The sequence below is a fragment of the Tyto alba genome, unplaced genomic scaffold, assembly GCF_018691265.1.
Source record: "Tyto alba isolate M040663 unplaced genomic scaffold, T.alba_DEE_v4.0 Super-Scaffold_5, whole genome shotgun sequence".
In the NCBI taxonomy this organism is placed as follows: domain Eukaryota; kingdom Metazoa; phylum Chordata; class Aves; order Strigiformes; family Tytonidae; genus Tyto; species Tyto alba.
In genome coordinates, this window is record NW_024881326.1 from 22,369,073 (window position 1) to 22,439,125 (window position 70,053).

Below are 70,053 nucleotides of genomic sequence, written 5' to 3' on the forward strand. Positions count from 1 at the left end.
GGAATGACAAAGAGATGGAGGTGTTACAGGTCTCTAGCAGTGTTTGTTCAGCAGTCCCCTCAGCTGGCTGTTGGCAGCTTTTGTCTGGACTCAAATACATTTGCAAAAATGATGCTGACGTTTTTCTTCCTCCTGTCCTTCCTTCCATCTCCCTGTAAAGCAAAAATATCCCAGCAGAGGAGTCACACGGGTGAGATGGGGAGGCTGAAGAGCAGCACCAGTGTCCTAGAGCCACACATTTTGTCTCTGCTTCCCATTCCTTCTGCGTTTTTCTAACTCACTGAATGGGAAGGGGGTTAGACCCTACCTGGACTGAAGTGGCTGTGTTTGTCTGACCTGCTTTTTTAAAGTTGCAGAGGAATATAGCTTCGCTTTTTTTTTAAGCCCACACACCTGCAGTTACCTGTTTCCTTCTGGTTGGCCTCCCAGGGCTTTGCCCCACAGCTGCAGGGAGAGGAGAACTGGGCAGCCTGGGCCGGTGCAATACGTGCCAGCCCCACTTCAGTGGGGCGAACAGAGCGGTCTGCTTGCTTTGCTCCGAGGGCTTTCTAGCTGCCTTGCACTCGCACGTGCCACTGAGCTCAGTTTGAGTTCTCCGTTCAAAAGGACCCAAAACTCTTGTTGTAGCTGCGGAATGTCACCTGCTTTCATTTGAAATCTTGCAAAACATCAAGGTTCACTCATTCCAGTCAAAATCAAGTCTAGGCTTGCTCAGAAAGGGCTTGACCTGACATTCATTGAAGACATGAAATTCAGTCGCTGTTTCAGTGGCAAGCTGAGGCTACCTTGAGAGTGCTGGGAGTGTTGGTAGCCCTGGGAGCTTGCGATAGATATTCAGGTTTTTCCACTGAAGCTTGTGTGGAAGGCAGGTCTGACTCTTGTACCCGGACAAAAGGCATGTCCCTGTTCGCCTGAGCAGCCCTGGGTCAGAGCTGGCACGCTGCTGCTGCAGCTCAGACCATTGTTTAAAACAGTATAAAATCTGAAGAGGTTTTCCGAGCGGCTGCAGGGGAGCTGAGTTGCACCAAAATAACATCTGGGGTGGTTTTTTTAGAAGTTTTCGTATCTGTCTCTGCAGGCTCAGGGAGGTGGCTCTTTGGACCCAGAGGTGGGAAGTGCAGTGAAGTTAGGCAAAGCTCATCCTAGAGATGTTGCAAAACTGTAGTTTGTGCTTTCCATGGGCTGTTTGAATCCTATTTCCAGCAGATTATGTATTCATGAACCGTACTTGTTCCTAGCTAGAGCATGCATTTCACAGGTCTATATCATCCATACCTGGGAGCTACCAGATTAACCTAACTCTAGCACTTTTATCCACATGCATTGAAATTGAAACTTCTGTATGATAGAAAGTCTGCATTGCTTCCCTTCCCTTCGAGGCTGATTGCCATCTGGTAATGCTAACTAGAAGATAAGTTTTGCTTTTAAGTTTCAGCTATGATCTGTTCACAGCAGGATCCACGCTATAACAGCAGTCTTTGGGCTCTCTGTAAATGGGTGTTACACCTGCATTTGAAAAATATCAGCAACTAGCTGTGCTGTTTTGTTTTGTTTTAATTGCTGTTACAAGTAACTTCAGACCACCAGCTTCTTTGTACACAACACTGTGTGCAAATGCCTGCTCAATGGCAAGTGCTTTCACAGAGCACTAACCCTCCAGCATCCCTACAGGTGTCCAGAGAGGAGCAGAAAAAGCAGTAGAACTGGAAACCTTTGAGATGGGTTGCTTCAGAGAGATGGAGTGCTAGCAGTTGATTTGGGAGTCACTGACGTGGCACAAAACAGTTTCCGAACAAGGCAGGGAACAAATCATTGGAGAAACTTTTATGTGACAAGCCACAACAGCTTTGAAAACCAAGTTCAGTGGCAGTCTGGAAGGATGTGCTTGGTAAGACTGTTCAGTTTTGTTTTGTTCTGATGACTTGAATGATGGAATAGAGAGTATGCTTGTTAAATTGGTAGGGTGCTCTGAGCTGGGAGGAACTACAGGCACTTTAGGGAGCCAGATGTGGAGTTGCAGTCTTGACAGGTTGGAAAAATAGTCCATAAAAAGGGGGTGTGAGTTCAATAAAAGCAGTACAAAATACTGCGTTTAAGTGAATCAGCTGCATGATACAGGATGCTGGGTAGGCAGTAGTTCTGGAAAAAGCTTATTGAGAGCGAATCAAAAAAGTTAACGTTGTTAGAAGGAAAAAAAAAAATGTCACGCAGGATGTATAAGCAGCAGTGTCATCTGCAGGACGTGAAAAAAATCTTTATCCCTGCACAGCACTGGTAAGGGTTTAGCCTTGAGCACAGTGCCCAGTGCACGCACACGGCGGCAAGGGTGCAGGCTGACGGGGGGAGCAGCCTAACGAAAGGCTCGGGGACCACGCTCACGAAGCTGAAAGAGCATGGCTTGCCTAGAGCAGAGAGGTTTGGGGAAGGCGGATAGGTGTGTCTGCAGCATTTAAGTATGGGCCCTTCCTCAGAGGAAGGGAATAATTCCTGTTCTGGCCCTCTGGGGTAAGACAAGTTTTAGGCTTTGGTTGCAGGTCGAGCAAAACTGCAGCTGAGAATCAAGAAAAGCCTTACAGCTGCCGGGAGAGTGATGTGTTGGAGTCCCTTGTCTGGGAAATACACAAGTAATAGGTACAAACAAAATAGGTGAAGTTGATCTGTGTAGGCCTAGGGGTGATGTGTCACTTCTCTACATCCTTTTAGATCTGCTTTTTAGGATCCTTGTAGGTGGGCTAACAGCCTTCCTTGAGAGCACATCTGGGGAGTGCTTTGTACATAATTGTACTTTAAAACCTCTCTGTAAAAGTGAGCTGCTCCAGCAATGCAGGGAGAAAAACATTGCTATTAAGCAGAAGTTATCTGATGTACTGTGCCAGGGTCAATGTTCAAGGGAGGTTGCAAGGTTGTATTTCTCACTGGCTCGGTTGGCAGCATAAGTCTTAACATTTCATTAGCCTGTAGAAAGGATTTGCAGATAAGGTATGTACAGAGCTAGGCTTTGAATTGCAGCGAGTGACAGCTTGGCTGCATGAACAACTATCTGTAAGGTGTAACACTAGCTAATGATCAGGCTCCAGCCTCCGTTGTTTTCCAGTTGAAAACATGCTATTTCCACGCTATTTGACATTGTTTGCCGAGCAGGTGGTGTCTGCTCCAGCAGTGAGATGGACAGCCATCCCTACAGCACAGCGCTCGCTCTACCTTGGCGGAAAGAGGAGTGTGATGCAACGCACTGGGGACAGCAGGATGGGACGGGTAATCCAGCCAGCATGGCAGTTGCTCAGCAAATTGCTTAGGGGCAAACCTTAGCGAGCACAAAGCCCATGAGTTGGAGAGGTGGATGGACAGTGTTCCCAACACCCTGGTGGTTTCCTTTCCTGGAAAGGGTAACTTTGAAGCTGCGAGACCCATATAGGGTGGGCGAGGGACTTGGAGCTTGGACATTGCTCGCTACCAAGTCTGCCTCCTGGTATCTCTTTTCTTAAGAGAGCAGATGGCAGTAGGGGTAGACCCGGAGCAGCATCTGCTGCTCAGTACATGTTCTTAGCTGTGCTGCACAGACCCAGGGACGGAGCCCAGAGCTCCCCCCTCCTGCCTCCCGCTGCTGCGGGGCAATTCCCGCTTTGTGGGCAGTTCTGCAGCCTGGTCTCTGCCCGCCCTCCAGATGCGGGGGCACACACCGTGGTGGCTGAGGTTGTGTTGGGTATGTGAAAGCCATGCCAAGGCTCTGGCAGGAGCGAGGATCCCCGGCCAGGAGGAGGCCTCTGTGTGCATGTGCTGAGTGGGATGGAAAGCAGAGAGAGAGCATTTTGTGCCTCAGTGCTGGAGCGACAGGCACTGAGTAAGCGGGGCCAGCACGTCTCTAAATGTGCCTCCCCACTGAGTTCCTCCTGGGGGGGTGGAAATCTGCTGCTTCATGCAGGGAAAAGTTATGTAGACAAGCTGTGTTTTGGTGCCTGGTTTTGTGCAAAACATGGAAATCCTTTCCTGTCTGGTCTCTTCTCATTCTTTTTGCTGTCAGTCATCGCACATGTCATCAGTGTCTGTGGAAAAGACAGCACAGTCGGGGCACAAGCCTACTGCAGCCTCCAGTGTGTGAAAAGCAACATTAGCTTAAAGATTTTCAGATAAGAGCTGCTGGTGATTGACGGGACATACAGTGCAGTCATTAAAATCAAAAGCATGTGTTTGCTCTGGAACCCCTCACTGGTGTCCAGGATTAAAGAGACTGTAACAAACTGCATTACTGGTGCAAACGTGAGCAAGCCTTGGGTTTGTGCTGGAAGTCTTGTTTCTGCAGCACAGCCCAGCTCCACTTCAACAGCCAGGAGAAGAGAATTCGTGCAGCATGCTTAGGGGTAGGTTCATCCAGCCTGGTGCAGTACCCAGCGTCCTCTTATTTGCATCCCTCTGAGCTAGGACGCAGATGACAAGGTGCAGCCCGGCGGACTCCAAGCAGCCAGGTGTAATGCAGGTTTTTCTACTGGGTTTAAGTGTGCTGCCATCAGTGCTGCACTTGAAACCGCTGGCTTTGTTGCACTGCAAGCTGCTGTCATGTTAGCTGGTGTCAGATGCCAGCCACTTACAGTATGCACCATCACAGCATGACTTTAAGTTGGCAACACAGAGTCAATCACATGCCAGCAGCCTACTGTAAGGGTGGGGGAGTGTGTGAGAAGAAAGGGGGAGAAGATACTCTTATAAAATCTTTTAATGATTTATTTTTAATATCAATTTTTCAAGACTTGTGAAGTGCACTCCATATGCTTTTCCCTCCTGGCTGAAGTTGGCAAAGAAGCTGATGAATATGGTCCCTCTGACTCCTTCCATTTTGCAAGGAGCCAGAAAATACAGCTATATTTAGCATGTTACCAAGGCCAGCAGCAGAGTCTGTTGCTGGGTGGTGATTCCCTGGCTGCAGGCTCACGTGCCACCAGGGACAGGGTGGGAATGCGCCTTCCCTGGAGTCAGTACTCATCCTAAATTAACAGTGACAAACTTCTCCAGTTACAGCAGGACGGTGGCACTGGTCCCAGCAGGCTCAGAGCGCGCTGTTTGCTGACACAGGTCAGTTTGAGCACCCTGCTCCTTCCCGACGCATGCAGCGACCCGCTGCAAGTGCTGGGGTGGTGCTTTTTGGTGCAGTGCTCAGCTTGGAGAGCGTCTCAGCAGGTCTCTGTGAAGGGCACTGGGACTGTCCCCTGCCCTGTGCTGAGCACTCAGTGTGCTGGAGCCACGGCGTGTCACTGCAGCAAAACTGCACCTTTTAGCATAAAGATGTCATCTGAAACTTAGGGGCCTGACTCCTGTTGTATTTTCTCATATTGTATTCCTAGGCCAGCCAGGTATAAAATGGAGTTGTCCTTATTTGTCCCCAGCCCTGTATCCACACGGCAGATTTGCTACCAGTTCCCTGTTGTTTTCCCTGCTGTGTTGCAGCTGGTACTGAGAAGTGAATAATGGCAGTTTCTCTGTCCTTCTGATGGCTGAAATAGGTCTTGAAGAGCATACGGGGTGCTGAGAAATACTGAGAACTGTGGGTGTTGTGATGGAAGTGTAGAAGAAGGGATCACCCCTACCAGTGCTGGAATTCAGAGTATGCTAGAGGTGCCCAGCACTTTAGAGCTAGACATCTTGAAAGTTGTTTCGGAGCTGGATGTCTAAACTGGGAACATTTTATATCACTCTCACTCACATCACCAGTTACTAAAATTCATTGTCTGAGAGATGAAGAACCTGCTGTGGTGTTGGAGAGGGTGACCTGACTCAGCAGCAGCTTCTAACCTGTCCTGGTGAAACGCAGTGGTTTGTGGTGCTCAGGATCAAAATGATGGTGAGGAGGAGCTAGGCTGAAGGTGTGGTTTTCAATCGGAGTTCAGCGGTGATTCATTTACTCTTCCTGCAGCCCTGGAAGGCCTGACAGCCATCTTGCACTTCACAGCCTTCGCTCTGCAGCACATCTGCACAGCTCAGTTCCCTGCAAATAGATGTGCTCACGGAAATCAGTAGCACTCTGTGCGGGCACTGATTGCTGGTCACAGCTCTGTCTTCAGGATCAAGGCTTTGTGCTGTATGTTGGGGTTTTTTTTGTTTGTTTGGTTTTGGTTTTTTTTGGTTTGGTTGTTTTTTTTTTTTTTGGTTGGTTGGGTTGGGTTGTTTTGGTTTTGGTATTTTTTTTTTTTTCAATAAAAACATTCTGTTTGTAGAACCCCCTGTTGGAATTAAACAAACTGTTTTGAGAAAAAAGTAGAACAAAGCTTCACACCAAGCTGGGGTGACTGGTATCAATGACATACAAAATTTCAGTTGGAATAGCAAAGCCCTTTTTGAGTTGAAGATGGCCCTGTAAGTATTGTTTACAAAAATAGCAGCTTTTTCATCTTCTCCATTCCTACAGTGTAGAACCATCTATACAGCTTTATTCCAAATTTGGTAGAAATTAGTGTTTTCCCAACCCAAACACTTGTGCCGAGTTTCAACCAGGAGGAATTTCTAAGGCTGATGTGTAAGCCCTCGAAGGCTGGAGCTGAGGATAGAGCAGCTGCCTGGCCATTGACAGCCTGCAGCTCTGTGGCATCTGCTCCTGCTCTGCAGCAGCCTGAGCAGCCCCCCAGAAGTTGTGGAGGTGGAACACCTGAATGCTGGGCTCTCGTTGGGCCCCAGGTGAGGGAAAGGCTGTGGAGGGACCTGGTCCCGTGCAGCTGGGAAGATGCCCTGAAAGGGATAATCCAGACGTATCTAGTGCTGATGACTCTCCTTCTCCTTCCCAATTAATGCAGGTATTTATTTACCTTGTGGTAATGCTGGGTTGTCTGAGACCGGCTGGCTGCACGGTGCCATTTTCCCCTCACTTTACGCAGATGTAGGAAAGTGTCTGGTGATGAAGATTCATATCCTGGAGCCTATGAGCAATTAACTTGCTGCTGGGGATCTGGGGCTGTTGAGTTTCTGAGAAGCCAAAGCATTAACAAGCCTCTTTCTTTTTGAGTTGGTCGTTGGGAGCTACAGGGCTCATCTAGGAGCGAGGCAGCAAGTTTCACTCTGCAAAAGCAGGCTGCTGAAGTTTGAAAGTGTTTTTGCCTCCCCATCGGGTTTATCCCATCTCTTCTTGCATTGAGTTATTTGTCTCTAAATAACAGCAGGGAGCCAGGAGTTTTGTTTAACACTGATCTCCTTGGAGCAGATAAGAGGGAAGCCTGCTTCTCATGACACTCTGTCGTACAGCCCCTTTCACGCCACAGACGGGCTCTGCAGCCCTTTCCCCAGTGAAACCATTATCCCCAGCAGGGAAGGGCACAGAGGAAAGCATGCATAAAGCTTGCAGATCTTTGGCTGCTCTTCAGTGACCTGCCTCTCTCTTGGCACGCCGAGGAGCCTGGCTGGGGGCTCAAAAGCAGCCCCTGCAGCTGGGTCACTGTGTCGACTTTGTGAAGTGGTACCCAGGCTGTCCAGTGATTCCACCCATACATTTGTACAGGCAGAGACAGATCTTAAAAATCCCCAGGGGAGCATCCTGGATGCAGGCAGGGGCCCATCCCAGGGGTTTCCACCAGTGTGTACCTTGGGTGCAGTGGTGTGTAATGGGTGTAGCCGTGTGGACCTGGTTGTGGGGTTACAGCTCTGCCGTGTGTGATCCTGCCGACAGGAACAGGTATGTGGGGTCACCCGACGTCCCCCTTTTTTGAAAGCAAACTTAATTACACTGAGACTGAGAGCTCGGTGTCCAGCCCTTGATAAGAGTGCCAGGGACGGGCTGGGTAATGGATGATCCTGCTCCTTTGCTGCTGCCGGAACAATTATTAGTTATCTGTCATGTAACAGCTCTGTGGTCCCCAGGCCTGGACTTGTTTTATTAGGCTCGAATAGCTACAGTAGAATTACTTCCTCAAAAAAATTCACCATAAGTTATTTATAAAACTTATGCATAAAGTTGCATAAAATGTTTCTTGTATTCTGTATGCCTCTCTTTCTTGAGGAGCGAGTACACAGAGAAGGGGGGGGGAGGGAAAAATATTTCCAAGAATTATTTCATCTTGATGACAAAATTCTTTATTAGTTTTCTATGTTCAGTGGACTTGGTATTTATCTTCATATACTTGCAAACACTATTAAAGCAAGGCACGGTTTATACATTTTTTTTTTTTTTTTTTTAATTACAGTTGTTGATTTGAGGTGATCTGTAACATTAGTGATCCTTTGCATTTTAGGAGCCGCTGGCTTCCCTAGTGCTTCTGTTTAACTGGGAGGGTGAGGGAGGAAGTGGTCAGTGATGCAGCATACTGTGGCTTTTGACAGATGAGAGTGTGAAGAGGAAATTGTTTCAATTCTTCCTCCAGTTGTGCCTACCAGTTCTCAGCATCTCACTACATGCATGTGAAGATCAGAGGTGCTGCTTTACATAGCTGTCATCTTAATGTTTTGCCCAGTGCAGCTGGGGAAGTGGTGGAGACAGTTTTGTTTCTCGCTGTCTGGTTGTCAGGGCCAATTAAGTGTCTGGTGCTGGGAGGGAGTTGAAAAACAACCCACAGAAGAAAGCGGGGAATTTTTCTTGTTGCTTCTGGAGCTGTTGCCACTAACTTTTGAAAATACCGGTATTTGTGTTAGACTTTTTTCTTTTTTTGCAGCAATCATTTTAACATCAGAAAGCCTAACTTTTGGGTTTAGCTTGACAGTATCCAGTTAGTGTTACAGCAGGAGAAGTCATGTTGCTCTTCTCTTCACCGAAGTATTGCACTTCTATAGAAAAATCACAAAAGAGGCACAGCAGTTACCAAACTGCCTCTGCCTAACTGATTGTGGTGTTACAGTAACCCAAACAATCCTTAATTAAATTTTTTCTGGCTGCCCTGAGTGTTACATTCACTGAAGTGCTGTTTCATTATGTTTTTTAGGGCCGGTGTACCCGAGAGAACTGCAAATATCTCCACCCTCCCCCGCACTTAAAAACACAACTTGAAATAAATGGACGCAACAACCTGATCCAGCAGAAGACCGCCGCAGCCATGTTTGCTCAGCAAATGCAGTTCATGCTACCGGGCGCGCAGCTACAGCCAATTGTAAGTTACAGCAAGTGAATCGGCGGCGCGCTGCTCCGTCCTTCTTTCGTGTTTGCTCACAGAGGCCCCAGCCCCGTGCTTTTGCTCAGGTGGCTGTTCGTGCTGCATCTTCCAGAGGGATGTCTGATGCTACCTCTGCATCTCCTTGCAAGCTGTGGCTCCCCTTTCCTCTGACAACCGAGGAGCTGTGAGATTCAGGGCACCGAGTGAGAAGGGTTTTACCACCAGGTGGTTATTTGACCAGTTAATTCACGCACATCCCAGAAGTCCCGAGTGGCTCAATTCCAATGGATCTTATTTTGGATAGCTGTTTTACACTGGGGTGAGGATGCTGGAGTTCTTCCATGCTGTAGCAAGAGGCTAGTTGACTCCCTGGACTAGATGCATTGTACTGGTGGGCTAAAACTGGGGAAGGTGACCTTAATATATTTTTATGCCTGGGGCTGAGACCCATTTCACTGCAGTTGTCCCAGCAGAGAGTTGTGCTAATGTCACAGCCCTGTCACTTGTTTTTCAGATTAATGCTGTTTTATACTAACATCAGGAATGATTTGCTTTTCTTCAAGTAGGGAGGGAAGCCTGTGGGAGATGGGTGTTTGCAGAGCAGGTAGTTCAGAGAAACCTTTACAGCCTGTCCTTGCTGTAGCCTATTGGTTAAAACAGGTTTTCAGGCTGGAGAACCCTGTTGTTCCAGGGAGAGGATGGCTTTTGTGTCTGCTGGCTGGTGTATCTGGGATGGGGTGATACTTATCAGCTGAGTTTGAGTCTGTCGCCATGCATATTTTAAGAAATGTCAGAGGTCTTGAAGCACCTCTTTGGTGCTGACATAAACAAGCTTCGAGTTTTTAACAAAGAGCCTAATTAGGAATTCTCTTTTAGGAATGTCTTTCCTGGGGTGATGTGCACTTGATGTGCAGTTGTTGGGTGAGGTTCCCTGTGCTGCGCCACACGGGAGGTCTGGCTGGACCCCTCGGACAGGCTCTTCCAGCCTGAAGATGTGCAAGTCTCTGAACCCACCTGCACTTGGCCTCTTGCTGTCCCACCTACAGCTTCCCTGCCCGAATGAGGCTTCAGACTCAGCAGCTGTCATCTCAGCTTTGACAAGCTGGAGAGTCTCTGCTTTATCCTCACAAGAGACTGGTGCTGGATGCTGTTGTGCTGTTTGGTGTAAGAGCTTGCAATGATTCTGTGTTTGAGGAGGGAAAACTGGCCAGTGTCCCTCCATGATGGTGCTCTCTGCCACCGCACGGTGGCATTTCCCCAGTCTGGTGTGTTCCTCCTGTCTTGTAAAGGCTCTTCCATGCACACCCTCATTCCGACCATCCTGCGTGTGTGTTAGCAGCTTTATCTCCACCCTGCCATGTAAGCTAGGGAAATGCTGTTTATTCTTCCCATTTCGAAGATGGAAAAGTGAAGCAGATGAGAAAATGAGCCACAGAATTATTTAGTTGCTTTGCACCTTAAACTCTAATCTGCTGTAATCTTTGCACCCCTTTTTGTGGAGTTCACTTTTCATGGAAATATGTGAGCATGAGAAGGAAATCCTGAATTCCCACAAAATGGTAGCACTGGTTTCCTAGCCCTGTACCAAAAGCAAACCTTTCCTGTTTGGGGCTTTCCTCTGTGGGGAATTCACAGTGACTGGCTGTTCAAAACATCTTTGGGATTTCCTCTTTGGAAAGTTCCCATCTTCCCATTTTGCAGTCTAGCAGGTCCAGTTCGCTCCTCCTGCAATTCCACTTCTGCCTTTTAAATTGCCTCTGAGACCGAATCTGATGGTTTGTCTGGTTAGTGCTCTCATTTCAGAGCTAACCTTATCTGATGAGAAAGGTCCCTGGTTTCTAAATTGTGCCACGAGAGAGACATGGGCAAAGAAGAAAAATAAAATATTGTTCTGCAATGACTGCTCCGTTCCTGCTTTCCCACACTTTGCTCAGAGCAAACGAGCTCTTGGTCTAATTCCTGCTGCCCAGCTTGCTCCACACCAATTTCAGGACAAACAAGAGATTGCTCTTTCACCTGCCTTTGATTTCCTGAAGATGCTGCCAGTGGAAGCAGGCTTTGAGAATTCTTTCTGTCTTTAAATGAGAAGGGTGGGGCCTCCTTCTGGATACACATGAAATTCTTCAAAGCAGAAAGTATTATATCAGATGCAGCGGCGGAACAAATCCCATGTGATCAGAAAGCTGATCAACGGGATGCCTGCTTAATTGGGATGCTTGCCAGAGAGGAGATTGGGAACAGAGTGCTTAATAGGTCCAAACAATAGCTGAATGCTTAGACATTTTAAAGTGCATTTTCACCAGAAAAGCTACCATATTAAAAAAAAAAAAAAAAAAAAAACCAAACCCACAAGCAAACAAAAAAACAGCACTGACATAGCAGCTTTTCACCATGCTTCCTGAAATGGCATTGGGTGTGTCTGTCTGTGAGCTTGCATCTAAACATTCACTGCCACATTTTCTTGTACCACTGCTGACATGCAGCAAGAGCTAATCTTCCTGATGAACCAAGAGCCAGGACCCTGATGCTGGCTGTTTAATGGAGGTGCTGCTTGGAGAAGAGCCGTGTCCCAGGTGGGATGCCTGCTGCTCATGGAAGCCTACTAGGTGTGAATTAACGGTTGCTAGTGTGAGCTTATTTCTCTGAAGTCTCTGGTGGTTCTCTGATGTTGCTGCTAACCATTTGTGCAAAGCTGAGAATCACATGAATGTTTGGTGCCCATGATTCAGTTTTAAACAAACTGCTTCATACAGCGCTTTAAAACAAGTCAGGCAAGGACATGGAGCTGACTGTTTCCACAACATGGTGTATTTCTCTGGGAGACACCTCGGAGAGACCATGTAGGTGCCAAGTAAGAAGGCTTTACTGAAGGTTTGACTTTTGAAAGTCCAGATTGACCGTGACTGCTGGCTTAGGTTGAGCTGTTCTGGAAGCTCTCTGGGCTGGTTTTGTGCCTGCAGCTGCCTCTGCTGCTGCCCTGCAAAGTTGTTTCCCCCCTCTGAGCTCTCTTTGTTTTCAAGCTCTTCATCTTTTATTCCTGTCAAGGTCTCTTTAGCCGAGACTGTCTTGACAGCTCTGAGTCACCCATGACCCTGAAGACAACCCAAGCTTCAACCCAGCCCCACGTCCTCTCCTGGGGCACTGGGACCCTGCTGCCCCCCCCTTGGTGCTGATGAAAGGGTTAAAGCATAACTTGCTTGGCCAGTGATGCTTGGAACAAGTGCTGGAGCAGATTTCAGCAGGTGTTTTGGGCATGCATTTGTTCCATGCAGCAAAACCTTGATCTGTATCTCAGCTTCTAGGCAAAGGCAGAGTGGGAATGAATACGCATGCGTACCCTGGCCCACCCGGGAGCTGGTGACTGCCAAGAGTGCTGTGGGGCGTTAACACCTGACTCCTACACTCCAGCAGCCCATAAATGAGATCTCCTTTGAGTGAGGAGTGGGTCTTTGTGGTCTGATTGGGGAAACGAGCATCTGTGGTAGTAGGTAGCTGGATGCTTTGGCTGGTTGGATTCACTCCAGCTTGCTCAGCCATCACGTTAGAGGGATGGTTTTACAGCCAGGCCCATGCAGTTGCATTGGAGGGGAACACAGGTTTTTGCTTTTTTTTCTGTGCATCAATTATGTTTTCAATATCAGGGTCTTCAGCCTTGTCAGAACAACATCTTATCTTTTATGTTCCTGTCACCAGACTAATAAAAGCTTCCACTGTTTTTTGTGTGCTTTCCGTGTGTTGCTGCTTATCAGTGACCTGTCTCCTCTCCTTTAGGCCATCAACACCTCTGTATTTATACTGGTGGTCTCATTTCAAGCTTTCCCTTTTTAGGGTCTGAGGTAACTCAGAATCAACACTTCCCAGCTGAGACAGCATTTGTGTTCGACAAAACACCAGCCGCTCCTCTGCCTTCCTCTTCACACCCACTCTGTGTTTCTTCTCTAGCTTTAGCACAATTTCTGCTAGGCAAATTGAATGCAACTTCTAGTTTGTTAACAAAATCAGCTGTTCCAGGTTCTGTCACCACCAGTGGTGACAAATGCCCCTCCCTGGGACTGTTCCTTCTCTCTGCTCACACCTTCAACCCAACAGCTCCTATGCTCGGGGTCTGTGAGGAGCTCAGAGCTGTTGAAGTCCCCGGTAGCCTTCCCCCCGAGATGTGTTCTCACAACAACCATTTCAGCTGCATTTTTTTTTATGATTATTCTGATTCTTACAAACATTTTAATACTCGGTAAACCAGTCTTGTGAGCTGCTACCAGTCTGAACCCCTTTGCCGCTGCACTGTAGCCTGTTTTCCTCTGCTCAGGAGTTATTTGACAGTGTCTGCATATGTTACTGTTAATAACAGTTTGCAAGGAAACCTGCCCCTGTTTTTCCTGCATTTGCAAGAGCTTTAAGGGGGACAGCAGGGGTAGGTGGTGATACTTTCAATCTCTCTGTTTTGCCCTAGAACACACCACCAACTAAACTGAGACTTTTTTTTTTTTTTTTTTTTAGTGTATAGTCATAATATTGATCTGTCAGGTCTCCTGGCTGAGTGCAATCACAAGAGGTAGATGGAAGGCATGTTGAGGGGAGCAGTGCTGTTTGGAGTAAAAATTACAGTTGGGTTCTGGCTGCAAGGAGGAAACTTGCCTGAATTCCCTCAGGACAGGCCTGGCACGGGGGACCTGCACAGACGTAAAGGGAGGAGAGACTTGGCTGGCAGCATTTTTATTACTGGTACTGATGCATGAGCCAGACTGGATTTCCCAATCCAAGACAGGCAGTCAGGGCTGGCAATGAGTGCAGCCCATCTTTTCCCCTCATCAGCCACAATAAATACAGAGCTCCCTGATGCCAGCTTACAAAGGAGCAGTTTTCAGTGCGTTTAGCACAGTTCAGACTTAAACCCCCAGCACTTCCAGACTTACTGTGTTGAGTGAGATCTGCTTGTTCTCTGGCTGTGCATCCGCTGGGAACGCCTGCCTGGGTGCCGGGTGTCAGTCCCTGCCCGCGGGCAGGGTGGGGAGCAGAGCTCTCGCTTTCAGTCAGCGGCACCGGGTGCACGGTTCGGGCGGGCAGAAGTGGTTGTGAAACCTTGGGAACGCAGAAACCAGATGCCAGGGCATGGAAATGGGTGAACAACCAGCAGCAGTGATAAAAACCCATCCTGCTCCTTCACGCCACCCTCTTGCAGGTGTCCGGGATCATGAGTAGATCACACTCCTCAATTGTTCCTCATGGACATCTTTCCTCCGCTTGCTTCAGCTTGGATTTGGATCCATTAGCCCTTGCTAATTGCTCCCAGTGAGGAGAGGGGCTGCTTTTGAGGAATGGCCTTAGAGATGGGGACTGTGTTTCAGGGAGCAGAACCCGCCCCCCAGTTTGTAGTGGCTTTGGTGGAGAAGCTCTCATGTCATCTCTTCATTAACGTTTCACATCCATTCCCACCAGTTTCTGGTGGATTTACTCAGTGTGAGGCACTGTGAGCCCCCAGCCTTCCTCCCTGGCTGCACAAATGTCCTGGCATCCTCTGCCTGAGCAATGGGAGGAGCATTTCCCCTCCATCTCAGAAACCCTTTAAGTCCTTGGGCTGGCTCCTCGTTCTGTTCAAGCCCAGGCAGGGGAAGCCTGCCTTAAAGGATCTGCTGATATTTTGGAGCAATGTCTGTGCCACACCTGCTGCCTCAGGATTCCCAAGACTGCTCTGTTAGGTGCTGGAAAAACGTGAAGTAGATTTGCCCACACATTCATGCAAGCCACGTGTGCTGCAAGGTTTGGGCTACTATGGGTATGTAAAACAAGTGCTGACAACATGTCAGGCCCCAACGTAACCCTGTGCAGCCTGGCCAGGCTGGAGAAGCTCCTTCAAGTAGCATTTATAGCGCAAATGGTGACAGAAGTTCAGCAGATGCCACTGTAATTACTGGTACTCACACAAAAGAAAACAGTCTAATGGATGCTGCCTTCTCACTAAAGCGTTCAGGGAGTTACAGCATTTGAAGATCCTGAAAGAGCTTTTCTAGCAGCAAAAGGTGTAAAATGTCTGGGAGCCACAGAGAATTGAAAGGGAGAAGAAAATGATTTAATAAAGGGCCATGGACTGGGGGATCTCTGGGCTTAATGGTTAAAGTCTCCCATCAGCTGAAGCGGGATTCGACTCAGGCTCAAACGAAGGAAGATTGGAAATCCCTCCCAGAGAGAGGATTATTTGGTTCTGCTGCACTTAAAGCACCCAGCACTGCTGACTCAGAAGGCTGTGTCTCCTTGCTGAGGAAGAGAAAGCTGGACGTATGCTGGCAGTGACCTGTCATCCCCTTTCCCATCAGCACAGGAGCTGCCCGCTGTCCCTCTGGCCTTAGGAAGGGGGCATCATTAAGCTAAAGATAGGTTAGGGCAGCTTGGCTGGTGTTACTGTGGGCCAGCTTCCTCCAGATCGCAACAGGCAAAGTGTTTCCTGCTGTATGAAGGTACTGGGATGAAGATGCTCTCGAGAAAGACACTGTCTACATATAGCTCCTTTTAAAAGCCCACAGGACTAGAAGTGCCAAAATAAACGCAAGGAGGGGATGATGTGTGTGGCCAGAAAAATGCCCCAGGCCATTCTGTAAGCACGCTTGTATTTATTGCCAAGTAGAGGTTTTAGCCACCGAGGACAGCATCACATATGCCTGTAAACATGAACAGCTTTAACTATAACCCAGAGTTCACAGTGGAGCAGGTGACAGAGGGGAAAATAAAAACGGTTACAAGCCGCAGGCTGCTTCCCCTGGGGGTTGCGCGAGCCCCTGCTGCAGGAGCAGGAGTGCTGCCTTGCAGGCTCTGGTCTTTGGGGTGAGCAGGGGGGATTTTTCCATCAGCTGGAATTGGTTGCGTTCCCAAATGCACCTCGGATCCGGTGCCTTAAAAATCAGACAAGCTGCCTGGCTGTAGGGGCTATTCACAGACTTTAAACCGAGCAGCTGCTCGGGAGCTTGGTGTGATCTCGCCTCCCTGGCAGAAGGGCAGCTCCTTTCCCAGACCAGCACTGCTGGAGCAGTTCATGCCAGGGAAGTGGCTCTGGCCACCGGCGCTGGGGCTCTGCTGCGCTTGGAGAACCTGCCTGCCTGATGCAGTTGAGGGACCTGAAGCAGTCAAGATCTTTACGGCCCGTTATTCTGTCTCCTCATGGGAACACTGCTCCTTGCAGCACAGGTGGGGTCCTGGACCTTGTGCTGGCCCACCTGAGCCATCTCATCTGGTACACTTTGTCCATGGCTCTTCCAAGCCCATGACCCACCTGCTCTTGCCACAGCCACGAGGTCTGTCACGCTGTGATACAAGTGAGTTTGGTGTCCTCTTGCTGCCATTCACGTGGAGCATCAGGATACTCCTGCAAAATGGCTTTTGCTCAGCAGCTGTTGGCAGTCTGAAACAAACCACTGATGTGCAGAATGCTAGACCTCCAAGCATACTGTAGCAGAGATGCCTCACTTGACTCATAAGTGATCCCTTTTGTCTACCTGAGCCACACTAGCCATGATAACGTGGAGCTCAGTGCAGGCTGATAGTGAATTCAACCATGTAGCTCATGGAGGTTACCTGCTTCTGGTGCTGCAGTTTACCTTGGGGTCTCTGTACAGTATTGCAGTGTAGACATTTAGAAGCTGAGACATTTATTTGGGAATGAGAAGTCTGTTTAATTTGGGCCTGCCCTAATTGCTGGCATGAAATCCTTAATTGTGTCATTAAACTATAAAGATCATCAATATGCTTTGATCTGACAAATAAAGATGCCTTGTGTTCACGATGAGTCACAAATCTGTGAGTGAGGAGAAGCGAATAGATCGCAAGTAAACGGCAATAAATGAGTAGATTGGAAAGCACAGCGTTTTGATGTTGCTAATCAAATTGTCTAAAAAGATTGAAGTGATGCAAGGCTTTGATGGGTATCCAAGACAGAGCTTTTTTAACTAATATTTTGGTTTTCCTCTTTTTATACACAGACAACGTTTCCTGTGACTCCATCGCTTGCAACAAGCCCCACGATGGCTTTTAGTCCCTACCTGAGTCATGTTTCTCCTGGGATGGGCTTGGTTCCTGCAGAGCTTTTACCAAATACTCCTGTCCTGGTTTCCGGAAATCCTACTGTTACAGTACCAGGAGGCTCTGCTGGGCAGAAACTGATGCGTACGGATAAACTGGAGGTATTTGGACGCCTGATACGATACTGCTGGTGGGAATGAACAGTCCCAGCCGTTGCTCTCTGCTAGAATGACCCGGTGCAGCACAGTGCAGAGTTTAACTTGCAGCTTTCCTAACACAGGGCTGCTGCTCTCTGCTTGAGCAGACTCTCATGTGGGGCGTGGTCCCAAATCCTTGGAAGTCACTGGAAATTTGGGAGCACTCACTCTTCTGATTTCAGTAGGCGCTAGAGCAGGGCTGGGATTGTTGTTTGCCGTGTGTGATCTGCCGCACTTGCAAAAATGCAAGTAGATGGTCTGCCCTTTCACTGAGTTGAGTGGGAGACATTTTGGAAGTAACACACACTTTTCTTGTCTAGAGATGGGCTTATTGACCTTTTACAGAAAGCTTTAAGCATTACAGTGTTGGGAGTGGTGAGTATGGGACACTGGAAAGACATCTTCCCCCCCCCCCCAGCCGGCTGGGCACGCTGGGACTTAGTGTTGGAGGAGTTGCAAATGTCTTTCAAACCCTAAGCAGAGGCTCTGCAGGAGATAAGGGCTGAGGACCTGAATTCAGAGGCCCCTGCAGGTGTAAATTATAGCACAGGAAGGCAGTGAAAAAGGGTGTAATTTCAAAACACATTGTTTTGAGTTATGCGCTTTATATTGCCTTGCTGACGTCTCACCTTTCCCCACAGTCAGACTGATGGTGCACTGGTACGTGATCTACACCACCAGCTCTAGTCCTCAGCAATTTCTCTCAGTTTCTCAGACAAGGAAATCTTGCAGATCCCTTTTGTGAAACCTTTTTCTCTGCCTTTGATGCTTCAGTGCTCCTAACTTACAAGGATCTGCAAGATCTTCATAAAGCTAGCGATTTTGTCAACACCTTATGAACATGTTGCAGTGTAATCAAATGCACTGTCACGTAATGCCAGACTGAGACTGATTATGTGAAAGAGGCTCCTTACATTAAAGGAAAGGTACTCATTGCAAATAACAGCAGCGTGCAACATTTAGAATTAAATGTCCTACCCAAGAGTGTGCTCCGTAACAAATACATAATGCAGGTGAGACACAAATGGCAGAGTTATTAACATTTAAGCTTAAGAGACAGGGGAGCAATCCTGGGCTCCAAAAGTTTTGGCAAAATGAGATTGATTTCCTGGGGTCATTTTCCATTCTGAACAAATTCTGTACTTCACTTGCATCTGGTAGTTGGCCTTGATAACATTGTGGGTTTTTTCTTACCCTGAACCAGTTGTGAGTAGCACCAGTTGCCCCTGTGACTGTTGGTATATGTGCTACCCAAGATGAGCATGGATTTAGTATACACACGTGGTTTAATGTGGCCAACTGAACTGATACTCTGTGTTGAAAATACTGAATGAAGAGTAACTTGATGTTCTGCTCAATAATGTGACTTTCTTTTAAGGTTTGTCGAGAGTTTCAGCGTGGAAATTGCACACGTGGTGAGAATGATTGCCGCTATGCTCACCCTATAGATATTGCAATGATAGACACAAATGAAAATACTGTTACAGTTTGCATGGATTACATCAAAGGTCGATGCTCTAGGGAGAAATGCAAGTACTTTCATCCCCCTGCACACCTGCAAGCCAAAATCAAGGCAGCTCAACACCAGGTGAACCAGACAGCTGCAGCTGCAATGGTAAGTAGAGCTCTTCTCAAGCTGTATTTCCACTGCTAAGAGATGTCATTTGTGTCATATGTGGTGTTTGTGGAAAAGTAGTGCTTTGTAAATGGCTGACTAGAGAGCTGAGAGCATGTGCGATAAGAATCCCATTTCTTCATCCTTTCTGTGTGCTCACCACAGCATGAAGCCCTGAGTGGCGCGGTACATCTCGCCGGTTAGGGACACGATGACGAACCCTGTGATTTTCTGACACGGCATCATGACGTGACATAAGCAAGTACAGCAGCACTTGGAACCAACACCTTCCCCGGCTATGTCACAGGTGTCAGTTTAGCTTCCTCAGTACACAACAAAAGGAAAGACTGCCCATCCCATAACACATCCTCTGCAGGGAGATCCTGGCCTGTTGAAGTCAGTAGCAAAATTTCCACCGACTTAAAAGCAGACAAGATAGCAGCTGTCTGAGCTTAGCAGACATGTGCCTGGTGCCTTCACCAAGGCTTTGTGAAATGACAGGTCTCAAACCAAGGGTGACTTCCTGGCCACTTTGATACTTTGGACCTGGTAGAGATGGTCCCACCGGCATTTTAATTTGAACTGTGACTTCTATCTAATACCTACACTTCTGAAAACGAGTCAAGGAAGACTTTCCAGATAAAATTCCTAGCTGGAATAAATGTTTGCCATTCTGCTGAATTCAGTGTAATGGCACCTATTTATTCCAGAGATGAGAGAGCCTGGGGAGGTTAGAAGAGGCCCAGGGGGATCTCAGCTATGTGTATAAACTCCTGATGGGAGAAGTAAAGAAGACAGAGGCAGGCTCTTCTCTATGGTGCCTAGTGAAATGACAAGAGGCACAAACTGAAATTTGGGAAATTCCATTTAAACATAAGAAAAAACATAAGAGAAAACTTCTTTACTGTGAAGGTGATCAAACACTGCAACAGGTCGCTCCATCCTCAGAGATACTCAGAGCCTTCCTGGAGGCAGTCCTGAGCTGGCTGCTCTAGTTAACCCTACTTTGAGCAGGGTGTTGGTCTAGATGATCTCCAGAGGTCCCTTCCAACCTCACCTGTTCTGTGATTTTTATTTTTATTTTTTTTTAATAATATTAAAAACGTTCTTGCCTTCTTTATTCAGAAGTAAGGCTATTAAAATTTTTCTAAATACATTTAAAAAAAAAACAGTAAAAGAGGTTGCTTTTCCATTCATGATGAAACATATCGCAAAACGAGGACAATTCTAGAAATTAAACAACTGGCCTCCTTGTAGTATCAGCACCTGGAATTTAATTTGAAGAACAAATTTATACTGCAGTATTTGTCCTGCAGTGTCTACTAGATTTCTTACTATTTTTATTATCGTTGAAACAACAGCCCAGGTCTGTTGAAAAAGAACCTTCTGAAATGAAACTCTTGTGTTTTTTACGATGGAATCTTTACTTTTTCACTAATTATCTAGGACACTGCTACTTAACCAAAGCCAATGCATGTTTTATTCATGCTTCTAGCTTCTCTCAAAAATGTAATTAACCTTATTTGTATGCTGTTAACTAGAACCTTTAAAATATTTATTGATGGCTTGTTGCATCACCCCAGCTACCAAAACAGCTTACATTATTCATTGACTTTTCAAGGTTTGATGCGTTTACTGTACCTGTTGAGGAATAAGACTTTTATTAAAGGGAAGAAGGGTGCCTAGTTTTCTTGGGTCAAAAAACATACGCCGGACAAATGGGCGTACCTTCCAGAATAGATTTGGAAGGACTGCAAATCTAAATTCAGAAGGTATTTCTGAGGGACCCGATCCTGCAGTTACTCGACGTGCACAAGCAGTAGCTTCACTCGCTGCCGCTTGGCCGAAGTCGGTGCAGCACAGTCAGATGCAGGGGGTCGGGCTCGGTCCCCAGGTCAGGACGGCACCTGGGCGTGCGCTCGACCTGCCCCCCCGGGCCGGGGGTCCTCCCCTTGCCGCGGGCGCCGACCCTGCGCGGCGGGCAGCTGCAGAGCCCGGGCTGACGCTGACGCCCCGCGCAAGCCCGGCGCCGCTGCCTGCGCGCTCCTCACCCCGCGGGGAGGATGCTCCAAAGCACGTGGCCCGCGATGACATTGCTTTTAAAACTCACTGAGGCGAAACAGCTGACTAGCCACCAGGCCAGGTAATTACTCAGCCACCCCCATTGCGCATGCCTCGTCTTTTTAATATATTGTATAATGCTTTCACCTTTTTTTATTTTTATTTTTTTTCTCTTCGCCTCTCCAAAATGTTGCTCTCTCTTGACACACCTCTGCTTGCTGTTTTTGTTACTGTGCTTGACCCCCCTTCCCTGGCCCATTGCCATCATGTGCTCGCTGCCTGCTAATTAAGACTCAGCCAGCTGTCAGATCACTGAAGCGACCGCTCGAGGCAACCTTTGACCTGGTACTTGGACCTTTCACCTTCTCGCTTTGCACGTAACCATCTTAGTCTGCATGAAAGCCTTCTGCACTTGGTCTGTGGTGTTAGTTTAGTGCCTGGGGAGACTGCCCATCCCGGCCAGAAATGTTGCAGTGTGCGTTCAGACATGCCAATCCTGCGCCCCGCACACCATCCATTAACCATCCGAGCTCTGCCTCCTGAAGCCTGGATGTGCTTTGGAAGCAGTGAATAATCTTGGAGGGAGTCAGCTCTGGGTTTTGAAGTGTTTTTCCAAACAGCGGCAGCTTTGGAGTCGTGATGTTTTGGTGAGAATTTAACCCATTAGGTCAGCAGTGCGCTGGGTATGCTGGAGGACTGGGTGAGACGGGACAGATCCAGCAACTTTTCGTCGTACGCCCAACAGCACCGCCCTGCCTGGCAGTGTCACGCTGGTACTGCCCTGCAGAAGGGTGTTCTGTGCAACGGGCACGACCCAAATTTAGGAGGGAGAGAGCTAAGCAGCACCCTGGGAGGTGTGTGCTGGGAACTGAAGCAGGGGGGGTGCGGGACCTTGGTGGTGTGATCAGTAAGCTGGGGAGGTGGCTGCTGTTACAGCTGGCTCTGCCTCTGGTTCCTCCCGCCGGGCCCCGGTGGGACAGTGTCAGCAAAGGGACCTCGCCCTGGGTGCCTCTTCCTTCAGCCTCAGGCACGGTATCTGCTCCCTTCAAGCTCTCTTCGTGTAAGCTACCTTTTGGTTAATTTTCTGAGTCTCAAATATGTTTTACCTGTTTTCCTGGCACTCATAGTGAGACAAAAGCCATCTTGCCAGTCTGCTGGCAGTTCTGGCTCCGTAGAATACAACTCCTTCCCATTCACCCCAAATAACGAGGGATCCAATACATGCTAAAAAAATACCAGCTCCTGTCACCCAGCTACAAGGGGCTGAAAGGGAAGGGTGGGCACAGAGGAGACCTGAAACCTTCAAGCTGGTGTTGCTCTTCATTCCCAGAGCTAAAAAGCAGAGGCTGATCCACTCCCCTTTCCCTCTGAAGATTGGGTTATGGGGTTTTCTTTAAGTAGCCAGGAGGCTTGTTTCAGGCAGCAGCAGTAGGAAACCTTGCTAGGGACCAGCTTCCACCAGCAGTCATGGGATTACACTGTAAATGGCACAACAGCCTCTCTCTCCCCGCTGCTCACGGCTGGCACGGATGTGGCCCCGAAGCCAGCGCAGGCAGTGACGGGATGGAGCCTCGCTGCCCTTTCCAAGGAGGCGAGATAGGGCAGAGAATGGGAAAGGCCTTCAACTCCCCTACCCTCCTGGCCTCCCCCACTGAACAAAACCCCATCAGATAAGTTACTTTTAATAGTCTTCCTGCTCCGAAACATCTGAAGGTTTGCAACTGTGTTGTTGGAATGTGCCACCTCCTCTGAACCCTTGGGAAAGGCTGCACCAGAGAAGGATTTACAGTGGTGATAAGAGCATGTATAATCTTCAGAGGAAACTACTCAGATTGCTTCTGCTGCTTGGCAGGGAACGGGTGCTACCTGTGCCCTCTCTCAGATCGTTTTGTATTTGTCATGCCTTGGACTGAAGCAGCAAGCCAGATGCAGAATCAGCCCCTCTCTGCTAAGTGCAAAGGGGTGAAAGTGTGATCTGCTCCCAGGAGATAGCGATCTGAGGGGAACTTTGAGGTGCAATTAAATTGTTTGTTGCAAAGATTTAATCCAGTTCTTGTCTCGCAAAAAATAACAAGAGAGGGTTGTTAACCAGCACGTGGGAAATTTTGACTTTGGCATCCAGTGCGTATTTATCTGTCAGTCATGCTGAAAGATTGCTTTCCATGCCATGCAGGGAAGTGGCACAAACCTCTTTGTTCAGATGCTTATGTTCAAGCAGGAATGTGGCTTTCCCAGCCCAAAAATGGGAGGCTGCCTGGCATTTCTGTAGTGGGAATTGTTCACTGGGATCAGTGCGGGCTATCACATGGACAGTGAACTGAATTAACCCTTTCACCTGTGCAAATGGTCTGATCATGTTGCATATGTTGCGTACCCATGTGTGCACGCAAACACACCGGCAAAAAAGAAAGTTGGAAAAAGTTACTGTCAAAGGCTCCTGCTACATGTGTAATGGTCAGAGCTTGGCCAGAGGGAAATCACAAGCAGCGGGGAGGCACTTGCTACAGAATTCAGTAAGGTCAAAATATGGTGAGGAGTCTCCCATCACCTTTTGTAGGTGCAGCAGGACACGCTTGGGGGATTCCTTCAGAACCAGCACATGGTGCAAGACAGAAATGTTGTATCCCCTGTGAGTTATTGTATTTCCTGCAGGTCCTGACAACAAAAATTCTGGCCCATTTCAAATGAGACACAGTTGTTTGCTCCTGTGTCCCTGCCAGATCCCTGTGCAGCAGCTATATTGGCCTAATTTCATCACGTGCAATTTTAGAGACCTCTCCCAGGCTGTAGTCGTAGCTTGGGGCTCTTACCTCAGCACAAAGGATGAAAAAGTGGTGAAGCCAGATCCTTCTGTCCTTCTGGGCCCTCCTGCACCTTAGTATCTAAAATAAGATAGGTTGGCAACAGGAGGAGCACATCTTCAGGGCGTGCTCCTGCAGGAATGCTCCCCCAGCTGCTGGGGTGGGAGAGGAGACCCAGAAAGCTGTGCCGAACCAGAAGCAGACCGAGAAGGGCTCCGAGCTCCTGCGGCCGCAGAGCCCGCGTGGCAGAGCCGGCCTTCAGGCTGCGCAGAAGCTGCTGCAGTGTGCTTGCTTCTTTAGAAGACTCTGGAAATGTTGCATTTATTTGGGCTTCTCCACTCGCCTGCTGTTCAGGCATTTCCCAAGGGGCTGCAGCAGGGGAGGAGGAAGGGTGATGTTAGGGAGGCACTGGGGTTGTCCATTGTGCGTGGACATCTCTGTGCCCTGCTGGTGTTTGTGTGCTCCCTCTGAGCACAGCGCTGGGCTCAGGAATTGTCCTGTAAAGAGCCAGGACGTCACGGCGGGGTCTCAAAGCCTTCAGCTGTTCTGCTTTTGGCACTGCCATTATGGGATAATGGAGGTTTTGGGGTGGTGACAGTCTTTGACCAAGAAGCAAGGAGTCAAAAGTCCATTATGTGCCTGGCACAGGTGCTTTGCTATAATTAGTATTTTTTTTTTTCTGAGGAGGATTTTGGAAGCATCTGAAAAAAAGAATGTTTAGCAAATCAGGCACAGTAAAGAGCATGAATTAAGCAGCAAGTTCTACAGTCACTGTAAATCTGTAAAACACCTCCAATGTACATGGAGCTACTCCACAAGCTGCAGATCTGTCCCATGCCTTGAGGAACATTCATGTAGCCATCATTAAATAGTCAAGCTGTAGATACAGTCAGAGTTAACGTGGATATCAATGAGGGCTTACCTAGAAATGGAAACTCTTAGTTCTTTATGTAAAGGACCTCGTTGTAAAATACAGATCTTAAGCAAAAGATTTTGGTGTTTGTGTCTGAAAACATTGTCCTGTGTTTCACTGCTCCTTTGGTACTAGCCAGAAGAAATCTGGAAAGATTAGGTCCTAATGCTGGCACTGGATGCCTGCTAGCGTTAGCAGAGGATGTGTGCATGTCTGGGGGCAGTTTTGCAAATGCAATTTCTTCTTCTAATTTTCTTTTTTTTTTTTTTTTTTTTTTAATATTAAAACCACCCAAAAGCCACCATGTCAATAGAGATAGGATGGAGTAATGTTTTGCCTGGAAGTATCTTGCTTAACATTTCTCAGATGAGCAGTCTCCTATAGCAAATTAAATTTAAAGTGAAACCTGTTTCTAGATGGTGACAAACTGTTGCAAGCTTTCACTTATATTCTGTTGTGTGTTGATCTTCATAGCACTTTAAAATCTCTTTACTTGTGTCCTTTCTTCCAAGTCTGTGTGTTTGTAGCCTTACCTGTTCATTAGCTAAACTTCCTCCATTACCTGCCCTTCACTGTTACCTATTCAAAAAAAAAAAAAAAAACCCTAGGAGTGATGACCCTGTTTTTCAGCCATTGCTTTGCTACGTGGTACAGACTAACAGCTAGGCAGAAGTGACCTGATTCTGCATGACTTCCACGTGCATAAATCTCATTGACGTCAGTGGGAGCATTGCGTGCAACAGGACTGCAGGGCATAATTAAAAGGACCCTTTTCTATCACAATGTGGAGAAAAAAATGTGGTTTCTACTTGGGTACAATGAAAAGCTGTAAATCATTAGAAACATTCCTGTCTCCTAAGAACCTGACATACTACTTTGCTGTTGAGACATGCTTGGGTGAATGATGAGTAACTCACTGAGAAAAGTTCCTGAGTTGGGTTAATGCTTTTTACCAAGTCTGATCATGAAACGGGTTTGACAGGCTGGAAGAAGCTTGGTGGTGTGATAGAACAAAAAGAGGGGATTTGCCTGATAGCAAGGCCCACCCAAATCTTGTTCCAACACCGCGTTCGTCGATGGCTTTTTCCACTGTTCATAACGAGTGAGCAGTGTTTAACTGTTGGAGGCCACCTTCTGGAAGCTGGGAGCAAGTCCAAATCTGCTGGGGGAGAGCTGTGCCGCTGCTCCGGGCGGTGGAGAATCAGGCCTGTTCTTGACCATGTTGCTCATCCTCTCTGCTAACGAGTGGAAATGCAGTTTACTATGAATGTGACACTACGCGTGGAATTGGCAACAGCCACTGCTTTACCGCTGGGACACATGGGTCAGCTGCACACACGTGTGCATGCTTACACACATGTGCACATACATGTAGGCAGGTGTTGAAACAGAGGCAAGCATCCCTTTTTTTCCACGGTGTTTGTTGCTTATGCTAATCTTGTTTATAAATAGTCATCTACTGTATTCCTCTTACCTGTTTTGTTTCGGTTTGTTTGTTGTTTTGTTGTATTTTTTTTAAAATGCTTGTTGCCTGCAACTGCTCTTCGTAGTATCCCGTCCAGGTGATCATGTCTCCCCTTCCTTCTCCTCGTGTTTTTTTTTTTCCCTGTGTGCCCAAGACAGTCCTGCTGAAAAGCTCCCTTAGCATCCCCCCCCCCCCCCGCCTCTGGACTCTGCCCCTTCTCCTGGTGCATTTACTAACTGCTTACCTAGTGAGTTGTGGTTTCACCTCCTACTTCTACTGTGATTTAGCGGCTCTTCTCTTTCCTGTCTCCCTAAGTTGATACAGTTGCAGGTGATTTGCAGCCAAGACCCCCTACTATTTATTGCATGCTTGATCTACACCTGGCCCCTTTTTTTACTCCATTTGTCTTTAATGACTCCCTTATCCACAGGCCCTGCCGCCTGGTGCACTTCAACCTTTACCAAAGAGGCCAGCACTTGAAAAAAACAATGGTGCCACCACAGTCTTTAACCCAAGCGTTTTCCACTACCAACAGGCTCTAGCCAACATGCAGTTGCAACAGCCTACATTCATCCCTACAGGTAAGTGTCCCCTTGCTTTCCCCAGCATCGTAGTTGTCTTTTTTTATGAGTTAGGCGTTGAGCTAATGAGCACATTTTGTAAGAGTCCTTAGCAAAAGAGTATCCTTGTGTAGTTTCCTGTTAAAAATGGATAAAAAGTTAACATTTGTTGTTTGACTTTTTTTCCCTTCACCTGCTACAGTTCAGAGCTTTTCACTTGTAAAGATCCCTTCTTAGCCTTTTTTGTTTGGTCTTGGGTTTTTTTAAGCGGTCGAACTAAGAAAAAAGTCTGCATGTTTCTTGAATTCATACTTTCTATTTTCTCCTCCTTATGGTTCAACTGGTTAGTCCCAAATTAATTCTTTGACTCTTGTGTACCACTCTTACGGACTCATGTTAAAATGTCTTGTGGACCTCTATGCCCTCTCACTTGAAGCTGCAGGTATCTTTCTGAGCTTCTATCTCAGTGACCTACATATTCCAGCAGCCACGATGTTTATAGAGGGAACGGTTCATCTTCAGTAAATACAAATTACATAATCCTCTTTAAAGGCATTTATTTCCCTCTTGCTTGTCTTTTGACCAGGGCGATAGCCTAAGCTTTTTAAAAGCAATTTAACTCCTAGCGTTTATTGTACCTTTAAGGTCTCAGAGTAAAATTGAAAGATGCAGTTCGGTAATTCATTCAGGACTCGAAATATTGACATGGAAGATGTGACTGCTGACTACCCAGTTAACCTCTATTCACTGCAGCCAAATGAAAAACAAAACCTGCTTAGAGTAGTAAGTATTATAAGTGGCTGAATTAGGAATATTCCAGAGCCGATAGCTTGGGGTTTAGTATTGTTATTATCATTGCAGAGCATCATAAGAAAAGGAATGCCCAGTGTTTTTAATGTTTAATGCTGAATTCACTTGCCAGATGGTATTTACAACAAATACACAAAGCGTTCCTCTGGGCTGGCTCCTCAAAGTAAACACACGGTGGACATGGATCTCGGCCTTGCCGTTCCTTGGGGTCAGGGGAAGAGCTTTAGGAGACAGTCCCACACTGAGAGCAAACTGGCTGGGGTGTGAGTATGGGTGCAGAGAGCTGGGACCTACACCCTGTGCTGGGGTGGCCTTCCTGTTACGAGGGCACTTGGAGTCACCCAGCAGCTGCCAAGATGTTCTTCCAGGGAGGTGGGGTCTTGTATGGAGAGGTGGAGGGAGGGACTCGAGTAGGAGCTTCCCACCTTGTGCTCTGCAAAGTGCTTGGGAGGGGACGGGCTGAGCCGACCTTAGCGCAGCTCTGCCAGGTGCCAAGCGAAATACTTCTTCAGGAAGGCTTTGAGAATGCCAAGTCCCCCAGCTGGCTACACGCTCCCCTTCCCTTGAGGTCGCAGTTGCCAAAGTTGACATAAGGACACGCATTTCTGATGCGAGCTCTACAAATTAGCTTTTACCCAGCACTCTCACGGTGCTGTTGTGCCCTGTCTCATGGCAATGAAATTACACGCCGGGCTGATGCGTAACAGGTCTATTTGCTGGCACCTGCTCTCGTTTGAGGACATTAATGCCGGGCAGAGCAGCAAATTTCCGGTCAGAGGACGGATCTCTGATGAATTTACATGATGCATCCCCGTTGTCCCTGATGCATCCGACTGCAGATCTGGTCTCAGCCTTTGCAGCGCTCTGGAAAGCGAAGCAGAGAAGTGGCGTGTCGCAGCTGACACGGTGGGGAGGGGGAGCGAGCTGTTGCTTGTCTTAGTTTCTCCTGTTCAGTTATTGAGAGATCAGCATCACGGAGGGGAAAGTCAGGGTTTCTTGAAAATGGCATCATCACTACAATTGTTTCAAGTCCAGAAAAAAACTGCCTCTTTCAGCTTAAACTAGAGACTTTGAATCCTGGTCCCTGCTTGCAGGAGTAAATTGCTTTTGGAAAGTCAGTTTTAACATGAGTGTGACGTTCCTCTAAGGGTAATTGGTTTTCTGCTGACGTGATCAGAAAGAAATCAACATACCCAATACCAAAAAAAAAAAAAACAACCAACCCCAAACAACCCTGATTTCTAGGATAGATCATAGAGTTTAATACAAGGGTGGGAGAAGAAATATATTCTCTACTACCCAAGAATTCAAGAATTAATTTGGTTTGCTATGATCTCTTAAAACTGAGTTTAAATTATTTATGTACCAATATGCAGAATCTGTTTGCATGTGCTTAAATACTGAATGCTGCAAAGAGAATACCTGCTTTTTAGTTAAAGTGATTTCTAACACTGAAGCTTCACTAATGAAATATCCCTTTTGTTCATCTTTCCACGCTTCAATGCATGGTGTGCAGGGTCAGTTCTGTGCATGACACCCACTGCAAGCGTTGGTAGGTTTTTCTACACAAACTTCTCAACTTTTCCTAATCTGAAAGAGACAGCAAGTTAGTATGCATCAGTGAGAACTTGGGTGGCTGAGTGGTGTGACTGTCTATCCGCTGTCTTCTTTGAGGCTTAAATGGTTGTATCCCTTTTAATTTCTGTGCAGTGCAGTGTTTCATGTGACTAATAAGAGAGTCCAAGGTGAATGCATTCCCACCCCTATTTAGTTCTGCTGCAGAGACAAAAATTTGTCACTTAAATGTCTTTACAACCCATTTAAGTCATCCAATAAAAGGAAATAGCAACGGGAGGATCCTGTTGGTTTTTGTTTTTTTTTTTTTTTTTTTTTTTTGCATCAGGTGAATTAGAGTTTGGATTTTTGGTTGTCCTCCTGAGGACATTTTAGGAGACTGGTTTAATAGAGCCGCTAAGGAGGGACACAGCTGGGGTCAGCCCCTCTGCTAGAGCAGGGCACTGCTTGTACAGCGAGAGGAGCAGGGCTTAGGCCGTGGACTGGCTGAAGACTCGTCCCTTCAGTGCAGTGTGAGCTGTGCAGGTAGAAGGGACCACTGCCGGTGCGTGTGGGATGCAGTGAGGCAGCAGGGCTGAGTACATGCTCCTTGCTGCTGCAGGGATCCCGTATGTTCAGGCTAGGCATCTGGGTCTTACTGGGAACCTGTGCGGGTCTTTGAGGGAGCTTCTCCTCTGTCTACAGCTGCTGGGCGCAGCGGGGTGGGTGAGAGCTGAGCTTTCGTCCTCCAACCAAGGTTATACAAGACTACCAGCATCTAGGTGTGTGCCTGCTTCAGCCAGAGGAAAGAGACAGGAGCAGGAGCCCCGGGGAGGGTGCAAGGTTTTTGAGGAGCAGGCCTGAAAGCTTTGGCAGGAATGGCTAAGCACTCTGCTCTCCAGCCTCCCCGTCCCTGTAGCGCAGGGAGGACACACCGCTTGCATGACGGGGAGCTGAGCCCTTCAGACACACCTCTGCCTGTAGGAAACCCCAGCCCACACACCCCGACGTCCCGTGGCTGGGGGCGCGCACGCTCCCCGCCGTATCTGCTGGGGCGGAGGGGGAAGGCAGGTCTGCTGCCCCGCCGCATGCTTGCCGGGACGGCCGGGCCTTCCAGCGGGCTCCCCAGCCCGGCAAACCCCCCTCCCCGGGTTTGGGGGATGCCCGTGTGTGCCCTGGAGCATCCCCTCTGGCACCGCGCTCTGCGGCACACGCAGCTGCCAGAGGCTGCCAAGCTCCCTGCTGCCGTGTTGTCCTTTCGGATGCTCTTTCTGCAAATTGTAGCTGTTCAGATGCATTCGTGTATTTTTCCCTCTCGGCCCCCTCCCCTCTCCATCCCCCTCCACCCCGAAAGAGGGGAGTTTTGCCAAATCCACTAGAAGTAGGGTGGAAAGGAAGCACGCTGAATTTGTACGGAGAGAGCTCGGGCTGCCAGCCGCTCGTTTGCCGTGCCTCCAGCTCTGTCCCGTGCCGAAACATCGTCCCTGCTAGAGAGAGGCAAGAAAACCCGGTGAAAGGGCTGTGGCAGCCGCTGCAAAGTGCATCATGTACCTCTGGTTGCTGGCGGGGATGGGGTGGGGAGGGAAGGGGACAAGCTTTCCCAGGCGGGCGGGAGGGTGCGCTTGCCAAAATGTCCCCACCCAAAGGAACGTGCACTGGCTGTGTCTAACTCCCCACGGGTGCGAGCTGACGTGGGCTTTTGCTAGCACACCCACCCTCTCCCCCCTTTGGAAATTTGGCCCTCAGAGTCTAATACATCATTGTTCTGCTTATAAATGTACTAAGTGTTGAGAATGTTTTGGTTTTTTCCTTAATTATAATTGTAATTGGCTTTTCCCCTTCTCTCTTGTTTATTTTTTTTCCCAACGCTGTCTTGCTTTGCACTGTGATTGCATGCTGCGCCCCGATGTGTCCTTCATGACGATGTCACATGGCTTGTTGCTGTGATTCCTGCCACGCCCCCAAATCCACCACATGTTGCCATGGTTACATTTATATATATATATATATTAAAAAAAAAAAATAATAAAACAAATAAAAAACAACAACAACAACCAAAAAAAAAATACAAACCACAAAACAAAACAAAACAAAACAAATATGCGCTCCACCCTCCCGTATGTCGCTTCCATGGTTCCCTTCCGAAAGTGCCCATGATGCACGGTGCTACGCCCACCACTGTGTCTGCAGCAACAACTCCTGCCACCAGCGTCCCCTTCGCTGCAACAGCTACCGCCAATCAGGTTTGGCCCTTTCAATGGCTTTCTTTCACGTGTTGAGATCTCGAGGACCGGGCGAGGGCCGGATCCTGCGCGGGGCCGAGCGCCGGCTCGGCTCGGCGCAGGCTCGGGCGCGCAGGGGCAGCGTGTGCGTTGCGTGCGCCGCGTGGGTGTGCGTGCGCGTGTGCGTGTGCGTGCGTCCCGGGGATCGGTGAGAGGGCACCGGCCGGAGCGTAGGGATGGGCGATCGGCAGGGGTGCAGGCGCTTCTCCAAAAACAACACCCGCCCTGGGGCCCCCCTCCCCGCCCTCCCCCACACCCCCACACCCCCCCCCCCCCCCAAAAAAAAAAAAAAAAAAAACAAAACCCCCCCAAAAAAACGGGATGGAAAACTCCCGAGCGTACTGTCGCGCAAGACCTGCAGCGCTTCTGCTTTCAGTCTCAAGCAGAAATACCACCCCGAGCATCCTTCCCCGTGGTATTTTGGCATGTCCCCTCCTGGCTGGAAAGTGGAAGTGGAAACACAGAGTGGGCTCCCCCCACTGCAAGATTGGACTCTAAAAACTACTAAAAAGACCCCAAAACCCAAAAAATCGGGGGTGAGTCTGTGAAGTCTGAAGCTTCTTTACACCAGTAGCATGTCACCCATCCCTACAGAAATGACTCTGGATGTGCAGTACGTGCCGTTGTAGCACTGCCATAAGTGTACAGGATTTCATGCATGTCTGCCGAGCCATAATTCTCTCCAAAACTTTCCTCTGAAGATACTGAGTTGTGATGGCTGCTTCCGCACCAGTCCTGAACTGTATATGCACAACCTGTCCTAGTGATGCTTCCTGATAATTTGGTGTGCCACAACTTTTCCCAGTTAGACCAGAGACATTTCAAAGACTTTTTTTTTTTATTATTATTATTATTATTATTATTTTCCCCCCAATACTAATTTCAGTATTTTTATTTGTTATGCTCTCAGGCTTAGAGCTATTGCAAAGAAAACAGGGTGTCACTTTGTTCTGTAGGAGGCTGCTAGCCATGCCAAACGTCAGTAAAAATCTCAGGGGGCATTCTCTAGTCTTTTGCGAGTGCCAGGTCACAAGGCTTTCAGTAGTTTTGCCTGCGTAAGTCCTAGGCAGTGTTTTACTGCTCGCTGTAGGGATTGCTAGTCTTTTTCCGTGCTTTGTTGTTATTTTCAGGTAGAGCAGGTCTTATTCATGCTCATATTGGTCATGAGAAGAAAGCAGAAATTCCTGTGCAGCGTTGCTCTGTGGCTGTATGAGTCCTGTTTCAGCCAGATAGTTTCAGGGCATTTCTGTCTCACTTGTAGGCTATGGAGTTAAAATCCCAGTATAATCACTACGTACTCCACGAGGCATCAGTAGTGATGCAGCTACGTTGTACTTAATGTGTGGCAAAATAAAGACGTTTTGGGAATGGATCCTGTTTTATAAGACACTGATGTACTTACTAACCTGATACTGAAGACAGAATGAGCAGCCCGATCTCAAGACAATGTTTTAATGTGTTGTGTTCTTTGTTCTTTTTGCTGTAGATATCCCAGTTATCAGTAGATGAACTGAGTAGCAGCATGTTTGTTTCACAGATGTAGAAGTTCCCAATAGAACAGTAAGTCCCTTTTCGGTATTTCTCTTTACGGTGGATTGCTTTGTACAAGGGCACAGCATCCCCCAAAGCGGGGCTGGCTCGGGCGGAGGGGCCGAGCCTGCGGGACCCCGGTGGCTCCGCGCTCTGCAAACTCAGCAGAAATCCAGCAGCTGCAGCGCAGACACGGACCAGCCCTCTGGTTTATAACCCGCAGCGTTTCCTTGTGCCTAAAATACCTGGTTCACGGTGTTGGCTGCCTCCCTTCTTGCGTCCCTCGGAGGCTGATGGCTGTGTTTACAGGTCACTCTTGCTCTGCACGGCTCCCAGCTGCCTGCAGGTGCCTCGGGGATTTGCGCTATTGACAGTAAAGACTGCTCTGGTAATGAGTCAGCTGAAAAGGTGTAACTTCTCTTTTGCTGTTAGCGGCATGTTTCCTTTCCTGGGGTAAGCAGGATCGGTCATCATCAGCTGCTCTGCATCTGCAAGGCTGGCTTGGTCTGAGCTGTTCGGCTGCAGTGGGGGCCTGGCTCGTGGGAGGTTTCATCACGGGTCCTTGTACGTGTTTAAGCCCAGGACGAACGCCACAAGCATCAAGCATATCCTTCACCCTGCCTGCAGATCCTGGGCTTCCCTAGGCTGCTAGGTTTCTCTGAGTGGCAACGAGGGAGGAGTTTGTCCTTTTCTTTGACTTACAGAGTATTATTTCACAGCCATAGCAGCAGTGTCATTTTTCCATTGCTTTTCTTTGTGTTAGCTGATGTTCATGACAGAAAATCCCCTGAGGGTTTCAGTTCGTCACTGTATCCTTTTACCCCATGAGAGTAAAGAGCAGTTCGGCCAATTCAACTAAAGGTCACCAGATTTTCCCAGTGCAGACCATTTAGTACACACAGACACACAACGTGTTTCTTCCCTGGGTCACGTATTACGAGCAGGTGGAAATTAATTTGGCAAGCAACTCTCTAATGATACCTTTAGCAGTCAACAAAAGTTGCTCTGCTGACCTTAATAAAGTAACGTACGTATGAATGAGCCGTGAAACTGTGGCCACGGACCCCTGTTCCTGGAGGGGAGAACACCAAGCTGTCCCCGTTAGCGAGCGTGTTCCGTGTTCCACAGTGTGCAGCTCCCCCAAACAACAGGCAGACAGACGTGACACCTGGCATGTTAACCCATTTCCATAACACGTGCAAAGCAGCCTGTTCCACCCGATAAGGAGATCATTTGCATGGGAAGAGCCTCATTCTTGAACTCTTTGAGGTTGTTTTCGGCATTTATTTCAGGAAGCTTCTTTTTTTCTTGAGTTCTTTTCATTTTCACGTCTGTGCACGTGCTTAAACTCGCACTGTCAATAGTGATTTCAGACTCGGCGAGGAACTTCCATGGGACATATTTCTTTAGTAAGTAGGGAGCACAGCACAGTCTGTTGAACAAAGCATTGGCTGTGCTGTTAAGGAAAACCTTTGCTTGAAAGAAGTAGGGTCAGCACGAATTTGATGGGATTTCTTGGGGATCAGGCTACTGGGCATGGAGAGGGTCCAGGTCTGGGTCAGACAAGGAGCCTGTTCTTCATGAGGGCACCGCTCTGCCAAAAGCACTTGTCCTCTTAAGACCTCGCAGCTGCAGGACATAAACCACCTTCAGAGGCTGGTAGAAAAGGGCTCTGTCCCCTAGCATTCCCAGTGCTCCCAGACCCACCCGTGACCATTTCCATGCAACAGCCTGTGCGTTTTGATGCCACGCCTGGGTTGTTACCCCTCCCCGTGTCTGTGCGTAAACTAAAGGGGAGCAGATCTCTCGAGGGCTCATCGTTTGGCGCTGCCACCCGAGCATGTGAAATTATGCCTGTGCTCGAGTGTTTTGCCAGACGAGGACCTTGGTTGGCACTCCGCAGTGCTGAGGGGCAATTCCCAAAGCTGCCCTGAGTGGGAGCTGGGCAACCGAAACACTTGCAGCTGTGGCAGATGCTTTTCTTGCCCTCCGTGGTTGCCGAGGTCCTGGTAGCCAGGCTGGCTAGCCTAGCTCTGCGGGAAACGAGTGTTGGGGCCTTCAGGGGAGGATGTTCCTGAGCCCATCCCAGGAGAGGCGGTTTGCTCCCAGGAGAGGGTCCCCTGAGCACAGGGTTTCTGAGCCTGCGTTTTGCCTCTGGGCCCAATTCGCCTTTGGCTCGTGGCTCCTTAGGATCAGATTTTTGTGTGACTATCTGTGGCTCTCTCCGAAGGAAACGGGAGCTAACAGCGGTCAGGGATTCCTTCGGCCCTCTCCTTAATCACTCTCCACCTGCTATCCTGTCCAAAAATAAGACTGTTATTCGCTCACCTCCCTCTTCCACTGATTGTTTTGTCAGTGTGTGTGAAGTGCCCTGGCAATGGAAAGCCCAAAGTGCAGATTAAAGAGGATGCCAAGTGTGCTATTAGCAGTTTCGCCCTACATCAGAAAATTAAGGGAATAAAATGTTTTCTCTCTGCAACATACTAATGGCAACCTCGTGGGCATCACAGTGGGGGATGTAAATGTATCTTATTAGAATTACTTTTATTAAAATACAGATATATCTCTCTCTAACTTCTCACCCTTTCTTTGTTGTCGTTTTGTCTTTCCCCTGCAGCAGACCATGTTGAAATTCTGAACAGTAAAATTATGGAGCACCAGGACTTCTTGGTGGGAAGCTGCGCATGGCCTTTCTGTATATATCCCCTTTTCCCTCTATCGTTCTCTACCACCTCTACAGTAAGCCTGTTGCAGCCTACATGTTAACCAAAAACTGATCAATGGGAATGTCAAAAAAAAAAAAAAAAAAAAAAAAAAAAAAAAGCACTATAGAAACAATTAACAAACAGCGCTCTGTTATATGAGATATACAAGTAGAAAATTATAATAGACTTTTATAACACATTACTTTAACACACTTAATCATTTTATGACTACCATCCTGATAAGTGCATCTGCACAGCGGACTGTTGGTTTACTGTATACTATCGATGGATAAATGTTTGTCTTGTTTTTGAAGTGTTATCTTACTGTTTTGTTTACATCATAGTCTATTGATTTGTTTTAAAGTGTACATCATTATCAAGTATACTCAATACCATTTTTTCATTATTGTTATGTCTTAAGTTTTCATATACTGTAGGTTTTATGGGTTTTTGTTTGTTTTTTACTAAAAATGTTATTGTGGGAAACAGGAATTATGTGCTTGAAAACCACGACACAGGAATGTTCTGCCCTTTGCTGGATTTTACTGCTAATGTCAGCTAAAGTTGCTTGTGTTAAATGCTCCTTTTATCCTTTAAAATTTGCCTTCAGATAGAGTCTCCGAATTTTTAGTATAAGTACTATGAAAGGACAGCTGTAATTTTAGTCCAGTTCAGGGTATTTCTTTAGATACAATGAGCTGAGTCTGGAAACTTTTGGAAAAAGCCCCACAAAAGCCCAGGTTCAGTGAGGGGACAGGAACAGGAACGATTTGCTCAGACGGTGGTGAGCATCAAGGGATTTCTTCTGCAGTTCTGTTGTCCATTGAAGTGCATTCTCAGCTGCAAACGGCGCACAATCTCTCTTGCTGTTTTCATGGTGCAGTCAAAGCAAAAAAACACAAAAAAAAAAAAAAAACAACCAAAACCCAGGTGGTGAAGTGAGACAGCTTCAGCTGGGCAAAGACTGGTTGTGTTGGAGAGGAGCAGATGCCAACGGTTGGCTGGAGTGGGCCCACAGCCATGGCTTAGCCCAGGCTGGGGAATACTGTGCCCGGGGCTTGTCTCCACTAAGCATGCTGAAACATTTCGGCCTGAAATCTTACGTGGCTCCTCTTGAAATTTTGTCAGCGTGCACTGATTATTTTAATCACCATTTTCCATAAGTGAGTGATTTTTTTTTCCCCGTGATCTCTGGCCCTTGAAACCAAACACATCAGTAACAAAGCAGGAAAAACCTGGGCGTAAGCTTTCTACTGTAGAAAAACGTTCATCTTAATGGAGATCCTGTAGGTCAGTGGATTTATTTCGGCACCTTCTACTTGATCAAGAGCAATGTTTGCTGCACAACAAGGGCTAGTTCTCGATACCTCCTTTCCATACGCACGAATAAAACGATTTCCAGCCCGTGCACCCTGGAGAGCCCCGCCTGTCGTTACGCTGCGTTGCTGAACAATCTGGCTGTAGAATGCATTTTGGTTGAGAAAACGGCCAAATTCACCCCCGTCACGGCTCTACAGTATCATTGGCATTATGGAGAGGATGGATTTGCTGCTGCAAATCCGCAAACTCCATACAAAGAGAAAGAGAATTGTTGTTGAAACTGAGCAAGAGGCCAGCTCCCAGTGCCCAGGGGGGCGGCCACCCCGAGCTCGCCGGGGTGCTGTAGGGTGCCAAATTCTGACAGCTAGGTTTGCTTTTCTTTTCCGAGTTCCTTGGCCTGGGTTAGAGACTTTCCTTGCCCCCCTCTCCTCCAGTGTGAGCACAGATAGTTTGCCACGGACCACGAGTGACGGAGGGGCATTTAGGGTACAGCCAGTGCGTCCCAGAGTAGGGTCTGACCCTCGGCCCGTAGCAAGCACCTTTGAAGAGCCCAGCTCACAAAGGCCTCTTGCCAGAAGGAATCTCCCCATTCGTTTCCTCAGGCTTTGAACCAAACCCTGAGACAAGGGGAAAAACCATTCCCCCCGCCCCAAACCAGGCCCTCCTTTACGGACCCCGTGTTTTGGCAGTGGCTTGTGTCCGTGGATGTTCCCCAGCACCGCTGGCGCTCACAGGCAGCAGCGTTGCCAGAAACCAGTGACTCTCGTTTGTACTGGTGACCGCATACCTGTTCTTTTCACCACTGAGTTTCTGTTTCCCGAAACCATAACATTGTTAGTGGAAAAAGTGGATTTGAGTACTTCCTGTTTGAAATTATTTGTGTATCAAAAATGGGTTTTGCACAACCTGTGCCAGTGCCTCAACAAAGAACAGAGCTGATCTTCTTAAGCCAGAAAGGATGCATTCAAGCTTGTATGGCTTTATGAGTTCAAGGAGGTTGGAATTTTTTCAGTGCTAAATGGATTTTTGTATATCTTGACACTTTGATGTAACCTCCTATTTTATTTATCGACTTAAACATCTGGCATAGATGTGCATAGAATGTAAACCTAGAATACAGCTGTTTTCATGTCACATTTAAAGCACTGAAAAAAAAAAAAAAAAAAGGCGTTTAAGGATTATTTTTTATTAAAGAGGTCCAATGAGGGATGTTCAGGGTAGTTATATTAGGTGCCACAACAGTTTTTATATTGCTGGCAAATTTAGAGTTAATTTGTAAATGAGTTTAAGGAAAGAAAAGCTTGAAGCACTAAACTTCACCAAATTCAAAACAATCTCGGCAAAAATGCCATTTTGAGGTAGCACTATTTAAACTAGTTGTGCAATGACTTGCTCTAATTTTCTTTGTTCAAGAAAGAAAAGAAAAAAAAAAAAAAAAACAGTCGCCAGACTATAAATTTCCTAAATAGACTATTACAAAGTCACCGAGCTAGCTAGTGACTCTAAACAAATGTCATAAAAGCATGAATATCATCCTTTATTTGACAAGAGATGTATGTAAGTTTGTTTAAATCGATATAATTTTAGTGACATTTTTATAAGCTTCCCACTTTCCATGAACCTATATTTTTTATTTATCCAAAGTTATTTCTCTTTGTCCATTTCTCTCAGCCTTATGCAAACATTATGCAAGAAATGCTGAAACTTGGATAAAACGGGTCATGCAGAGGGAAAATGAAAGCTGAGATTGATCATTTTCACGCAAAAAGGTTGTTAGTAGTTTCAATAAAAAGTACTACTACTAAACTGTAACATAAGCAGACAATAAAAGAGGGATTTAAAATAAAATGGATTCATAAAACTATTAAGATTATTTTTGTTAAATACAGTGGTTTTAGTAATTTGGAACATGATTTCACAATCAGCCGTGTTTTTTAGTTGGAAATTTCTAGCCGATGATTTTTGACTGTCTATTTTTGCATCGCGACGTTCCGGAATCCGTGACCTCCCGGGCCGGGGGCCGGGGGCCGGGGCAGCGGGGGGCCGGGGGGCCGGGGGTGCAGCCGGCCCCGGGAGGAGCCCGTGTGCCTGGCCCCGTGACGCTGGCCTCTCCTCCGTGCGCCTGGCGAGACGAGACGTCTGCTCCTCCGCCGCGGCGGAGCGGCTCCGGGGCGCGCGAGGATTGAGAAACTGGAGCCCTCGTTTTCTTTATCCCTTGTACATTTCACAGACATGAAAATTGAGAAAGGTGAAATTTATGAGGAAAATCTAATTTCCCATTCCTGTTGAATGGATTTAGTTTGATATTGACCTGATTTTACCATGTGCCTGTTGAAGGCCTTAGAGTATATACTGTATGTTAAAGACTGTAATAACTTTTAAAAAAGAAAAAAAAAAAATAGTTGATAGCCTAATCCAAATGTAAATAGAGCTACAACACATTGTTACTAGGCTACAACGCATTGATTCATGTCATATATTTTCATTTCTCTGCCATTAGTTTTTAAGGTTTTCATTATTGCTTTTTTTGATATCTTTAGTAACTAATGAATTTAATTTTGAAGGAGAGTTAGAGAAAGTTTAAAAATTTTTAATACATGTATTCAGCCCATTTAGTTATATTCTAAACCAACACTGAAGCATGGTAAGGTATAGAATACAGTCCATAACTAGTTTGTATAGTTTACAGTTTAAGAACAAAATTAACTTTGTATGTAACTCCTACAATGATAGATTCATTGTTAACTAATTATATTAAGTTGTTGTTGCTATGGCAACAAAACTACAACATGGCTACCTTTGTATACATTATTTGTGAAATTTTCACATGTAAATTAAAAGTGATGTGTAACAGTATGAGCTTGTTAAAGGTACAGTTCGATACTGTCAGATAAAGATATGACTGAATATTTTTAAAATCCCAAAGTCCCATGTGAACGCTGAATTTGTGTCTTTAAGGTCACTCTTTCAGTCAAGAAGTTTACAACACATGGATTTAGAGTCAGGTTTTATAGCTTGTAGAAATTGTTGTGTGGCAAGGGTTATTCCACAGTATTTTCACTTCGAAAACGCGACAACCTGTATTTACGACGTAGTGACCGGTCTTGCTTTCATTTCACGTTCATTCACACGGTGGGAATTCAGAATTAATCCGTTTCCGTACTGTAGCTCTGCCTGCGATTTTCTTTTCTCCAGAAATTGAGCACTCACGCGATTATGTTACGATCAGGGCTAAATAATTAAGCATATAACTATTTTAATACTAATTTATATTAGCAAAAACTGTACATAAGAAAAAAAAAAAATATTGTGGAATGACCCTGTAACAGTGTTGAAGATACAAATATGCTGCAGTTAAACTGATTCAGTTAGTGTACGAATGTGTGAGACACACCTTTTTTGCACTTATGTACATAGTCCACGAAAGAAATCCTTGGAACTTATTTTGAATATTAAAAGTCTGTAATAATACAGGAAAAGTTTGTAAAAGAGATAGGTATTACTAAGGCTTTGAAAAGGAGGAGTTTTTTGCTATAAAACTTATCTGAAAGCATGATGTTGCTTTGCTGTTGTAAAAGCTTTGTAGTTTGCCATAGCTTATTATACAGCAGACTGATAACAGGTCAGCTCCAACCTGCAGCACGGAGAAATGGGAAACAGTGCTTAATTAATTAGTAAGGTCACTAGCAAAGATTTGATTTACTTTTGTTCTTTTTTAATCGGCCTAGATTTCCAAACACACCCTAGGTCATGTTTCTGATAGGTCGTGTTCTCGGTGAATCCTGTGAGGACTGACGGGTCCGTGGCGGCAGGCACACATTTTTCCTAGCACCTAATCCTATTTCTAGCTGGAAGTGTTTATCCGTTAGAGGTGACTGTCACTGCAGCGAGCGTTTTAAATCCCAGAGGGAATTTGAAATGTCGCGACTTAGCGTTTTGGTGGGTTTTTTGTTTTTTTTTTTTTGTTTTTTTTTTTTATTGCTGGGGGAGGTTTTTTTCAGCTTTGTGGGGCAAGGGAGGGGACTGATGAGCAGGGGATGGACGGGGCCGGTTGCCTCTGCTGCCCGGCGTCCCTCCGCGGGACAAGCGCTGCCCGGTTGCTGCCTCCCGCACGCTGCCGGAGGAGCGCCGGGGCGGGGGGGTGGGAGCTGGGCACGGCCAGCTCGGGGCTTCTGGCCGGGGTTAGCGAGCCCCGTGGCGTTGCCCCCCGAGGCCGAGCGCGGCCCTGCTCCCCCAGCCTGCTGAGCAGCATCGTGGTTCCCTTCCCGCGGTGCTGGGGGGGCTGCCAGCGCTCTGCAGGCCCCGGGGAGGGGGCTGGTTCCGGAGAAGCTCAAGCGCCTGTCTTGACCCATTTATTTTTGATTGGAACAAGTCAGTGGGTTTGGTTTGGGTTGGGGTTTTTTTGTTTGTTTCTTTTGGTTTTTTTTGGTTTGTTTTTTTTTTTTTTTCCCCAAAACCCAAGCCCCAGATTTGCTTCAGCAAGGCGGCCGGTTTCACCGGGAGGCTGGTCCCGACTCGAGCAGCGAGCCGAGCGCCCCAGAGCAGAGCGGGTGGGGTGGTGGCACCCGATGTCACTGTCTCCCTTTCCTGCCCGTTGCGGGGTCGGGGGCTGAGGTGTCGCTGCCGAGTGCCAGACCTGCTCTCCGGCTGCCGCTGGAGGAGCCGGTGACGCCAGCCCGCATTGCTCCACCAGGTCCGTTCAAGCAGGGGGGTTGCTGAACCGGAGCCGTAGCGTCGTGCGGTCCCAGCGTCTTTAAAAATGGGGGGAAAAAAAAAAAAAAAAAAAAAAAAAAAATCAGGTGTCGCCTCTCTTCGTGGGTGTCACAATAACTTAGATTTTAATAGGAACTAATCGGCTAATTCTAGCCACCGTGCTATTAAGGCTTCCCTTTGCTGCAACCAATTTCTATAACCAAGCTCTTTCACATTTCTAGGATTATGAGAGAAAAATATTTTGCACTATGTGAAACGAATCGTAGCTGGCCAAACTTTTCGTGGGGCTATGAGCATGATCATGACAACACTGCTAAAATCTTTGCTAGTGATCTTTACTGACATCCTCTATCATCAAAAATAATTCTATATATGCCTCTCAAAAGAGATATTTAAACATGCAAAAATAACACAACTATTAAATAAAACGAAGTTATTTTTCCAAACACACAACAGAGAGAATTACCTGACACCGAATTACAAGGTTCCAGTTCTTTATTACTGTACACAGATGCTATTTGATAGTGGTGGAAGCCAAATGATTTTGTTGCCATGGCTTTTGTATCCTAGCAGATGAGGGGATGATAAGACCATTCTTAGATTGGATTATGGGATTTTTTTTTTTTTCTTTCCAATGAGCTTTGTTTTAATTATATTTCTATTTTAAATCATGAAAATAAACTAAGACTCCCCACACTATTATATCACCTGACAACAGATCGCTATTTTTTTTTAGAGAGAATTGTATTTTAGGCAATCACTGAAATCAAAGAGAATGTTCTCCTAAATTGTCAATTTTTAATTTAAATATATAAAAACATTTATACTGTACTGTGTAAAGTAGATCTTTGAAGCACATTCTTCTTTCCGTAGGCATTTCTGGTAAAACAAAGTAAGGGAAACATTAGATATCAATTTAATGGTATAGTTTAGAAAATATATACAAACAATTACAGTTAGCCCTGTGGAATTGTAAGAAATTAAAATATCATCAGATCCAGACAGGCGTAGACTAATGCAATATTTCAGTTCCATAACATGATAGTTCATTCCCTCAACTGCTACCAACAGGGTGTACGCTTTGAATTTATTTTTCTTTTTGCCACGTTATATTGCTGTAGTGCTTGTACGTGCTTTAGAAATGTGCATAATGCTACTCATTTTAGTATGTTACTTCTATATTGTTATTGTTTATTTTTTGATCTTTTAATAAAGTGTATAAAATTCTTGGTTATGTTTTTTATGGATCCATATCTACACATTAATAGGAGTTTATTTTAAAAACTTTTCAAGTTCCAGTTTATTAGTCCCAAACTTCAAAGGTTCTGATGTAAAAATAATAACTAATGGATTTGATTCAATGTTATATCTAAAGTGTAGAACAACGGAATAAATTTCTTTCCAGAAAATACCTTCAGTATTTTGAATTCTGTAGCCAGTGCCTCCTTTTTATTGGATGCATTCGGCCTATCATATTAAAGTTACTAACACAAAAAAGACATTTGTATTTTAGAAAAATAAAAAGTAAAACTTTCCAGATGCTGCCTTTTGGTTTCTCTTGTGCCTTAGACCTTCTGAGACACACGTGATGTGGTATGCTCGGTTTGTATTTTTCCACGCTTCCTTTCTGACCCTATCTGTGTCGTGATTAGCGAGGAGATCAGAGCTGTGCGTTTGGAGATGACCGTGAAGAATAAATTGCCTATCACTCAAAGGCCTGCAGCTTTTGTAGCACGGTGATGTGTGTATTAATTTTTCTCTTTCAGCATTTGTGTCAGATACCGTTTTGAACGTCCCAGTGCAATAATACAGCAGCGAGCTCCCTTTGGCAGCGGCCCCGGATTCCGCGGCTCTCCCGCGCCGCGGCACGGCCGAGCTCGCTCGAGGCTTCAGATTGCTCCTCGCCGAGTCTGTCTGTGACCTTGTGTAGGTTTAGAGGTGAGAAAACGGGGGGCTGTTACCCTTCGGCTCGGGGTCGCCCCTCGCTCCTTCTGAACTCGAGCTTCTCCCGGCCGGTCTCCACGCGTGTCGGGTGCAGCTGGAGGCCCCGAGCCCCCCCGGGAGCGTGGCCGTGCCGGGCTGCAGCCTCGCTCGGCTCGTGGGCGGCAGAAGACGGCGGCAGGGAGGCCCCGAAGATGTGAGTAGCTAAACCCCACTAACGTCCAGGCTGCTGCGACCCGGGGGACACCGAGGTGGGGGGGGGGGGGGGCCGAGCCCAGGTGATGTGACGAGGGAGGGGAGCGAGGGATCGCTGGGCCATTTCTCCCAAAAGGAGTTTGAGAATCTGCCCCGGGGTTTGGGGGAGCGGGGGAGAGTGAGGAGTTTGAAAGTAAGTATTTCAGGGGACGCAGATCTGCTCGAGCTGCCGGGGGCAGGAGCGGTGGGGCAGAGGGGCACGTCGCGGGAGGAGGCTGGGCAGGCACTGCTCCATCCCATCACCCTTAGTAGGACGAGCCATTGACTTTGAGAAAAAGCAGAGCGAGCCCAGGATAAATTATATAACTGTTTCTTTTTCATCAGCCTGTTTCCCCGACTTCTCCTTGCAGGTTAATTGACTCCATTTGTGTGTCAAGGTCATTTACTTCTTTTTTTTTTTTTTTTTTCTATAAATGACTCCTGCCTCGTCTGATGGCACAATTAAATGCCTGAACTTTTCTACAACAAAAAAAAAAAAAAAAAAAAAGTGGGGGGAGGGGAACTGAAACTTTTCTAAGCAGTGGATGTCGTGGAGGAATGGGATCCTTCCTGAATGGTTACTCGTGAGTTTTTATTGCCGGCTTTCCTCTGGTTCGCTTTCTCTGCGGGAAGGATGGGGGCTTGCAAGGGTTCCTTTCCTCAGCTGTAGGAAGGGCTGAGCCTTGGCTGCTTGGAGAGACCAGCTCCACTCCAGAGAAGCATCCTCTGCAGGGAGGGCTGGGCGGGAGTCCCACACTAGCACCGAAATTCAAGGGTAGCCCATTAACAAGAGGCTTTAAATCGTGTTTCAAGGCCAAATAGCATCCGTGGTCCTGGGATGTGGGATTTCACCTGGGGCCCGTTCACAGAAGCCGCAAGAGGAGCTGCTGCAAGCCGCTTTACAGATGAAGTTGGATTAAAGGATCAGAGCAATCTACACATGATCCTGTATTTACGGCATGTGTCATTTGGAAATATTGCAGCACCTAGCCTTATCTATCTTCCTCTCCACTGGGGCACGTTTGTGCAGGAAAGCCAAGTTTAATAAAAAAATCTCCATTTAGCTCTTCAGCTGTTGAAGCTTCAGTGGGAAACATGGGGGGGGGGAAAAAAAAATCTATTTAAGGCTTGCTCCATATTCAGATGCCAGGTTTTATCCAATCTGGACTTAGTGCAGATAGATAAATAGATCAAAGTGATCTATTTATTATGAGGAAAAGGAGAATGGAGAAATGTTTGGCTAATCCCTGATGAGTTGTGGATCTGAGATATCCAACGCAAGCAGCCAGTTAACCCTCCCCAGGAGGAGTCACGCCAGAGCACAGGGCAGCATAAGGAACAGCCCAGACCCTCTCGCCTGTGCTCCGAGCTGTTCCTGCAGAAGATGGACCAGTGTTGCCCCTTCCAGCCCGGGTGGGACCCTGCCTCAAGTACATCTCCAAAATGCCAGCACAGCCCCCCAAAAAAAGGATCCCTGGGAATGCCTCTGGGGTGTCTGGGGGCAGGGGGACCTGCACCGAGACTGAAAGAGCTGCAGCCTGAAGGCCACGGGGATGGGCTTGGAGGAGCATGTGCCCGGCAAGATGGGGTCTTCGCCGGGCTTGGCTCAGCTGGAAGATGTTTGCTGCAAATGCCTTTGCCCTTTCCTCCTCGCTTTGCTTGTTCCAGGCTGGCTCTGCCGGGCTGTTCAGCAGCCGTGCGCTCTGTCCTCTCCCTGGCTGCTCCCCCTGCCCTTGCCCTGGAGCCAAAAGTGTGAATCCAGCCCTGGGGCGACAGCACTGCGACACCCGTGCTGGCTGCCGCAGCGGGGAGCAGCGCAGCCGGGCAGGAGGCCGCGGTGCGATGCTGCTGCGCCCTTTATCTCTTCACAGCTGCAGCTGAGCTTGGCAGAGATATTTCTGCTTTGCGCCATGCTGCAGGTGAATTATCTGCTCGTAAATGTTATCTGTGCCTTCCCGAGGGAGCTGCTGCCTTCCTCCCCTCCGCAGCCACCGTGTGCTCAAAGCGCGGTGTGTGTAATCAAGGCAGCCTCTGCTTTAATGCTTTTTGCTGCTGTAACAGCTGATCTCCGTGGCAGTGTTTCTGCTGCAGCTTCTGTATGTCCTGCACGCACCACGGCAGTTGGCGGAGGCCTTTGCAGCCAAGGGGCACTGGCTGGTGGTTTGGGGCGAGCGTGTCCATGCCAAAGCAAAGGTGCTCGCGGTTACTTTGCAAAGTTTCTGGAAAACGCCTCATGAAGGAAAATACTGTTTGTTTTCCCCCGCAGAAACACAAGCCCGAATCAAAGCCATCGGCCATCTCACCCTGTGGGGTGAGCCTGCCACGCTGCCACACCAGTAAGGAGACACGGGACGTTGCCAGTTTTAAACCATCAACGTTCTCGGAGCTGGTGTGTGGCAGCACCGAGGCGGGGGTAATGCAAAGGTAAGTCTGTGTATTTGCTGGGGTGCAGGGTGCTGGCAGCCACCCCAGCCCAGTGACGGGTGCTGGCTCAGCAGCTCCTCTGCTCCAAGCATCCTTTGGGCTTTGGGAGCTGGATGTGCCTGGTCCTGCTCCCCTGGCCCCGTGGTGCCCCGCAGCGGGGGTGGAGGGCAGGCAGGGCCCCTGCAGCGGGAGGGCAGGGGGTGACACGGGGGAGGTGGAAATTCACACGTGGAGATGCTGCTTGCGCTATTGCATAAATCAAGGGCATTTTGGAGAAGGTGATGAGGGCAACCTGGGGCTCTGGGCTGGGCAGGATGAGGCCTTGGAAGAGTTTTTAATTCCCCACGTCACACAGTCCAAGGGTGGGGGCTATGGCTGGATTTAGACCAGCGGGGTTGGGGAGAGGGTGGCCTGAGCTGGGGAGGGAGGTGGGCTGCAAGTACCCCCCACCAGGCTCTCTCCCTTCTGCCAGCTTTGCTCAATTATGGGAAATCCTTTAAGCTTTCGCATTAGTGCTCTAATTCAGCTCTGCGCTGCACATGTCAAAGACAAGTGTTACAACCAAAGCCAAATGGAAACATGTTACGGTCCCAATAACCAGTATTGGGTAACAAAAAATTTAGGCTCAAATCCTGGATTTTTATGTCCAACACCAGCATGGCTTTGCTTTCCCAAAGACAGAAGGGTGGATGGAGATATTTTTAGTGGGGAGAAGAAAATCCAGGTAAAAGATGTGACAGAAGTAAAACAGCCAGTACCACAACGGCCGAAAAGACCTACAACAGAACTTGATGATGCCCTAATAAGAGACCTAGAAGATGAGCTGATTCCCCACTCTGGGACAAAATTTGTCTGTAAACCTAGCCACAGAAATAGGCAAAGGGTTGAATGTATCTAATCGTTGGGTTTGTGGGGGGCCCCTAACCACGGAAGACTGGCAATGGAAAGGGACTAGCCTGAGTGCCTTTGATACAGTCCGGTGGAACGGTACAGTTACTAGCAAAATTGTAAGGCCTGAGGGATGGATACTTAACTCAGTGATGCCAGGACAGGAATGCCTAGAACGCCACGGAAATTCCTTCAAAAATTCAGTGGGCAGAATCCTTTGTATACGGACTCTCGTAACCAATACCACCCACCAATGGTGGGAACCCCAATCTCCTAAAAAGTACTGGGCATCCAAAGCGGGTTCAGATTACTGTACGTTAAACCCTGAATATAAATTATATCAATGTCTCGTCACAGAAAGTTACCAAAACCCACTTTCTGGAATTGAGGAAATAACTAAATTTGGGGAAAATATAGCAGCCACCCCTGAGTGGTTATGGAAAGCACCTGATGGTCTATTTTGGATATGCGGGCAACAGGCATATCCAAAACTCCCTGGCGACTGGGAGGGCAGCTGTGCATTGGGAATAATTCAATGACAATGAGGAAGCAGTCTTAGAAATAGCGACAAATATTCGCAAATTGGCCCATGTCCCGGTACAAAAATGGAATTCAATGTTAGACTCAAAGTGGTGGGATGATCTATCAGGACCTTCCTGGAGGAAACAGATTGGATTTTTCTTCCTTTGTGCTATCGCAGGCTTGCTGGTTTTACCATGTTTAACACCCTGCTTTATACGGCTGATATCTCATGTTTCTGGGGGGATGCAAATAGCAGCTATGCCGGTAAACCCTGAAATGGCTGCATCGGCTGGTGCCCACAAAGTTCTGATATTAAAGACAAAAGATACGACTAAAAACTCACTACAAAGAGCCTGGCTCAAAGTAGAAGAAACCGAAAGAATGAAAAATGAAGAAAAGAGTAAGACTAGGTGTTACTAAGCTCAAGCAAAATATGGTATTGAAAAGAAAAGGGGCGGATTGTGGTAAGTAACAGAAGAATTTTGCTTTCGCTAAAAGTAATTAAACAATTACTTTTCTTGAGTTAGGCTAAAGGTGTTATTAAATCAGTGTTGCTAAAATTATAACAGTTAGGCAAGCCTTTTTTGATGCCAAGTTAGGCATATGGTTGGGCACTGTGGGGAGTTGGGCAAGCGAGAGGATGGGGGGTGGTCCGTGGTTGGGTATCACGTAAAGGGGAACTTGGATGGGGGGGCTGGGGAGGAATGGAAGCCAGCAGAGAAGGGCTGAGCCAAGAACTCCTGATGAAGAGGAACCTGGACTGCGCCCTCCTCCCCTCCCAGCCCCGCCAGAGGGTGGTGGAAAAGTACTGAGAGAGAGAGAGACAGCCTCGGAGACACCACGAAAAAGGAGCTGCGCAGGTGCAAAGAGGAGAAAAGCTGCCATTTTCGCTCAACCCATGAAATCTTCGTGTTGCTCTAGAAAAAGAAGCCCCTGTTGGGGCAGATTGCGCCCAGCGCTGTATTCTTTGCTGCACTGGCTTTGTCCCCAATAAAACTTTTTTTTTTAATCTACGTGGGCTTGTTTCTCACTTAGGTATCTGCGGGTGCGCCTGGGGCTGCAGGAGCCACTCGAGAAGCTCCCTCAATCCCGATGTGATAAATAATAGAAGAATTTTGCTTTCGCTAAAAGTAATTAAACAATTACTTCTTAGGCTAAAGCTATTATTAGTACAATGATCCATATTTTAAGAAACGTAAAAGACTTTACTACTGGGAAAAGAAAAGGGGGGAATTGATCTGAGGAAACACCAACCCAACAGCCCCCCCCCTCCTTGGGATGCTCACCAGATGGTCCACATCAAAGGGCGGTAACTCCTTTGCAATGGGATGAGAAAGAACAGAATGGGGCCATCTCTGGTATCCCTTGTCCTTGAGATAAGAGAGGAACTGAAACCACTGAGCCATAAAAGACAAAGGAGCTGCAAATTGGCCCAGACTTGAAGGACAAGGTGTAAGTGACCACAGAACTGAGTTTGGGCAGCAGTAAGGGTCAGCTAGCGAACACCGTGAAGAAGACTACGAGCCTTCATCTGCAGACCCCTGCCCACGACCACCAGGGAGCACTGTGCAAGCGCGACGGGAGGCTGGAGGGAGGAGAAGAAAGAAGATAAGATTGGAGAAGAAAACAGGAGGCGTGCCGAAGGTGCCGAAACCGGCAGCTGGGTGGATAAAAGGGGGTTTGAAACTTAAACAATTTGGTGAGCCTTGATGGAGCTGCGACTCCTCGGCCACCCCAGCGCTGCATTTGCTCTCTCACCTTAATAAAGATTCATTAATCCACGTTTGGATGTGATTGGCCTTAATCTACCGATAACACTGAGGGATCGCACCCGCAGCCCTGGGAGAGCCCCGCGGGGACGACCCCCCCCCCCGCCCCGCAGCCGGCGGGGGAGGCGGTGAGGGGGCTGCTGCGGTGGCAGCCGGATCCCCCCCGGCTCGGTGCCCGGCAGCCCCCCCGGGGGACGAGCCCCGGCCGGGGAGGAGGGGGCTGCAGCCCGGCCCCGGCGGGGCGGAGCGGGGCGGAGCGGGACGGCGCCGCCATCCCGGGCTCCGTGGCGGCGGCGGAGGAGCCGGCGGGGCCGGGGAGCGGAGCCGGGACCGGGGTCGGGGCCGGGGAGCGGAGCCGGGAAGCGGAGCCGGGGAGCGGAGCCGGGGCCGGGGCCGGGGAGCGGGGCCGGGGCCGGGGTCGGGGAGCGGAACCGGGACCGGGGAGCGGGGCCGGGGCCGGGGAGCGGAGCCGGGGAGCGGGGCCGGGGCCGGGGAGCGGGGCCGGGGAGCGGGGCCGGGGCCGGGGAGCGGGGCCGGGGCCGGGGCCGGGGCCGGGGTCGGGGCCGGGGCCGGGCAGCCCGGCGGCGGGGGCGTCCGGGGGGGCGAGGGCTCGCCCGGAGGCGGCCGCCGAGGCGTCAGCCCCGCCGGGGGGTTCCGCGGGTTTTCCCGGCGGCGGCTCCGCGCCGTGGAGCGGCTCTTCCGACAGTGAGTGCCGGCGGGGGCACGGGGACCCCGGCCGGGGACCCCCCGGCATCCAGCCTGCTGGTGGGGGGCCGGCTCCTGGCAGGAGAGAAGCCCTGGCGCCCCCCGCCCCGCTCCTTGCGGGAGGGGACCCCCAGGCCCCCACCCCCCACCCAGCCCATTGCAGGAGGGGGACCCCCTCGTCCCTTGCAGGAGGCTCCCGCCCCACGGCTTTTTGCAGGAGGGCTGCCGGGGACACCCCCAATTCCTTGCAGGAGGGTCCCGGGGATTTCCCCCCCCCCTCACGCAGCACCTTGCTGGAGGGATCCCGGGGACTTCCCACCCCCCAGCACCTTGCAGGATGGGTGGCAGGGACACCTTCCCCCCCCGCTCCTCGCAGGAGAGACTCCTGCACACCCCAAATTGCTGCAGAAGGGACCCCGTGGCCCCCCATCTCCAAGGAGGAGGGAGCCTGGCACTTTGTGCTGAGGCTGGGGAAGCGGGGCAGGAGAGAACTGCGAGGGACCCCCCCGCTGTCTCTGCCGCAGCGCTGAGGGGCCCCCGCTTTTCTGCCAGCTGCAAGGCCGGCCGGGGCAGGCGGCGTGTCCTCGGCACCCCCGGCCACCACGCCCGCCGGAGCGTGACTCTGTGAGCTCAGTCCCCAGCCCCTGTTAGCGGTCGCAATCGCAAATAGAATTTATCTACACCCAGCAGATAAGCAGGCACTTCTTTATTCCAGCGCTGGGGAACACGGGGGGTAACTCCGCCAAAGACGTGTTCGCCGACAGGTACAAAGCACAACATATTTATACACTTTTTCAGCAAAGTCATGGTTACACAAGATCAACAAAATTCCTAAAGTTGGAGTTGACCTTAATAATGATTGGCTTTCAGTTACCTCACCTTACCTATATTCCTATTTTACAGAAATCATTGGTCATCTTTACTGATTGATTTAAATAGAATGGGAGGAGGGCAATGATCAGCATATTCATGTTATTTCCTGGGAATTATTATCGTATGCAAATGTCCCTAACGCGTGTGTGGTTATACTGGACGGGGGTCCTCTGGTGCTTGTCAATAATCTTCATCACTGTGTCGGCTGATTGAACTCCATCCCTGTGCCTGCTCACTCCATCTTTGGTTAATGCTCACCTCTCCCTTGGCCGATCTTCCCAACCAAACCAGTTTCTTCTGGTTCCTAGTGTTTCAAGTCAAGATCCATAACCAGTACCTGTTGTGTTAATTCAGAGTCCATAACGATTGTTAGAGTGTTCAAGGCACACAGCATACTGAAATGGGATATTAACCAAATTTGGTATTATGCTTGCACGAGATAAGATATATTGTTTGTATTGCTCTACCACTATCTCCTGTTCAGAACAAAGCCCCCCCCCCTTCTCCCTTAAGTAAGTGTGTGTCAGCAAAAGATCACCCCACCACCAGCACAAGCCAGCTCTGCGGTTGTGCCCGGGTCCAGGAGGCGACAGAGACTGCGCAGGACGTCAGGATGAAAAGTTCAGCAGTGAGGAAGAGGAGATACTTCCTCCCACGACCCCTGCCCAGCCCTTCACGACCCCTGCCCAGGACCAAAGGAACTCACTGTGCAGCTGCAAGGAGGAGGAGACCTAATTATAATCAGAAGCGAGGGCAGGCGGGGATGGGTTATGAATATGTATAGATGTCTCATGGATATGCAACACTCTGTAACATATAAGCAAGGCGGGAGCGGCAGGGGGGCACAGGCTTGTTGTGGCGGAGCATCCCCCATGTGCCCGGCGCCGAATAAACATACCTGCTTTACAACCCTTAGTTGGGAAGTCTTTCATCCGTAAATCAGTTTGGCACCCCAGGTGGGACCTTCTCCGCTCGGCTGCCGGGACTGCTGAAGGGTGGCTGTCCTAGGTGCACCCCGAGCCTTTTCTCGGAGGATCTCCACTCCCAGCTGTGCGCTACAGGAGCAGACAAGGACCGCCTGGACTACGGAAAGGTATGTTTAAAAATTGTATATGAGTTGTTGGTAAGACGCGCAGGGACGCCTGGCACACAACTTTAAAACTCAAGTAAGGAATTGGATTAAATAAAGTGGTGCGCACAGGGAACGGAATTAATTAAAGGGGTAATAAGACCTGGGGTCCATGGGAGTGTCGGAGACCACCTCAGCAAACTGGATGAGTGGTTGTTGGGGTTCATGGGAGTGTCACCGTCCACCTCGGGCTGGTTGAAATTGTAGGTTTTTTCTTTCTCTTTTGTTCTCTTCTTTTTGTTCCCCTTTTGAATTCTGTTTGAAAACTTCAGAGTTTGTCTAATTAGTGAACTGTATTTACGTATTTGTATATATTGTAAAAAGCATTGATATTTGCATAAATCGGAGACAGAGGAGTGAATCCCTTCTCCATTGGTTTGGATTAGAACCCAGCGATTACTTGTGTGAAAGGAATGAGAGGTTGGAGCGCGAAAATAGTTTATATTTGTTAAGAAAAATTGTATGTAACCGCCTTTGAACAGCTAGCTGCACTAGATTGGGAGCAGCCAGCCGATCCTGTCCTATTTCCCTTGCGCCTCTGTCCCCAGTAATTACAGGGAAAAACTTCCGTCAGGCGTGGGTATAGTAAAATGTGTATGTTGTGGGCATAGGTGGTATTGTGCATCTAATAAGAGAAAGTCGAAGTGTTTAACGTGTCCAGGAGAGGGCTCACAAGAACACGCAATGCTCGGAAGACAGGAGGCGATAATTATTAGGTCTGTGTATTTGTGTGTTGGGAAATAAAGGAGGATTGAGAAAAGTTAGGAGACAGTGTGAAAATCGTTATAAGTGGAAGGGAAGGATTTTGTAAAGAGAAACAATAATGGGAAATAGTCAGGGAGGATTCTTAAAGAAAAGCCCATTAGGCTGCATACTAGCACATTGGAAAGACATTGTAGGGACAGGGAGTACAGAAAGCAAGAAAACCCTTATTAAATATTGTAACCAATGGTGGCCATTGTACAAGTTGGAAGAAGAGGCTAAATGGCCATTTAATGGGACCCTAGATTATAACATGCTTTTACAATTAATGTTATTTTTGAGGATGGAAGTGGGATGAAGTGTCTTATGCAGATATGTTCTTTACCCTCCGAAATCACCCGGAGTGGCAGAGGGACTGTGGATTTATTCCACCACAAGATCCCTTAGTGCTCGCTCTGGAAAAGATTACAAAGGAAAGGTAAAGGGGGGACTAAGGAGGTGTTGCTCAGCATGCAGCATTGGACAAAGATGCACAAGAACTGATAAAACTCGGAGGGTCATAGAGCAAAGTTCGGAAGATTTGCTCAGACCTCCACCTCGACCCCAGGAATGAGACGAGGACTCGGACGAACAACCCACTCCCCCAAATAGCCCAGTGTCCTCCCGGACATGGAGCAAAGATGCTCCAACAATTCTACAAGCACCTCTTAGGGAAGCGGTGGGACTTAACGGTGGAACTGTGTTAATAAAAGTACCGTTTTCCACCGCTGACCTGGAGGCATGGCAAAAGGTTGCTAAGAATTATTGAAATGACCCTGCAGGTGCAACTCGATATTTTCAATTTATTATAAAGCAACACAACCCTGACTGGAACGATATACAGTTATTGTTAGATCACTTGACTGAAACTGAAAACCAGTTAGTTTTAAAAACGGCAGGAAATCTGGCAGAAGATCATTATAAAATTTCAGGGGGGGACTATAAAGAATTTCTCCCTCTGCAGGATCCAAAATGGGAGGCCAATAGATCCGCGCACATGGAAAGGTTACAAGCGTACCAGGAGTGGATTGCGAAGGGGATGGAAAGGGCTACCCCAAAGACCATAAATTGGTCAGCATTATCTGAAATCAAGCAGGGTCCGTCCGAGTCTCCGTCAGAATTCCTGGGCAGATTGAGAGACACAATGCGCCGAAATACCCCTTTGGACTCGAGCTCAGAGGTAGGAAAACAGCAATTAGTCTCCCTGTTCTTAGGGCAAGCCATGGGAGATATTAGAAGAAAGCTTCAGAAATTACGTCTCCCTGAGGGGAGAAATTTAGAGGTACTATTAGAAGAGGCGTGGAGAGTATTCCGAAATAGGGAAGAAGATTACAGAAAGGGGCACAAGAAAATTCTTGCAGTAATCAAGGGGGGAGAACAGAGGAGGTCCGGGCAGGGGCTGCCCCCGCTTTGAAAAAATCAATGTGCCATCTGTAGGAAATTTGGGCATTGGAAGAGCAAATGCCCAGAAAATTAGAAAAACAAAGGGAAAAGAGGAGAAAGAATGAATCAAACTTTAAAACAAACCTTGACTAAGTTAATGATTGAGATTCAGATGTCTTGGGTTAAATGCCTGCCGTTGGCCTTATTAAGGATCCATACTCAGCCACGAGCGGACCTGGGAATTTCTCCCTATGAAATGATGTTTGGATTACCATATATGAGTAATGACAGGGATATTGTCACCCCTGAAGTAGGAGATCAGTATGTAAGAAAGTATGTAATAAGAATAGCTAACACTTTAATGAAACTAAAAAGAAAGGGCTTCTGCCTCAAACACCACCATTGGATTTTAATATCCACAATGTAAAACCAGGTGATTGGATATTGATAAAAGTGTGGAAAGATCAATCATTAACTCCCGAGCGGGAAGGTGCATTTCAGGTGCTGCTGACCACCGAGACAGCGATCCGAACTAAAGAAAAGGGGTGGACTCCTGCCTCCTGAGGAAAAGGACCGGTGGAAAAGCCTCGGGAGTGGACTGTGGTACCATCGACTGATCAACTACGAGTCACCCTCAAAAGGACTAAGTAAATTCATCAGGAGGGGATTGAATGACTCTTAACCAGTGGTTTGACTGGATTTTTGACTGGGTTCAGAGGTAACACTGTGAAAATTTACTTATTCATTTACTTACTTGATGTATAGGGAACCAAAAAAAAAAAAAATGTCAGGGAAAAGCTGGCGTTTACCGAGCATTAACGGGCAGACATGTGACAGGGTGGCTCTTGGTAATAGATTATGAGCATTTTGGATTCGATCAGGCATTGCTAGAAAACCAACCTAATAGGGTAATACCTTGTCTCGAGTGTATGTATGGATGTCATGAAGCATGGGTTTTGTGTGATGTGAAATGTGTCACCGGAGGTGGTATTTCTTGCAGATGGAGAAAATTGTGTTATAACTGTATAGGGAAGGGGCATGAACTGTAACCCTGATTTACGGGAAAAAGAGGTTAGTCTCCAGAATTTGGGATGTCCCTGAGGGTTGATGGAAGGACACTATCAGAAAGTGCCAAAAAACTTGCTTTGCTTAGAAACAAAGGAAGTGGCTACAAAGGAGCTGCACTTGAATTGACTAACTATTAACACACGGATTCGTTAAACAGAAGAGGGCAAGACCGGGTTAACCTCTGTGCTCGCCACCAGGAAGACTTGTATCTCAGCTGTGGGCTGCAACCCCACAGGCATGAGAGGTGGGAGTATATGTTATACCGGACCTCTGCTAATCATCCTGGTACGGTTTGCTTTAATAGTGGCAAATTCCTGCAGCAAGTGCTTTACTGTTATGTCCAACATCAGCGTGGCTTTGCTTTCCCAAAGACAGAAGGGTGGATGGAGATATTTTTAGTGGGAAGAAGAGAATCCGAGTAAGAGATGTGACAGAAGTAAAACAGCCAGTACCAAAACCGCCAAAAAGACCTATAATAGAATTTTCAACATGGTTAACCAAACATAGACAAGGTAACAATAACAGTAACACTACCAATCAACAGCTTTCTACCCAAACCTACTTAAACAGCATGTGTCTCAGGCTGGGCTGGGGGATGTGCTCCCGGACTTTGGGGACGGGGAGGGGAAGGAGATGGTGGTTTACGTAAGCAGATACAACTACATGGGCACTTGAAAGAGGAACATTTACAAGGGCAAAAGATATGTAGTAAAAAGGCAAACAAAGCGAGGGCTAACAACATCAGGGCTGCATAATAAATTGCTGCCCATACATAAGCATGCTCCATTGTTTTCGTGGTTTCGGAGGTACAAAAGTGAGAGCACAAGTGGTCAACCCACCTGGTCCGTAGGGATCGGGAGTCAGGGTCCACATACGCAGCAGGAAAATGGATTTCCACGCCCCCAGCCCAAAGCGCATGTGTTGTTGGAGGGTCTCAAAAGTTCGGCTATACCCGGATGGCAAAAACACCTGCCAGGCCCGCCCAGATCTAGGCAGCACAGGCATTCTGGGTGGAAGAGAAACTTCCGCTCATTGCGCACTTGGACCTTCCTCGGTCAAGCCGCTAGCCTGGGGCTGGACTATCCCACTAATCTTACTGATCCCACTGGATTGCAATCTTGGGAAGATGGGAGTAGGGGACGATCCTGTGTGCGCCGCCCTGCTGTGGGGATTTTTCGTTATACTGGTGGTGACCATCGTTGCCATCGCGGTATGCGAGGGAATGTCTCGAGGCTGGTGTCAGAGAAGATCACCTCCTCCCCCCAGTCCTCCAAGATCATGAAGACAACTAAGACGCCCTCGAAACCTTGATGAGGTGATGGAAACAGACTTATAGTTCAAAGAAGAAAATGTTATTCATCAGCGGAGTTACCACGCGGCGCGTGACTGTTGTTCTTGGACTCTTTCTATCTTCCTATCGCTATCGCCCCCGTGAGCAGGGGTAGCAAGAGCTCGAAGGACAACATCCGAAGGGCAGTGCTGAACTCACAGGTGGGGATATTTTTGTTTCTTATTTTCTCTCTTTCTGATTGTGTCACATGGGACTTTGCTGGATTGTTTTACAGTTAATTATTTCAGGTTCTTGTTTGCTAACAAATTGTTGATTATTGTTTACAGAGTGTCTGATAGTTCATTGCTATATAACCCGTACGGTCGACTGTGCAGTTCGGCGCACAGCTCGAATTTGCTTAACGCCATCAGGTGAAACAGTAGTAGCAAATTGCATGTTGGTCACAACATGTTGGATTAACTGAACAAAGCAAGGAATAACACACGGCAAAAACATTAAGGCGACAACTGCACATAGCAGATAGAATAAAATCTGTTTTACCCATGGTGCTCCGGGTAACCCAGACCATAAAACACCCTCAATATTAGACTCAAAATGATGGGGAAAAGATCAAAAAGCTCTTGAGAAAGGTTGAGCAAGATGGAAAATATAACTGGTGGGACACCTTCCTCAGATGGTCACCTACAGTGACTGGAATCCTTAACACAGCCCTTCACCCAGTAATAGCCTTACTGATATCTGTAGTGGTTCTGTTAGCACTTACTATGGCTATATATATATGGATTTGGAGACTTACGAAACCCTTGCAAGTTCTGTATGATGCTCTATATCATAATCCAGGTATAAAGCGGCTATCGTAGGATGGTTTGGATAGTAAAAGAATTTACTAACGCGATAGAAAATGGGGGATTGAAATGGGATATTAACCAAATTTGGTATTATGCTTGCACGAGATAAGATATATTGTTTGTATTGCTCTACCACTATCTCCTGTTCAGAACAAAGCCCCCCCCCCTTCTCCCTTAAGTAAGTGTGTGTCAGCAAAAGATCACCCCACCACCAGCACAAACCAGCTCTGCGGTTGTGCCCGGGTCCAGGAGGCGACAGAGACTGCGCAGGACGTCAGGATGAAAAGTTCAGCAGTGAGGAAGAGGAGATACTTCCTCCCACGACCCCTGCCCAGCCCTTCACGACCCCAGCCCAGGACCAAAGGAACTCACTGTGCAGCTGCAAGGAGGAGGAGACCTAATTATAATAAGAAGCGAGGGCAGGCGGGGGGGGGGGGGGGGGGGGTAGGTTATGAATATGTATAGATGTCTCATGGATATGCAACACTCTGTAACATCTAAGCAAGGCGGGAGCGGCAGGGGGGCACAGGCTTGTTGTGGCGGAGCATCCCCCATGTGCCCGGCGCCGAATAAACATACCTGCTTTACAACCCTTAGTTGGGAAGTCTTTCATCCGTAAATCAATACTAGTTGCTTAATCCTAAGGGCCTTAGTGTACTTTATATTCTCATAGCTACTGTAGCTTCATGTTAAATCAAAATCACACTTTTGAACTAAAATCAAAATAATATTCTAGGATTCAAACTGTTTTATTAAGGTAACTGCAACAAAACCGTTCGGTAAAACTAAAACTTTAGAAAAATTATTATCTGATAATATTAATCTGACAATATTTTTTGTCGTGCGTGGCTGTCAGATTAAACAGGATATCAAAGAGATTTCTTAAAAAAAAAAAAAAGCCCAAAACTGTCCCAACCTGACAAAAGCCTGCCTAATAGAAATATTGGGGCTCTTAAAAACGTTTTAGATGAAAACTTACACTCTGTCATAACTGTCCTTTAAGTTTTAAACTGGTGATCCTGGGAACCCTTTGGACTAAAACAGTTTGGGTGTTGCCTAGCTTTTGTTTCTAGTCCCTTATTTCAAGTACTGGGTGTTAGTGTAAAAGCCCATGTCCACTCCTGCAGAGTTCAAATAAAAACTGGTTTTAACAATTACACCTGCGTGCGTTTGGTAAACTGTTTAAACAGTTCAATTCAAAGCCAATTAGTGAAACCATGCTCTGTCAAAGTGATCTAAGGAAACATTAACCAGGTGGTCGTGTGTCCCGTCCCCCCCCCCCCAGGAAACATTGCACCTGGGGGTTGAGATATGCCCTGCCCTTTGTTTGTCGGGACATGCCCTTTGTTTGTCGGGACATGCCCTTTGTTTGTCGGGACATGCCCTGTGTTTTGTGGAGACGGGCCGTTTATCTGATACCGTGGGAGTTGCTAGGGGAGGGTCTGTGCCGTGGGCTTGGGGTGGGGGATATGTTGAGGATTTCTCGGAACTAACTGTACTATTCCCTCCCTGTTCCCGGAATTGTGGGACCTGTGTAACATTCTCCGCAATAAAAAGGAGCCGCTTTGGGCTCCAAGCGGTGCGTGCATTTGGAGGAAATGATTCCCCCATGCACCCAGCGCTGAATAAACATACCTACTGTATAACCTTCCTGGTTCTAAAGTCGTGATTGTGTGCCTCAAAAGTTTTAGCTTTTAACTAAACTTCTAGGTTAGCTGTCTCAATAACCTTACTAGTAGAATCAAAAAGTGTGTTATAGGTAGATTATGACAAATCTCATCCAAATATGGATTAATGAGTCTTTATTAAGGTGAGAGAGCAAATGCAGCGCTGGGGTGGCCGAGGAGTCGCAGCTCTGTCCAGGTTCACCAAATTGTTCAAGTTTCAAACCCCCTTTTATCCACACTGTCACCGGTTTCAACATCTTTAGCATGCCTCCTGGCTTCTTCCGCAATCTTCTTCTCCTTGCTTCGGGTAATTCATCAGAGCAGTTAGCTTACAAATTTCATTAACACAAGCTGTTTTACAGGACAAACATCTCATGCAGGGACCCCCAACCGTGGTAGAACAACCCATTGATCTCTCTAAGCAAAGCAGGAAATTCCAATGCTAAATTCTTAACATTCCGCAAATTATCTTTTAACCACATATAACAATCCCTTCCCTTTTCTATTTACCCTTAATTTGCTGATTAGACTTGGCTAATATATCACGAGCTACTGTCAATTCAGGATTCTCATCTACTATTGTTTTCATCTCTATTTCAGGTTGTCTCACCACCATCAGTTGTACCTTCTCTAATCTATTTCTAACAAAGGCTACAAACTTATTAAGAATACAGGGCCCAATTGTCAAAGCCATCAAGATCATTATGAGAGGTCCAACCAGACTGGATATTAAAGTAGTTAACCATGGTGACTGATTGAACCAAGATTCCTACCAGGAGGATCAGACCTCCCGTTCTCGCTTTCTTTTCTCTAGTCCCTCCCTCAATTGGGCTAATGAATCTCTTACAACTCCAGTGTGGTCGGCATAAAAACAGCACTCCTCGCCCAAGGCGGCACATAGTCCTCCTTGTTGCAAGAACAAAAGGTCCAATCCTCTCCTATTCTGTAGAACTACCTCAGATAGCAAGGTCCATGACTTCTCTAAATAGGATATAGATTTCTCAATGCGGGCTAAATCCTCATCTACTGGCTCTTAAAGAGGTTAGGCCCTGTTGTTGTTGCACTAAGGAGGTTACACCTGTAGCGGTTCCAGCAATTCCCAATCTTAACAAGGTCGCGGTAGTGATAGCAGATATAGGTTCCCTCTTGCTGATTCGGTGTTCTGAATTACTCCAATGTGAGTACATAGCCTCCTCTCCATATAGGAGAATCCTTGGTACCACTGTGACTTGAACACAAAATTCAGAGGTATTTTGTTTAATAGTGGTGATAGATAGGCAGGGTGTTAGCCCAGTTATGGAACAGGCCCACCATGCCCCTGGACTTGGTAATACCCATTTAGTGGTGGGTGAAAAGTTCTGAGTCTGGTTTGTGCATAAGGCCTTTCTCCCATTTGTTACTCTCCCTATGCACCAACCACTCCCTCTGACCTGTCGGAGAGTGATCCCTGCTTTCCGTTCTCTCCAGTTACATCTGGAGGGACTGTCCTCATCAGAAGTGTTGAAAGGAGAGGAGACAGCTATTCCTTCATAGAAAGGCGGCTTAATGTCATAGCATAACCAACAGGTGATAGTGAAATTCGGATTTGTAGCGTTTAAGGCCTGATAGGCTGCCTGCATTACAGCCCAAAGGGATACATCAGCTTTTTTCTCATCATTCATCTTAACGACAGTAGTTTGATCTAACCCCTGTGATGCTGTAGAAGTCTCCACCTTCTTTATCTTTTTCTTTTTACCCTTTTGTTCTTTAATAATTCGATTCGGGCCTGTAACTTGGGAAATTTTAACCTCACGTTTTTGAATACGTATTAGGACCCCCCTATTGGTCCCAGGTTCCCAAAACCTTATTCCCCAGGTTCGTCCCGTTAGCCATCCGGGATCTTGGTGTTGTAATATCGAGACCCTCAAGGACTTGCAAGTCCCAGCACGATTTATTCCACCATCGCGATTGTAGGCAGGCTTCTGACAATTATCGGGCCACCAATTAACACTCAAAAATTTGTCCCTGTTAGGTGCCTCCCATCCTCCAGTGGTTATGGTTTCACAACCCCAATAGGCACAGTAATAGTGGTTAGGGGAGTGGCAATAACTTTTGCCGGGATTTGAACTGGGACACCAGTAGGTAGCTTTTAAATTTGTCGCTCCCCAGGAATATTGTCTAGAGGGGTGACATTCAGAGTGCTCCGTGCTTCCAGCATATCCTGCTGTGGAGTCTGATAATTCACAATTGGTCATGTTAAAGGAGGGTGCACCTGTCGTAATGTTAATCTTCAGAATTTTAGAATCGTCCCATCTAGCGATGGTCCAATTGAAAGGCTGATGATATTCATTCTCGATGGTGAGGCCAAATAACAATATTAACAGAATACCTGTTTCCATTTCCCCACTATTCAATATCTCTCTGCCTTTCCTCGTCTACTCCCTTGCAAGGAGCAACGGGATCTCAAGGTCTTCTTGGCAGCAGTAGATAGTCTTCAGGGGAATATAACAGGCACCAAGTTACTCTTGTTCAGGGCCCCCTTCTCTTCTTACCTCCAGGGGGCTGCAGCCACACCACTTTTCTCCAGAAAAAATGCCTACTATCAATACGTCAAAGACAACGGCAAGCACTGTTAGTAGTGTGGGTTCAGCTATTAATAGGTCTGGGATCTATGTAGAGAACTTGCAATCCTGGCAACACGTGGTCCTAATGCTCTATACCAATCGGTTTCATAAATTTCCCAGTGTTCAGGCACTAATAATTCCCACCCACAGAACAATTTGCAAATTTCCACCTGGGCTTCTGGACTCCTGTTGATTATGCCGTGACACTTCATACAATACGGTTGTTTTCTAAATGATATACAATGTGATAAATAATAGAAGAATTTTGCTTTCGCTAAAAGTAATTAAACAATTACTTCTTAGGCTAAAGCTATTATTAGTACAATGATCCAAATTTTAAGAAAAGTAAAAGACTTTACTACTAGGAAAAGAAAAGGGGGGAATTGATCTGAGGAAACACCAACCCAACAGCCCCCCCCTTTTCTTTGGGATGCTCACCAGATGGTCCACATCAAAGGGCGGTAACTCCTTTGCAATGGGATGAGAAAGAACAGAATGGGGCCATCTCTGGTATCCCTTGTCCTTGAGATAAGAGAGGAACTGAAACCACTGAGCCATAAAAGACAAAGGAGCTGCAAATTGGCCCAGACTTGAAGGACAAGGTGTAGGTGACCACAGGGCTGAAGAAAGAAGAAGATAAGATTGTAGAAGAAGCCAGGAGGCGTGCCAAAGGTGTTGAAACTGGCAGCTGTGTGGATAAAAGGGGGTTTGAAACTTAAACAATTTGGTGAGCCTTGATGGAGCTGCGACTCCTTGGCCATCCCAGCGCTGCGTTTGCTCTCTCACCTTAATAAAGATTCATTAATCCATATTTGGATGTGATTTGCCTTAATCTACCTGTAACAAAATTTGGTGCCGTGACTCGGATCCAGACAGCTGACTCGGAATTCAACTCTGGGAGGGCACCCCCATCCTTGGATGGTCCCAGGGGGAATCCCGACCAGGCTCACCTGGATTTTCCGAACCGAGATAGGAGAGCAAAGAGGATACGGGGTGGGGGATCGGACTCCCTGGTAACACCCCAAGACAGCCGTTCCCTGTAATATTTGTGCACGAAGACTGAACGAAGACTCTGGACTGAGTGAGTATATTGCGATACCGTTCAGCTGGGGACTGGGTACCCGGAGTGTGAGTGACTGAGACGTCCACCGGACTTCGGAGTCCAAGGGGCGAAGCGAGCGTGGACCTCCCATTAGTGCGGTTCCCACTGCCCGCGAGGGCGTGGGCCACGGACGGGGGAAAGCGAGTGACTCGTGTGACAGAAGGCACTGCCGGAAGATGGGCCAGAGCAAAAGTAAGGCTGCTGGCACCATACAGAATAAGCAGGGTGGGGGTGGTGAACTCCCTAAAATACCTCCAGATAGTCCGTTAGGGCTTATGATTCAGCCTTGGGATAGTTCCCCCCTCCTGAAGAAAAAAAAAAATATCTAGGGAAAAGATGATCCATTATCGTATGGAAGTATGGGGGGGGGGAAGGAGATAAGTAGGGATTTATATTGGCCAGTTTATGGCTCTTTCGAAGATTGGACATGTCAACAATTAAATATTTATGTAAATGACAAACAGCCATTTAATAAGGAGGAGAGTGAATACGCCTTCTTATGGATTCTAAGTACATCACGAACCTCAAATTTATTTCCGCTAAAGGAAAAGAAAAACAACAAGAAAAAGAAGGATGTAGATGACACTCCACCTCCTCCTCCTCCCTATGTTTCCCCTTTTAATCCACCCCAAGACTCTGGGCGGGATTCTTCTCCCTCCGCTCCCTCAGAGTCCCCGTTAATTAAAAAAACTAAATTCTGAGTCTGATGAGGCAGTAATTCCTCCTCCACCTAGGAGGACGACTAGAAGTCAGACTCAGGAAAGCAGAAGGGAAACATTATTATATCCGTTAAGGGAAACAGCAATGGGAGGACCCCAGCCTGGAGTTGGTTTTGTATCGATCCCACTCAGCTCCGGGGATGTGAGAGAATTTAAGAAAAAAAAAAAATGGGGCACTTATTGGAGGACCCTCTAGGGGTGGCAGAACAGTTTGATCAGTTCCTTGGCCCAAATATTTAGACCTGGGATGAGATGGAATCCATCTCGAGAATCTTATTTACTAGTGAGGAACAAGGAATGATCAGAACCACTGGTATGAGACATTGGGACCAAAGACATCAACAAGGACCCGCTGGGGATACAAAGTGGCCCCCCCAGAGACCTAATTGGAATAATTAAGACCCGGTCCATAGAAATAATATGATCGAATTCCGAGACATGATAGTTCAAGGACTTAGAGATTCAGTACCGAGGGGGCAGAATATTAATAAGGTCTTCAATGAACAACAAAAGAAGGATGAGACCCCCACTGAATGGTTAGAGTGTCTAAGGAAGGGCTTGCAATTATATTCGGGTCTGGACCCTGATAGTCCGGTGGGTCAGGCTCTACTTAAGACCCAGTTTGTGGCTAAATCCTGGACAGATATAAGAAAGAAACTAGAGAAAATAGAAGACTGGCAAGAAAAAGGGTTAGACGAGTTATTACGAGAAGCTCAGAGGGTGTACGTAAGAAGAGAGGAGGAAAGCCAAAAGAGGCAGGCCAGAATCCTGATGACAGCCGTGAGAGAAGGACAAAATCATGATAGGAGAAAGGAGAGTCTCCGAAAGAATCCTGTGGGAAATAGGGGACCGGTACCGCAGAATATGGAGTGTTTTTACTGCCATAAAAAGGGACACCTAAAGAAAAACTGCAGAAAGAGAAAGCAGGATGAGGAGGTCTTCAAGGAAGATTAGGGAGGTCAGGGGCTCCATCTGCTGGGGACTTCTAAGACCACGGAGCCCTTGATAAAATTGAAACTGGGTCCCCAGCACGAAGTGTGCGAATTTTTAGTAGATTCGGGCGCTGAGAGATCAACTGTTCAACACTTACCATCGGGCTGTATAGAATCAAAGGAAAAATTACAAGTAATTGGAGCAGAAGGTGAACCTTTTAAAGTTCCATTGGTGAAAGATGTGATGATAGAAACCCCCAATAAATATAGTATAGGAACGTTCTTATTAGTCCCGGAGGCTGAATATAATCTTCTTGGACGGAACTTAATGGTAGAATTAGAGGTTAACTTAGAAATAGATCAAGAAAAACTAAAGGTGAGGCTCTATGCCTTAACAGCAGAGGATGAAGCTAAAAACAACCCAGAAACATGGTATGATTCGGAGTCAGTAGGGAAATTAAATATAAAACCAATAACCATATCTATCAGGGACCCGGACCGGCCAATTAGAATAAAAAAATACCCCATCTCTAGAGAAGGGAGGGATTAAAACCAATAATAGAGAGACTTTTAGCTCAAGATCTCTTAGAACCTTGTATGTCCCCTCACAATACACCTATCCTGCCGGTAAGGAAGGCCTTGGGTGCATGTAGAAATCCAGTTGTGCTGCTGCTCTCTTAGGGTATTATTTGAGCTGTGTGAGGATTTCCTCCTGCAGCACTCAGAGCTGGAATTGTCGTAGGAAACATTTTACTGGCTACACAGAATAAACCAGGTGATTATTTCACTCGGTGGCTTTAACGGCAATGTTTATTCGAGCTGAAGGGGTTCACGGTCTTCAACATAGATGTTCTAGATATGTGTATTCTGAGATGGCCCTGCAAAGCTGGAGCTCCAGGAGTGGCAGTGGGAATGGACTGGGTGATAAGAAGCCCTGTAAACTTCAGATGTTGCTCATTCTTAATAGAATAGTTAAAATAGAGCCCATAGGACTGGCTGTCATCACTGGGGTTTTTTTTTCCCCTCCACACTATCTACCATTTCTTTTTAGTCGGAAGAGGCTCAGTCACTGTTGCAAATGTGAGGCTGGTGTGATTTCTAATCGGTCTGTGAGTCAGAGCTGAGTTAAGAAGGGGCAAACCAACAGGAGAAAGGCAAATGTAGTTGAAAGGAATGTTTGTTGTTAATGGCAATTCTCTTAATCTGTGTTGAGGCCATCTGGTGATTTTAATGTGGAAAAATGCATCTGTGTGTTCAGAGCACTCTGCAATCAGGTCCAACAGTAAATCTCCATTCCTATCTTGCAAGGGAGTTTACCTGCAGCATCCTATTGATTTGGGGGGCATTGAGAGACCATTGCAGCATTCATGTTCCGAATACAGCTGCTTGTATGATTGGAACCAAGACACTGCTATCTCCTGAGTCTGAGAAATTTTACCTGACAGTCATTGTTTAAAAACGAGTGGACGCGGATAAAAGCACTTAGTGAACTTGAAGAAAAAATGAGAAGTCTATGCAGGTCCTAAATGAGGCTGAGAAATTGATCCTAAACAAGGCACAGAAAGAAAATTGCTTCTTGGCTGTCCACTGGAGGCCTCTCTTCTGACGGGTAAACCATTTTTTTGTGGGCATAGCAGCAGCTCTAAGCTGAAAAAGTAGGTGAGAGTAAAATCGGGACAAATGCGTGGAAGAGTGTAGAGTTGTGGAGGCAAAACAGAGATTGAAGAGGTGAAGTGTACTCCCTCTAGCTTCATCTTCTAACTATACAAAGGGATTTGTAGAATAGTTCGGGTCGGAAGGGATCTTCTGGGGTGCGTCTAGTCCAACCTGCAGTAACAGGACTAAGGCTTTTCTAAAGAAATACTCTTGAATCTAGAAATGTGTTCTCTAGATCTTAAAACTCGGGTTTTTTCATATGTTTTCAATTGCTTGTGTTTGGTCAGAAGGGCAGTAAAGGTCCAGTGGAAAAAAATGAAGCGTGAGAAAAGACAACCTTAATTCTAAAGATTCTGAGCAAGTTCCAAAGAGCAAAGTTGACCTGAACTCTTGTTGCAGGTGGGAGGGAGTTACCATCCCACGAGTAGCTGGAAGCTGTCGCATGTATTTCAAGGAAGCAACGCTGTCTGATTTCCTTGAGATGGTCTCTTCTAAGTGTTGTCTATGTAATTAGCAAAGAATCTTGCAGTTTACCTTTTGAGAAGGGAAGCAGCTGGCAATTCTTCACTCGTGCGAGCATAGATATTTTATTTGTATTCCTTTAGCCCCAGGGCTGCTATTCCTTGTTAAATAAAACCCAGTCAGAAACTTTTCCACATCACCTTATAAAACTTAGGAGTTCTCTCCAAGGTAACTCTCGGATTGGGCAGAGTAACACTGAGTCAGCTTTTGGTCAGAAAGGGATTTTACATCTTGTGGGAAAGCTTACTGTATCAAAACCTGATTGTTTTAAAGCAGAATGAAAACCAGCATTTTTGCACTTTTCCACAAATGACATTAAAATTGGATCCAGTCGTTCCTCTCTAGTCTTGTATGATACCATGCAAAATAAAAGAAAAGCTAGTTTAGAATGAGAAGTCATAACCTTATGAAATACTGTAAATTTTCTACCTTACTGTGTTAGTGATGAGAAAAAACTGTTTGTGTTAGTGAAAAACTATTTTTTGATCTGTAGACTGTAGCCGATGGCATAAGTCTCTCTTGTTTGTGCCTCCGTGTGCGTGACTGCGACACAGGACCCTGTTCTCGTGTAACTACATGTAATGTAACAACTGAAGGTTAAAGCCTAAGAAAGTCCAAGATGAGAGGAAGCAAGCAGCAAAATGGACCTCTCCCCACGCTTACCCACGCTGTGAAACTGGGCTGTATGCCACTGAAACCACAAAGGACGACATTGGGGAGGTGATGAAGAGGAGGGAGGATGAAGTCACGACCTCCGGGGGTCCAAGACGACCACCTTTTCTGTTCCAGCGCAAGCGCAAGTGGTGCTTTTCCGTTCCATCATTCAGGGCGTGCTTTGCCCGCCTCCTGGCACGTCCTGGCCCTACGTGACGGGATGCAAAGGGTATAGAATTCACCTGGAGCTGCGACACGGCACGGCAACCAATTCCGGCCAACGCTGGCGTCGCGGAGACGTCCGCTAAGGATTGGTGCCTGGCCGTCTCGAAGTCCGGTCTGTGCTCCAGTGTGCGCTGCCCTATCTCGTGGGGTGGATGGCAGGTGTGTGAGGAGGCTTTTGTTGTGCTAAGTAACAACTTGCTTTTGCTATTTTAGTATAATTAATCAATCATTTTTATATATATATACACACATATCTATAGAACAGTGTACGTAGGTATATTTTCTTTCTACTAAACCTTATCCTTTGCTAACCTTGAACTGGAACACCGCCTCCTCCCCCCCCCCCCCCCCCCCCCAGTTTAGGACCCCCTCAAATTCATGCCCATGGGGAAGCGGCACAAGCTGATGATGGGGTACATCGACTTCACCCTCAAGCTCCAAAATGTGGAGGTACCGTGACCACTCAGTTTGGGGGAGCCCCAGGACCCTGGGGGTGCCGCTGACCCCCCCGTTCCCAACCAAAGCGCCTCTTATGGCCTCCACGCTCACGAATTCATCTTCTTCCGTTACGTTAGTGGTGGCGGGGGTGATCTCTGTTATTACAAGGAAAAAGAGGTGGACGTGAGTGACATCGTCAACACCCTGCTGCCCTGCATCCCCCTCGATGTCTGCCTCAAGGGTGGGGCTGGGTATTCGGGGGGCTTTTGGGTCGATTTTAGCTTTTTGGGAGGGATGTCCTCACCTCATTTTCTCTCCCCGCTCACAGCTCCCTGGCTCAGCATTGAGAGGGTGCGCTGGGGTGTCTGAGGTTTTGGGGAGCTGTGCACCCCTAGTGACTGTGTCCCCCCACTTTTGATGCCCCTCAGGGAAGGAGAAGGGGCCCTTGCTGGAAGGGATCCCGCTGCGCCTCAAACCCTGCAATGCCCACGGGCTCTCGGTAGAGTAGCAGCTCTACTACAAAATCGCCGAGGCCTGTGTGGGCTCCTGCAAGGCCAAACGTGCCATGAGTGTCCGCCCCATGTCCCCAGAATCTCAGGGGGGTCCCCAACCCCCTTTTTTGGGGACATTCCAGTGTCGCCAACTCAATGTTGATCTCTTGGCTTGGTGGCCTCCCGCTCTCCTCCCACCCTCAATATTGCATTTATGGGTCCCTGTTGCCCCCGCCACCATGTCCCCACCTCCCTGCCACCTCACTCGGGGTGTCCCCTTGTCCCTTGGGGTAACATCCCCATGTGTCCCTGCCCCCAGGAAGCAGTTCAGAGCATTGCCATTGGCCTGGGTCACTACCACATGTTTCCACATTTCAGCACCTTCATCTTGGAAGGGTTGAGTCCCAGGGTAGTCCCCAACATGTAGGGTGACACGCGTGTGTCCCCAAAGGTGGGGTGGCTCTTCTGACACCCCACACATGCTTTTTGGGGTCCCCGTTTGTCCCAGGTCCATGTCAATGTGGTGCAGAACAACCTGGTGCTGCTTGTCTACCTGGTGCGGATGAAGGCTCTGATGGGCAGCCCCACCCTCTACCTGGAGAAATACGTGAGTCGGGGGGGCTCCCCCTGCTGTCCCCTCACCTGGCATCTGCCGAGGGATATCACTGGCCTGTTCAGGTCACCCAGGGCTGCTCGGAACCCTCTGTGTCCCCCCATGACCCCAGGCTTCACCAGCTCGTCCCCATCATCACGACACACACTGGGAGCCACCAGCTCTTCCAGCATCCTGACGTGGGGCTGTCCCCATGTCCCACACTGTCCCCTTGTGTCCCCAAGCTCCATGAGCTCATTGCTGCCATCGTGACGTGCACCGTGAGCCGCCATCTCTGACTTTGTCCTGACAGGGACAACCACTGGACCCTGTTTGCAGGGGAGGGGGACGTGGAGAGGACACGTTGTTCTGCACCCACATGGTGCAAGTGCAGGAGGGCGCAACTACACCTTCACCTGGGTGGGCTTGGAGACAGGGTGGGGGTGTGGGGACCTGAGGAGGGACACAGGGACATAGGGTGGGGATGTGGGGACATATTGAGTGACGTGGGGTGGGGACGTGGAGGGGACATGTTGCTCTGCACCAGCATGGCACAAGTGCAGGAGGTCAACTGCACCTTCATCTGGGTGGGCTTGGGGACACTGGGAAGGGATGTGGGGCCATGGGAGGGGATGTGGGGCCGTGGGGGGCTTTGGAGACACAGGGTGGGGTGGTGGGACATAGGCCTTTGGGTGGACATGGGGACACAAGGGACAGGGAGATATGGGGGGACACAAAGGTCGTATGGCACTTTTGTAAAGAAAAGGGAGTCTGAAGATAGAGAATTAATAAATGAGATGAGGCCTGTTCTTAAAGACAGCCGGAAAAAGGCCAGTACAAAGTGAAACAAACCAGCTCAAGACACGCACAGTTGCACAGCTGCCCCCCACCCCCAGAAGACCTTTGTGAGCGTGCGTGAGCGCTGAGGTCAACCAGCGGACACGGTGAGGAAGACGACGGACGAGCACCAGAGAGCCCTCGAGACCAGCCCTCAGCAAGAAAGCACAGGCTTTAATTCTAGCTTTGGCTTTTCTGCCTGTTGGT

General features: G+C 47.7%; 2 protein-coding genes and 1 pseudogene across 5 annotated transcripts; all 3 read left to right on the forward strand.

Annotated features, from left to right (window-relative positions):
• Nucleotides 1-1,864: 1,864 nt before the first annotated feature.
• On the forward strand, nt 1,865-38,727 carry LOC122154826 (muscleblind-like protein 3). 3 transcript variants are annotated; one of them, XM_042807049.1, is made up of 9 exons: nt 1,865-1,888; nt 8,892-9,056; nt 17,027-17,227; nt 18,642-18,878; nt 26,549-26,699; nt 29,005-29,040; nt 31,191-31,285; nt 32,811-32,884; nt 35,472-38,727. In XM_042807049.1, exons 1-8 carry the CDS (start codon nt 1,880-1,882, stop codon nt 32,865-32,867), a joined length of 951 nt encoding a protein of 316 aa, XP_042662983.1. In that variant the 5' UTR covers nt 1,865-1,879; the 3' UTR covers nt 32,868-32,884; nt 35,472-38,727. The 3 variants fall into 3 exon arrangements, 2 of the variants coding, with proteins under 2 accessions (XP_042662983.1, XP_042662984.1); XM_042807050.1 differs by lacking the exon at nt 29,005-29,040; XR_006166916.1 differs by lacking the exons at nt 29,005-29,040; nt 31,191-31,285.
• Nucleotides 38,728-43,123: 4,396 nt separating this feature from the next.
• LOC116962307 lies at nt 43,124-48,765 on the forward strand. Of its 2 annotated transcripts, none has more exons than XR_004407502.2 (3): nt 43,124-43,729; nt 46,034-46,191; nt 48,637-48,765. XR_004407502.2 is itself a non-coding variant. In XM_042807051.1 (3 exons), exons 1-3 carry the CDS (start codon nt 45,321-45,323, stop codon nt 48,704-48,706), a joined length of 594 nt encoding a protein of 197 aa, XP_042662985.1. In that variant the 5' UTR covers nt 44,450-45,320; the 3' UTR covers nt 48,707-48,765. The 2 variants fall into 2 exon arrangements, 1 of the variants encoding a protein (XP_042662985.1); XM_042807051.1 differs by lacking the exon at nt 43,124-43,729 and adding an exon at nt 44,450-45,686.
• A 15,994-nt stretch (nt 48,766-64,759) lies between these two features.
• Nucleotides 64,760-70,053, forward strand: part of LOC122154857 — a 5,606-nt pseudogene continuing 312 nt past the window's right edge.

Bases quoted from the DNA above. Each gene is read 5' to 3' on its own strand.
- LOC122154826 (XM_042807049.1), top strand. The intron at 17,228-18,641 runs GTATTTGGACGC...CTTTCTTTTAAG, and splicing joins TGCGTACGGATAAACTGGAG to GTTTGTCGAGAGTTTCAGCG. The intron at 18,879-26,548 runs GTAAGTAGAGCT...CCTTATCCACAG, and splicing joins AGACAGCTGCAGCTGCAATG to GCCCTGCCGCCTGGTGCACT.
- LOC116962307 (XM_042807051.1), top strand. From the start codon at position 45,321: ATGGGCTTGGAGGAGCATGTGCCCGGCAAGATGGGGTCTTCGCCGGGC. The intron at 45,687-46,033 runs GTGAATTATCTG...TTTCCCCCGCAG, and splicing joins TGCTTTGCGCCATGCTGCAG to AAACACAAGCCCGAATCAAA. The intron at 46,192-48,636 runs GTAAGTCTGTGT...TTTCTCACTTAG, and splicing joins GAGGCGGGGGTAATGCAAAG to GTATCTGCGGGTGCGCCTGG.